The sequence below is a fragment of the Vombatus ursinus genome, unplaced genomic scaffold, assembly GCF_900497805.2.
Source record: "Vombatus ursinus unplaced genomic scaffold, bare-nosed wombat genome assembly UNPS02015152.1, whole genome shotgun sequence".
NCBI lineage: Eukaryota > Metazoa > Chordata > Mammalia > Diprotodontia > Vombatidae > Vombatus > Vombatus ursinus.
This window is the reverse complement of record NW_020954930.1, coordinates 3388478-3459954: the sequence shown is the minus strand read 5'-3', so window position 1 is coordinate 3459954 and position 71477 is coordinate 3388478. Positions and strand designations below refer to the sequence as shown.

Genomic DNA, 71477 nt, shown 5'->3' with positions numbered 1-71477 from the left:
AAAGTCACACAATTTCCAACCACAGAGGGAATCTTGGTTTGAGTCACAGCAATGAGGGGAGGACTGACATTAGCCTGAGATTGAGACTGTAGCTTCAGTTGACTTTTCTGTCTTCCTGTGGAGCAAATTTGAGTTCTCCTTTGATTTCACTTGAGGGTTTTAATTAGGAATCCAAGAAGACAATTCAAATGGCAAACCATTTTCAAGCATGTTCACATACATATTTGTGGGAGTACAGCTGCCTCCTTCCAACTGGAATGAGTAACTAGCTAAAGTTTTCTTAAGCAAAGACTCTTAAAGGTGAAGAAGAATATAGAGTTCCTCTCACAAGACAAAGGAACTGGTAATGATGGTTGGGAACATGGAAAGAGAGAGTGCTCTTGCTGATGTGAGTGACTTGGCTGATTTCTATGCAATTTACAGATGGACCGCCTAAATTGCAAAGGACAATTACCAATGCCATCTCCATGATTTTCTTGCATTACTTCTAAAAGGTGCACAGAATGGTTCCCTAAGATGAAAAATCTGTTCCAAATAGCCCTGTTTCAGAAATTGGGGCACATTTTTGGTCTTAATAGTAGCCATAAATTCTTCCTTCCCAGCAGCCCACTCCAGTTAATAGAATTGACCAGAAGCCAGGAAACCCTGAGTTTAAGACCCTGTGATACAGAGAGGATGTGACCTACTGAGAGTGACTCAGGCTCACGAGTTGTCCTCCATTGGTAGAGAAGCGCCTCTTCAGGAACTCCAGACCCAACAGAATCATGGGGCCTGTGAAAATCCCTTTCCCCTGAAAGCCCTCCACCCATGGAGTCATTCATCTGTGGCACGAGAACCAAACCAGAAAAAAACCAAAAACAAAATTCCATGATACAGAAGAACATACTTTCAGGTAATCCAATAATTACCTAAAAATAGTCAAAACAGTTCCCAAATACTACCCTGTTTACCTAGCAACCTGTCACTTGACCATGGGACCTGGGGCAAGGGCTGTATCTGGAGTCAAGAAGACCCAGGTTCAAAGTTCCACCTCAGGTCTTTTAATCTATTTGGCCTCTCTGCTGTCTTCATCCAAATTGGGGGGAGGAGGGTGTTAGAACCTAGAATCCATCATCCTGATCCATTATGTCAGGGTTATCCGAGGTTTGCATCTGAAATAGCCCTTTATGTTGAGGCTGGCCATAAAACATCTCCATTAAGGACCTTTGTTGATTTGTGTTGCAGATTGTACCCACCACTACTTACGAACAAACTAAAGAGCAAAAATGGGGTTGATACACACACACACACACACACACACACACACACACACACACAGACCAACACTGACAAGCCAGCAATGCTGAGCTGGTATTCACAGACCTTGACACTATATGTACTAAGATATAGAGCTCAGGCTCTCTAAAATGTTTAGCATCTGACTTTGAAGATCCAAGATAATGTTACCCTTTATTTTGATGCTAGACAGCAAGAATTACCAAATCAAGGATTTTAGTTTATTTGTTTTGCTGATTGTTCCAAAACATACTCACAGACAAATTAAAGGGCAAAAAGAGAGAATCTGGGATTTGTACACACAAGTACACACACACACACACACACACACATACACACACATACTCCAGCGTTGAAAATCCAACATAAGTGAAACAAAATATCAACTACAATGCTATATGTGTTAAGATACAGAGCTGAGACTCCTTAGAATGTCCAACATCTATCTGCCCTTGAAGGTCAAAGATTCTGTTATGTCCAGTTTGCTAGGGTTATCTCCTTGTTATGATTCCAAATATCTCTTTATTGTGAAACTGGACATCAAGATTCTCCCTCAAGGATCTGTGCTGATTTCTTTCGTAGATTGTACCCACCTCTACCTACTTAGAGAAAAACCAAAGGGTCAAGATGGAAGATGGACTTGACACAAACACAAACACACACACACACACACACACACAGTCATTCATACACATACACAAATTCAAACACACACACAAATACACATGAGGAAACAGACCAATGTTGACCTTTGTGTAGGAGGGTACAGGTCCTGCTCCTCCAAATGCCTATTGATACAGAGGTAAGGCTCCCTAGAAAATATCATGTCTGACCTGAAGGTCGTAGATACTAGGATGTCCAGTTGCCATGGTTACCACAGATTTTATTCCAAACATCCCTTTATTGTGAGGCAGGACATGAATCTTCCTCCAGGATATTTATTGATTTGTTTTGCTGGCTGTACTCAAGTCATTCTTGAAGACAAACTAAGGAGCAAAAAAGGAAGAAAAGCATTTATTTGCATGTACATACACAAGCACACACACATAGCCAAGAAAGCAGACCTGTGCAGACAGTAAAACATTATTGATTTGGTTGCTATATGTATATGTATTAAAATACCGAACTGAGGGGGTCCATAGAATGTCTAGCATCTGATCTTGAAGGTCATCAACTCTGTTATATCCTGTTGCTAGAGTTATCTCAGGATTATCATCTCAATGATCACTTTATTTTGGGGTTCATCTTCACTGATCTTCCTCAAGAATCTATAATGTTGATTTGCTTTGGGGGCTATAACCAACCCAATTCATGGATGCAAAGATCAAAGAGGGAGAATGGGGTTCATACTCTCTCTTTCTCTCATACACACACACACACACACACACACACACACACACACACACACGCAAGTGCATGGACTCAAACAGGCCAACATTGTTGGGGTAGAAGGTACAGGTCCTGATCCTAGCTATTTGTGTTAAGATATAGGGCTAACGGTTCATCAGATGTTCACCATCTGACCTTGAAGAAACAAGATTGTTATGTCTAATTGCCCCAGCTGTCACAAGATTTATTCCCAAATACTCTTTTATTCAGGGCATGGATAATAAGAATCTTCCGGGGCAGTGAGGTGGCATAGTGACTAGGCCTCTGGCCTTGGAGTCAGGAGGACCTGAGTTTAAATCCAGCCTCAGACACTTAACACTTACTAACTGTGTGACCCTAGGCAAGTCACTTAACCCCTATCGCTTCACCAAAAGGCAAAAAAAAAAAAAAAAAGAATCTTCCATCAGAAATCCTTGTTGATATTTTAACTGGTTATTTCAAATTATACCCATGGACAAACTAAAGGACAAATAGAGAAATGGGTATTACACGTACACACACACGTTAGAAAGCCAATATCAACAATGGGTTGAAATGTCAAGGTCCTGATATAATATGTGTTAAGATACAGAGCTGAGACTCTATAATGTCTAACATCTACTTATCCTTAAAGGTAAAAAATTCTGTAATTTCCAGTTGCCAGAGTTACCTCTATCCTATTATGATCACTATTATCCCTTTATTATGAGACTAGACATCAAGATTCTCCCTCCAGGATCTGTGTCGATTTCTTTTTGCAGAATACAGAGGGCAGAGCAGGAGAATGGAGTTAATATGTGCACATACACACATATGCAAACTCACACATGTACAAAGTCACATACATACACACAAATGCACATAAGGAAACAGGCCAGTGCTGACCCCTAGAAGGCACAGGGTCCAGATTCTATATATGCCTATTAAGATTACAGAGTTAAGGCTCTATAGAATGTTTATTACCTGACCCTGAAGGTCTAAAATTCTGATATGTCCATTTGCCAGGGTTACTCTCCCACCCCTATTATAATCCCAAATTTTCCCTTGATTTTGGGGATGGACATCAATAATCTCCCTTAAAGAACTTTACAGATTGTCTCAAATCATACACACGGACAAATCAAAGGGCAGAGAAGGTAGGGTAGAGTCCAGAGTTTGCAAATACACACACACACACACACACACACACACACACACAGCAACAAGCCAGTATTGGGGGAAAAAAAAAACATCGTTGGAGTAGAATGTCAAAGTTCTGATTCTGTCAGGGTTGGTATGTGTTAAGATGCAGAGCTGAGGCTCTCGAGAATGTCCAACATGTGACCTTCATGAAGGTCAAATATTCTTTTAAGTCAAGTTGCCAGTGTTACTCTCTCCTACCCATCGAATTATAATCCCAAGAAATTCTTTATTATGCCACTGGATATCCAGATTCTCCCTCAAGCATCTGAGCTGATTAATTTTGCAGATTTTTTTTTTTTGGTTAGGCAATGGGGTTAAGTGACTTGCCCAGGGTCACACAGCTAGTAAGTGTTATGTGTCTGAGGTCGAATTTGAACTCAGGTCCTCCTGAATCCAGGGCCGGTGCTCTATCCACTGCACCACCTAACTGCCCCAATTTTGCAGATTTTAGCCACCCTTACTCATGGGCAAATCAAAGATCAAAGGAGAATGGAGTTGATATGAATGCACAAACATACAAATTCACATACATAAGCTCATACACGTACAAACACACGTGAGGAAACAGATCAATGTGGATGCTTGTGTTGACAGGTGCCAGTTCCGCTCCTATGAAAGTGTTTTAAGATACAGAGCTGAGGCTCCCTAGAAAGTACAGTGCCTGACCTTGAAGGTCATAGGTTCTGTTGTATTCATGTCCAGTTACAGGATTTAATCCCAAATATCCCTTTATTGGGAGGCAGTTCATGAGGAATCTTCCTCAAGGATCTCTATTGGTTTGTTTTGCAGACTGTACCCATTTATTCTTAAAAGGCAAGAGGGAGAAAGGAGTTTATTTGCATGTACATACACAGATATCCACAGAGCTGAGAACGCTGGCCTACACTGATAACCCATTGGTGGCTGCAGGGTCTGATGCTGCATGTATTAACACAGAACTGATGTCAGTCCATATGATATCCAGCATATGACCCTGATGATCACAGATTCTTCTGTGTCCCATTGCCAGGGTTACCCCAGGATTATAATCCAAATTCTCATTCTAGGTTGAGGATAGACATCAAAGATCTTCCTGATGAATCTATGTTTATGGGGCCGATAGGTGGTACAGTGGATTGAGCTCCAGCCTTACAGTCAGGAGGACCTGAGTTCAAATCTGGCCTCAGACACATGACACTAGCTGTGTGACCCTGGGCAAGTCACTTAACCCCGACTGCCTCAGCAAAAAAAAAAATAGCTTATAAGAATCTATGTTTATGTTTTTCAGATTGCCCCACACCATGAAGTGGAAATAGCAAAGATCAAACAGGGAGAATGGGTTTTATACTCATATACATACACACACATGCACGCACACACCAAAAAAAGGCCAACATTGACAAGCCTGCATTGTGAGTTGGTACTGCAGGGCCGAGCCTCTCTACTATGCAGCATCTGACCTTGGAGATAAAAGGGATTCTGTTACATCCAGTTCCCGGTGTCATTCCTTCCCACCTGCATTATAATCTCAATTAGCTCTTAATTTTGAAGATGGACATCAAGAATCACCATATTACTGATCATCCCAAACCATATATCAGGGCAAAGAAAAAGAATCTGGGATTTGTACACACACGTATATGTACATACATACACAAACAAACATACACATATACATACATGTACAAGCCAACACACTATCATTGAAAAACCAACACAGTTGGGGTGGAATGTCAAAGTCCTGATTATCTGTGTATTAGGATACAGAGCTGTGGATCTCTAGAATGTCCAGTACCCCATCTTCATGATGGTCAATGATTCTGTTTTGTCTCATTGCCAGGGTTATATTCCCCTCCCCCATCCCCCATTATGATCCTAAATCACAATTCAGATCGTAAATAAATCCTAAATGATCCTTTATTATAAATATTGGACATCAAAATTCTCGTGACTCTGTGTTGATTTTTTTTTACAGATTCTACACCCCAACCAAAGGGCAAAGTAGGAAAATGGGATTGCTACTCACACATTCACACACTGATTCACATATACAAATTCATAATCATATACACAAACACACATAAGGAAACAGGATTATGTTGACACCTGTGTAGAAAGGTATAGACCCTGCTTGTGTACATTAAGATACAGAGCTGACTCTAGAAAGTACAGTGTCAGACCTGAGGTCATAGATTCTGTTGTGTCCAGTTGTCAGGGTTACGGCAGGATTTAATCCCAAACATCCCTTTACTCCAGAGTAAAAAGTCCAGACATGAATCTTCAAGGATCTTGTTTATTTGTTTTATAGACTGTATGCATTCATACCAAGGGCGAATCAAAATGTAAACAGGGAAAAGGGAGTTTATTTGAATATATGCGGACAACAGATAACACACACACTCAAGAAAGCAGGCCTATATTGCAGACAGCCTAACTTTATTGATTTGGTTGCTTGCAGGTCCTGATTATGTTACAGAACAGTCCATATGATTATCCAGCATCTGACTATAAAGGTCATAGATTCGGTTATGTCCCATTGCCAGATTTACCCCAGGATTAGAACCTTAATTGTCTCTTTATTTTGAGATTTAGCTTTAAGAATCTTCCTCAGTCCCTGTGATTTATTTTGCAGATTTTACGATCTGGCTCTACTCTTGGACGAAGCAAAAAGCAGAAAGAATAAGGTCTATGTCCCCTTCCCCCACCATACACACAAATAGGCTATTATTGATACCCAACATTGTCGGATTAAGTGCATGTCTTGAACCCAGTATGAAGGAACCGGAGTTCAAAGATGTTCACCATCTAACCTTGAAGGTCCATGATACAACATGATGTTCATTTGCCCTCATTACCACATTATTTGAGAATAAATCTATTCTGAAAACATCCTTTTCTTTTGAGGTTGGACTTTTAAGAATTTCCCTTGAAGAGTCTTTTAAAAATTTTTAATATTTTCTTTTTCCCCCAATTACATGTAAAAACAATTTTTATTGATTCATTTGACAAATATTTATTAAATAAGTATTAAACACCAAAAAAACCCATTTACTTGACTTATGCCCCCATAATTGTTACATATACAATAAGTCCTACTCTGAATCTCATTTAGCAAGTATTTTTTGAGCATCTACTATGTGCTTAGTATCTTACTAGGTACTTTTTAAAAATTAATTTATTCTGATTTATCAACAATCACTTCCATAAGCTTTTGAGTTTTTAAATTTTTCTTCCCCTCCCTCCCCACCTCACTCCCCAAGATGGCACACAATCTGATATAGGTTATACATATACATTCTTATTAAACATATTTTCACATTAGTCATGTTGTAAGGGAGAATTAGAACCAATAGGAGGAACCACCAGAAAGAGGAAACTAAACAAAACAGAAGAAAAAAAAATAGCAAATAGTATGCTTCGATTGACATTCAAACTCCATAGTTCTTTCTTTGGATGTGGACAGCATTTTCTATCATGAGACTTTTGGAGATGAAAAACAATTTTTAATATTCATTTTTTCAAATTTTGAGTTTCAAATTCTCTCCTTCCCTCCTTCTCCTTCCCTCAGCTCCCCCCTCATAGAGAAGGCAAGCAATTTGACATAGGTTATACATATATAGTCATGCAAATCATATTTCTATATTATGAAGAGTCTTTGTTGATATATTTTAAAGATTGCTTGAAACAATACACATGGTCAAATCAAAGAGCAAACGGGGACACACATACTCATACACTTACCACACATGGAAAATCCTGACATTGTTGGGATGAATGGGAGAGGTCTTGATCATATATATTATGGAAGCTCTCTAGAATGTTCACCACCATATTTCCTTGGGGCAGCTAGGTGGCGCAGTGGAGTGAGTTCAAATCTGGCCTCAGACACTTGACACTTACTAGCTGTGTGACCCTAGGCAAGTCATTTAACCCCAATTGCCTCACCAAAAAGCAAAAAAAAAAAAAAAAAATGAATGTTCACCATCTGACCTTGAAAGTCAACATTCTCGGGGCAGCTAGGTGGCGCGGTGGATAGAGCACCGGTCCTGAAGTCAGGAGGACCTGAATTCAAAACCGGACTCAGACCAAACACTTGACACTTACTAGCTGTGTGACCGTGGGCAAGTCACTTAATCCCAATTGCCTTAAAAAAACAAAAGTCAACATTCTTTTATGTTCAGTTGCCAGGGTTACCCTTGATCTGAAGTCTAACATTTTCTTATATTCAGTTATTTTAGGTGTTATACCCCAGAATTTAATCCCAAATATCCTTATCAAACTGTACCTTTCCTCGAAGGATATGTTTCACTAGCAAATATTTTAAAGGGCAATACTCAAACTAGACAGTTTAAAACTCCTCCAGTAGTGTATATTTGGGCCCCTGTCCCCCTTATTAAAAAATAGAGGGGCAGCTCGGTGGCACAGTGGATAGAGCTCCGGCCCTGGAGTCCTCAGGAGGACCTGAGTTCAAATCTGACCTCAGACCAGACACTTGATACTTACTAGCTGTGTGACCCTAGGCAAGTCACTTAACCCCAATTGCCTCGCCAAACAAACAAACAAAAATAGACATAGGACTCTCAGCTGATTCATATTTGGATCTGAATAAATGTATAGGAACACGAAGGATAGATGGGATAGGCGTTGAGGAAAGGAGGAAGAGGAATGGGCTCTGGATACAGAATGGGGAAAGGGTTCTGGATACAGAATGGGGAAAGGGTAACAGGTTCCCTTATAACTCAGAGATTCTGTGATTCTGACCCGTGAGGGTAGGAGCCCCAATCAAATAGTTCTTTTCCCTCCACCTTGGGGGGAGGCATGGGGAAAGCAAATTCCCTCACCTGTTCTCTGAACAAATGAATGAATGAATGAATGAATGAATGAATGAATGAATGAATGGACATTTTTTAAGCACTTACTATGTGCCTTTAGCCTGTACCAAGTGGTGGGGATATGAACAGAAAGTTGTGAAAGACAACCCCTGCCCTCAGGAAGCTTCCATTCAGACAACTCATTTTAGCTCCAAGTTAGTTGGAAAGACCCTGTGGCCCTTCGGCAAGACAGAATGGCAATGACTTCTCTTTCGTGTCATTTCCATTAATAAAATAGTTTCTGTTTGTGATGTTGACTGAACCGTTTGATGGGGCCGAGGGCTTGAGTGGCGGGGAGCTTTTTTCTGGATCTTTGGTAGCTGGGGCTGCTGAGGAGGCAGGCCCTGCAGGCCCTAGAGAGGATCTTACCAGTGGGATCTCCCCAGGGGGCTGCTTCTTCCAGGACAAGGAGGAAGCAGGCTAATGGCATGAGGTGGGGCCTAGGGGGGAGGTGCTGCTGTTCCTGGCTCTTGGGCTTACCTGCCTGTTGGTGGTAGTTGGCACCTGCAGAAGCAGTTACCAGGTTGGGAGCCCCCCAGTAGGGTTGTTTCACTAGACTACAGATTCAGGGACAGGCTGGAAGCAGGGCTGATGGACCGGGGTGGGGGTGGAGGAAGGTGCCATTGTTCCTTGCTCTTGGTGGCAGTGGTTTGGCAGTTGGTGGAAGCAACAGGCCCCTTCTCCACAGGGGTTGTTCCCCTGTGTGTGGGGAGTATAACCTGAGAGCTGCTGCTCTGGCATAGTACTTGGGTCTTCCCAGGGGCTTACCTGCCTGTAGTTAGGAGGCAGTTGGGTGGCAGTTGGGGGTGGGGGTGGAGGAGGGGAATGACAGGCTCCGCGGAGGTTACTCTCCTGGCTCTCACCACTCCCTGTTCTCTCAGCCCTGCCTCTCCTGAGTCTCTCCCTCCTCTGCCTTCCCCCTTCCACTGTACTTTCTTGAACCCCTATTCCATTGCTAGAAAGCTTCCTTTCTTCTCACGCTCCTGTCTCCTTGCACTCCTAGAAGCCTGGCTCCCCCAGAAGTCATCCATTCTCGGTCACCCTCTCTAGTACTGCCGAGTAGACCTTCTCTCATGCCTCCGGTGCTGGGCCCGGACAAGCAGTCAGCTCCTCCACACTCTCCCTGCCACCCTCACACCACATCCTCTCCTCCTTTGAAGTTCCCAGCAGCCCTAGAGGCCCACCTACGCAGATCGTTTCCGTAGTCATCTCCTGGTTCCCAGCTCCCTTCTCTCTCCTTTCTCCAAGAGTTTAGCTCTTGGCTCATGTCTCACTCTTGACCCTAACCCCTGCCCTCCTGTTTAGGGCCTTCAATATATACATTGTAGTCCCCTCAAACACTCTGGCCTTCTGATTTACTCTGGCCTCCACAACTCCCATGTCTTGACTTCGAACTTTGCCAAAGACACAGGGATAGTCAATACTCTTGATATCACCAACACCTAAAACTCCTGCTATCATGACACAGAACTCTGAAATTCCCTTCATTAATCACAGTCTCCCATGCTTCCAAGAATCTCTCCTCCTGCTTTCCTCCTAAACTTATTCTTCATCCTTGCTGTCATCTTCAGTCACTCCACCTTCCCTGCTCTCCCAGATCATTATTACTCTCGCTCTGGCCTTATTTTCCTCCCTTTGAAATCTTGACCCTATAGTCAACCAATTCAAGTATATAGTGGCATCTCTCCTTGAACTCTTTGCTCCCTGTTCCTCTTTCCACTCATAACTTGCTAAACCCCAACCTCAGGTTACCCTCGCCATTCTTCTTCTCCATTCCTCTGCGTGTGCTGTTGCTTTGCTGGAATAAGTCACATAATCATACTGCCTGATTGAGCTGCATGACAAGTTTGTGTTATTTAATCTCAGTTGGCCCTTCAATGCTCGCGCGGCAATCTTCTCATTCTTCTCTGATTGACTCTGTTGTAGTCCCTATTGTAACAGCTCTAAACACCACCAGCTGCCCGCTCTGCCTCTCACCAGAGGACCTCAGCCTCCTGTTTTATTGAGAAAAGAGAGGCCGTCCTTTCACCCCTATTCTGTACCTCAGAACTCTTCTACATCAACAATTCTTTCCACTTTTGCTCCAGTCCCTTATCCTTGCTAAAGTCAAACTCTAGAAATGTGTCCTTGATTCTATCCCCTCCCATATCCCTTGGGAGCTTGCCCCTTTGACTCCCCAACTTAAATCTCTCCTTATATACTGGGTTCATCTATGCTGCTTATAAACAGACCTATGTTTCTCAGTACTATCAAGATAGGACTCTCTTATTCTGGACACTATCTATCTAAATGCAGCCCAAAATCGCGTTAGTTTTTTGTTTTGTTTTGACTGCCCATATCATGTTTTTTGGGTGGCTAGGTGGCACTGAAGTGGATAGAGCGCTGGGCCTGTAGTCAGGAAGACTCCTTTTCCTGAGTTCAAATCTGGCCTCAGACATTTACTAGTTGTGTGACCCTGGGCAAGTCAATGAACCTTTGTTTGCCTCAGTTTCCTCAACTGTAAAATGAGCTGGAGAAGGAAATGGCAAACCACTCTGGTATCTCTGGCAAGAAAACCCCAAATGGGGTCACAAAGAGTCGGATACGACAAACGATTGAACAACAACAACCATGTTATTGGCCCAACATTTTGGACAACCCAGATCTTATTGGATCCTGACTCTGTCACCCAATATGTTGGCTTGCCCTCCCAGTTTTGTTTCATTTGATAAAAAGGTAAAGAGACAGGACAGAGCACAAATTCATGAGGTTCACCATCCCTTCCCCATGAATCTCTACCTATGGGGACTATTCTTTGAGTCCGGCTATACAGTTCTGAAGCCCACATCTTTCCATCTCATTCATGAGGAGGCCACATAGGGCTTTGTCAAATGCTGGATCTGGAATCAGAGGGTCTGGATTTAAACCCTACCTCTGCTACCTGCCAGCAATCTATGTGATCCTGGACAACACACACACACACACACACACACACACACACACACACACACATACACACACACACACATACACAGTTGTCTCTGTGGGCTGCTCATCTATAGGATCTGAGGGGCTGGACTAGATGACCTTAAATAGCCTTTCCAGCCCTCTAGCTCCTAAAGCTATGATCCTATAAATGGTACAGATGAAAGGGGAGATTGTTGGGGACTGGCTATGGCAACGAAGACATGTGAAAGAGATGGGACTTTTCTTGGACATTTCAAGTCTCAAGAGAGTAAAAGGGTTTAGAGGCTAAATAAATCAAAGCACAAAGGTATGTTTGGGGGGGACAGTGAGCTTCCTAGCCTGGCTGGGGGAATTCATCCTGGGGAGCAGTAGGAGAAGGTAAGGCTAGACACATAGAAAGAATTGATAAGGCTTAGTGGCAGATTAGCTCTAGGGAATGAAGGAAAAGGGGGACCTACATTTGGATGTGCCCCACAGGCAGACTATGAGAGAGTGGGAGTGGAACTTGGAGTGGTTCTGTGCCATTACTGGGAATTCTGTGCTGAGAGGGCAGGAGCTGAAACTCTGCAAGGCAGGCTACACCTTCCCTTTATCCACGTTCAACATGGCCACTTGAGGAGGAGGGAGCAAGGCCAGAATGGCCTAGGGAAGCAGCTCCCCAGGATAGAACAGCACTGCGCTGGAGTCCTCTGGCCACTAGGGGGCTTACTGCCATCACTGCTCCTGTTGCATCCCTAGTGATCAGAGCTGAGTCATTCCAAGGCCTGGGCCTGTGGGGCAAGCAACATGGGCTAGTCCTCCTAGCCTCACAGAGAGCCTCAAACAGGAGTAGGAAAAAATTATGTGAAAAATAATGCCCTGAAGAGAAGGAAAGCCTGCTCAGTTGCAGCAGAAGTACCACATGAGAACTGGGCCTTCTTTTCTCAACAGGAGGAAACAACTGCAAACCCAAACTTCCCTCATCCTGTCACTGTCAGCATCCCTGAAAATCTCCAGTTAAGCCCGAGAGCCATAACTAGGGCTGGGCAGCTGGGGTGCCAACATTTAGAAGGTGCCAACATGTTGACATTGATTTATTGATGATTCACGGCCAATTCATACACCGTTGGCCTTGGCCTTTAAAAAGGAAGCTGGAGAGTACAGAAAGCAGTTACACACACACACACAGAGTCACATGACCTTAGGGATAGCTGCCAGTGGAGGCAGCTTGGAAGAGACAATTGCTTCCTAATCCAAGTGGGAACTGCAGCAATGTGGACCTCCAGCAATGGAGGGGAAATAGTGGAGCCACAGAGGAGGGCCTGGGCCCAGCGAGATCTTAGACCAAGCCTCCTAGACCCAGTGGAAGAGCTCCTGGACCAAGTAGGAGTCAGAGGAACAGGGGCAAAAGACAAAACAAAAACAAAAAACAAAAAAACACTTCATCCGAAGTTTGCCCCCCCCAATATAGAGGAGCCTTATCCAAGTAGAAGTACTAAAAGTCACAAGGACTACATAGGTCCTTGGGAGGGGGAAGGGGGTTGCCCTGGAGGCAGGGGAATCATTTGCCTCCCCAGGGTAATCAATACCATGAGTCAGGGCAGTACAGGCCTCTGGGAGGTGGAGCTCACCAGAGGGGTGGGGTGCTTAGCTCTCTTTGGTGGGGGTGAGGGGAGTACCAGGATGCTACATAAGGCAGAAGTTTTGTGTAGGTCTGTGAGAGGTAGGACTTACTGGAAAGATGGCTTCCTTGACCCTCTAACAAGTCTGAGTACTTTTCCCTTGTAGGGGAAGCCACCCTGTACTACCTAGTCTGAAGGACCAAATTGGGAGGTCCCTGGGAGATGGAACTCCCCAGAGAGGGAGACATTATGATTTTGACCATGAGCTCAAGTGGCAGGTCCTTTGTGTTTTTCATCGTTACATCAAAGCCTGAGTATCTGCGTGAGCTGTTGGGTACTGACCAACTTTTTTAATGTAATCCAGCCCACTCTCTTCCTTCCTTTCAGTTCTGGGTCATCTGGGGTGCCTGCCCAAGAGGGATTTGAATTTTAGATTCCTAGATCTTGAGTTGGAAAGGACCCCAGAGGCCATCTAGCTCAACTCCCTCATTTTACAGAGAAGGAAACTGAGGCCGTACCAAGTCATTGTGCCTCTTGGCATCCCCTGTGAAATGAGAGGGCTGGACTATTTGACCCATAAGAGCCCCACCAGCTCTATCCATATCTGTGATTTTTGAGGACATGGAGTTGAGCTTCCTTGAAGGACAGGCAGGATTTGAGGAGGCAGAGGGGAAAATAGAGGGCACCCCAGCTGAGGGAGCAAAGGCACAGAGAGGGGATATTCATGTGTTGTGGTCAGAAGATAGTCACAGACTAAATTAGAAGCCTGAATTGCATTCTCTTCCATTCCACCAAGATTTGTTTGCCAGGGTGCCATCCAGAGGCATGATGTTGGCATCTAGGTAAGAGAAGTCTCTGCTACATCTGAGTGTCAGGTGTAGCTGCAGTGCCTAGGTACAAACTGGGTAGCTTTGGAATTGAAAATGTTGGGGTGCTTCATGAAATTTTTCCTGATATTTCTTCTATCGCTTCTCATTTCTTTTACTAAGTGCTAATAGTGGGGCATGGTGAAATGAGTGCCCGATTGGGAAATGAGGGTACCTGGGTTTGAAACCTGGGTTTGAAGTTGGCGGAAGCCTAAGGGGGGCAGGACATCCAGGGCTTTGCCCCAGAGTGTTGAAATGTAGAGGATACAGCAGCATAAAAACATTGGAGTTTAGCAAGAACAACGGGTTCAAATGCAAAGTTAGCAGATGGCCTCCTTCCTCCCTCTTACCCGTTATCTCATCCTTCACACCCCAGATGAGGTTCTCCCCAACCCTCTGGCATGCCCACTCCCTTTACCTCTCCCCGCTCCTCCCCACAGCCTCCCCAGCAGCATCTGGGGGGCAAACGCGGTGTTACTTGCACTTAGGGATCATCACTTTCCTCCCTGACCCTTAGTTTCCTTATCTGCAAAATGACAATGACACCCAAAGGACCCACAGACCTAAAGCAACGTGGCGCAGTGGCTGTGAGGCTCAAGTCAGATTAGGTCTCTAATGGACAGCTGTTGATAGTGTCGATGAGGTCCCCTAGGAGAGAGGTGTGGAGAGCCCAGCTGAAAGGTGGGAGAAATCACCTTCCTCCTGCCCCACCCTCCTGGGGCCATGACTTCGAGATTTCCCTTCTAGAATGTTCCATAGCTCACGTATAACTTTCCTGTGCCATTGACAATAGATGTCGATTGTGTAGACTTTCCGGTCTTGCTCAGTCATTCATTTCAGTGAAACACTCATCTCAAAGCTGCTCTGACAAGTTTCAGGTGTCATCCGTGGCCTCAGTTTAGGAATAACTTGCAGAGAAGCTACAAGAGCGCCGCATCACAGAACCTCTCCTGCGGTTTTCACACATGACTGCTACCTGGAGCTGAATCTTTCCTTTGCTTGAGAGGAGTCAGAGAAAGAATGAGCATCAAGGGAGCCCTGTTCCCGTTTCTAGTTTCAAAAGGAGTTAACAGCTCAAAGGGTAATCACCTTCACACTGTGGGGTTTAATGAGCTCCAGGCAGGCCACCTGGCTTCCAGGCCCATCTTGGCCAGGAGCTTGCTGTGTGACCTTGAGCAAATCACTCCCCCTCTCTGGGCCTCTTTCGTCTTCTGTGCAGTGAAGGGCTCAGAGGACATGGTTTCTGAGGCCTCTTCCAACTCAGCTGACCTGTGTTCTTTAAAACCCAGCAGTTCTCAAGCTTCAGATGGGCACAGTTATAATTTGGGAATTTGGAACCCCTTTCTGAAGGGCCATGGAGGCAATTTCATTGGTAGCTCAGGAAAGATGGGAATTTCCAGGCCTGGCCAAATGTGTGTGAGCTTGTCCCTGGTACTAAGGCTGTGCTCTGCTAGTTCATGGTGTCACAGACTTGGCAGGGGCCTAATCTAATCTCTACTCCAAGAAAAGAATCTCCTCTCCAACTCACCTAGACAAGTGGTCACATTTACTTCACTTACAGACCTTCAATGCTAGGAAGCTCACCACCTCCCAGCGCACTTGGGGACGACTCCGTCATTAGGAAGCTTTCTCTGACATCCAGGCAAAATTGACCTTTCTGCAATTTCCTGTCCCTCAACCCCCCAGTGCTTATCCATTGTACCCTCTAAAACCACACAGATCAAGTCATATTCCTCTACCGATACTTGAAGACAGTAATAGTGCCCCGTCCCAAGTCTTCTTTCCTCTAGGCTGAACATCTCCAGTACTTTCAATCAGCCCTCATGTGGCCCAGGCATAGTCTAGTACTTAGCACAGTACTTGGCACATAGGACCTATTTAATACGTGTTTGTTGATGGCTTGATTGACTGATGATCTCCAGTCCCCCTAAATACGGCTCAGAGAACTGAGTGCAATCCTCAAAATGTGGGCTGAGACGGGCAGCATAGAGCAGGACTATTGCCTCTTGAGCTCTGGACCCTATATCTATCTCTTTTGATGCAACCCACAATAGCATTGCCTTGTGATAACTTTCACTCATTTGGAGTTTGCAATCCACTAAGAGCCCCAGATCTTTTCTCCAACTGTCATCCAGCCATACCTCCCTCATCTTGTTCTTCCAAAGGTGGTCAGTTGAACCCAAATATGGAATCCCTTTTCAATTTTGTCTTATTAATTTCAGCCTGTGGGTCTCCTCTGTCATCCAACATGTTAGTTTTCCTTCCTAGATCTATGTCATCTGCAAATGTGATAAACAGGCCATCTATTCCTCCATCCAAGTCATTAATAATGCCGTTAAAAAGCAGATCTCCTCTGACTCTGAGATTCTGGGATTTTGTGATATTTCTTTCTATATACTTTGGCTCCAGCTGAACTGCATTGTTCTCTCTGCCCCCTAAACATACTATGTCTTTGCTCGCTATTCCCTATGCCTAAGATTTCCTCCCTCCTCATCTTCACCTATTGAATTCCAACTCCTCCTCCCCTCTTCCAAGAAGCCTTCCTTGATTTTTCTGCTCTGTCTCTCCTCCCCACCCCCTAGCACCCTTCTTTACTGTCGGTAATAACCCTTCACTTTCAGCTGCCTGGTCTCACATTTCTCTGAGGCACTCATATAATGTAGTGTCTTCTCAGCATCTGTTGGAATCTTATCCCTCTCCTAGGCTGTGAGGGGCCAGAAGAACAGGGATTCTGCCTTATCCTAAACTTGGCAACTTTCCTGGTGTTCTGCATACAGTGAATGACTAATCGATATCTATTGACTCTTCTTGTCTTCTGCCCTGATCAAAACGTTTTGGGAGTATCATTTGGTTCAAAATACCATGTCTTAGGAAGGATGTTTGACACACTGCTCCCTTGAAGATACCATTGAAGCCCACTGACTGTCCATTGGTTCTGTCTTGCTCTTGTCATGTGACCAACCTGGAGTTCTGGAGCTGGGAGTGGGGTAGGCTAGGAGGACTTTTTGGATGCGATCCCAACATTTGTGTTCTTCATTCCTTTGGGACAAACCCCACTGGAGCATTATCTTACTTAGGGTCACAGGAAATTTAGATTTACTAGACTTAGAAGGGACCTTTGAGATCCTATAGCCCAGTGCTCTTTAAACTGTGGGTCGCAACCCCATCACGAAAAATTTGGCAACAGTAAAAGGTTTCTGAACACGCAGTGACCAAAAATTAATTAAAAATCAAACGCATAATGAATCCAAGGCGTTACTGGCAGCACTTGCCCCTGTTGTATTGCCAACTGCCACTGCAACTTTGGTTCTGAACACAAAGCACGTGCGTTTTGCACTCCATATGCCCTCAGGCCACACTGCCCAGCAGGCCAAGGACTGCTGCAGAAACACAAAAAGTTGTTGCTAGCGGAAAAACTTAAGAAGCCCTGGTCTAGTCCAGCCCCATCCCTTCACAGAGCAAGATGCCGAAGCCCAGGGAGGGAAGGTGCCCCAAGGTGACACAGTGGCAGAGTTGGGAGTGCCTTTCCCCCTGCATCGTCTGGGTGACTGGTGCAGTGACGGGCTAGGCTAGTCAGAGATTCAAGCTCTGATCACAGAATTTAACCTGTCCTTGGCTTCTTTTCCTTTCTGTAAAGAAATTTCTCCTCTCCCACCTCCACCCAACATCTATTAAGTCCACATAAAACACTGGTGGAGAACAGTTTACTGAATTTGCTGAGTCAGGACCCTAGCCTGGACCCAGCAGCCCCCAGTTTAATGAATTGAGGTCTGCCTAGGGGAAGGAAGTTCTAATATAGTCATAGCCAGACAGTAGCGGTGGGGGTGAGCTGATTCATGTCAGAGGGCTTGAGCCATACAAAGGATGGCAGCTGGCGGATGGCAGAAGAAACATCTGCTGAGGGATTCTGGGGGAGCAGAAGGAAGGAAAGTATTTCCAAGGAGTGGTCAGTCCCTTCTTCCCCTTGGACCTTTGATTTGTAGAAGTGTAATAAAGAGGTCTCCCCATTATATTACAAGAAGAAGGAGAAGGGGCAGTTGGGTGGCGTGGTAGATAGAGCTCTGGCCTTGGAGTCAGGAGGACCTGAGTTCAAATGTGACTTCAGACACTTGACACTTACTCGCTGTGTGACCCTGGGTAAGTAACCATGGTTGTTAAGTAGCCATGATTGCCCTGCAAAAAAAAATTTAAAAAGGAAAAGAGCTACATTTATTATTATGTTTACTCTGTGCCAGGCACTGTGCTTAGCTTAGCACTTTACAATTGTTATCTCATTTGATCCTCACAACAACCCTGGGAGCTAGGTGCTATTATGAGCTCCATTTTACAGATGAGGAAACTGAGGCAATCAGAGGTGAAGTGACTTGCTCAGGGTCATACAGCTAGTAAGTATCTGAGGCCAGGTTTGAACTCACATCTTGCTGACTCCAGGCCCAGCCTTAAGGCCTGGAACTATATCCATATTTCAAGGCAGCATGGCATAGTCTAGAGAGAGGCCTAGATCTGGAGTTCCAGAAGAAATGCTACTTGGCAACTGTGTGACCCAGAACAAGTCACATCCCCTCTCTAGGCCTCAGTTACCTGCCCTCTCTTTAAAATGAACTAGAGGGCTTCTGAGGTCCTTTTCAGCTCTAAATTGTTGATCCTATGGCGAGGCCCTGGACCAATCAATTCCCCTCCTTGGGCATTGCTTTCGTCATCTATAACAGGGCTTCTTAAACTTTTTCCACTCAAAACCCCTTCAGCACTTCTTCAGCTGTGGGTTGTGCCCCCATATGGGGTTGAGAAATGAAGAGGATGGATTAGGTGGTCTCTGAGGGCCCTTTGAGCTCAGGATCCATCATAGATGTATGTATTAATATGTTAATGTGATCATTATTGAATGTTAGAACTGGAATCAGACTTTCGTGATCAGAGTATTCCGGGCTCCAGATGTGGAAGGGACCTCAGGGCCCACCTAATCCAAGCTTCTCACTTTTTATAGATGAGGAAGTTGAGGCCCAAGAAAGGTAAATGACCTGTCTAAGGTCATACAGATGGCAAGTGACAGAGGCAGGATTTGAACCCAGCTCCTTTGACTCTAGAGTCAGCTCTTTTTCCACTACTATGGAGACTTAGTCCAATTTCCATCATTTTACAGATGTGAAAACAGACCCGGAGAGTGGATAACTTTTTGATAGAGCTGGGACCAGAGAGTCCCCAAGTCTCAAAACTCTTAGGTCAAGAGTCCCTTTGTCTGTCTCCCTCCCAAAGCTAGAAGTAGGGGAGAGTGATTGGGACTTTGTCTCAGGACACCAACATCTAAAGTGGGAAAACTTCTACCGGAGAATGAATTTCCTCTATTCTAGCCTCTATTCCTAGCCCTCGATGATGCCTAGTAGGACAAATGTAAATTTTGAAGATACTGATTGGATAACAAGCCAAAAGTTGTTGAAGGCAGAACAATAGGGATCCAGACCTGGTAGGTAGTGAGACTCCAAGAAGGGACAGAAAACAAAAAGTTTAATCAAAGAAGAGATTAGTATGAGTAGTAGTAGTAGTAGTAGTAGTAGTAGTAGTAGTAGTAGTAGTAGTAGTAGTAGTAGTAGTAGTAGTTTTTGTTGTTGTTGTTATTGTTGTGGTTGTTGAAAAGGCTGCTAGAACTTAGTCAATGGGAGAGAGTGAAGAGAATAGTCTCTCATGGACAATGACCCAAGCTAGAGTGGAGGAGGCTTGTTTTGAAGGATGTCTAGATGTAGAACCTAGAGAAGCAGCTTGCTTGGGCCGGTGGCTGTGGGAAGTAGGGTTATGCCCTTAAATCCGACAAGAAAGGATTGAGGTTCCCCACAGACCAGGGAGAAGATGTTAATCTTGGGGATGAAGCAGACTAAAGTTGTAATAACCAGGGTTATATCCCAATTAGATTGGGTGGCTAAGCTGAATACCTATCATTTGCCCACCTATATAGGATCTGTGCCCTCAAATTCTTAGGATCACAGATCTAGAAATGGAAAGGACCTCAAAGGCCATCTAATACAATCCCCTCATTTTTTTTTCTTTTTACATATGAAGAAACAGATGCCCAGAGAAGCTAATTGACTTACCCGAGGTTGGACAAGTAACAAGTTGCATCAGAGGAGGAATTTAAATCCTCTGACCCTGAAGTCAGTGCTCTTCCACTGTACTCTTCCATCACACAAGAGTAAAAGAGATTTTGCCTGAGCCAGATGGGGATAAAGGACCTGGGGTCAGAGCTAGGACTGGCCATTTTTGTACAGTGGAACAAAGAAATCCCAAGACACAGGGTAATTCACCTGGAGTGTGGCCACTGGTCACCAGAGTTGGGGGTGGGGGGTGGGAATCATCTAATGGTTTCCTTATTGAACTAATAATTATTGCTAACTAGGTGTTAAGCTCAGTTGTTTCTAGGTGCTGAAGAGCTACAAGTGCTTTTAGCACCCTCTAAATTTCCCTGCCTTAGGGCAAAATCCCATTGCCCTACCCTAGTTATAGAACTTCTTGGAGTATTCTTAACAGACTGGGAAAGTAAAATCTGTAGCCCAAGGCTGTAGTCTAAGAAAAGAACAAAATAAAACACCTTATTGCTTGGGTTAGAGATGACAGGAGAAGTAAACCCTTCCTCTCCCATTGCTGTCAAAGACACTTTATAAAGCTACCCAAGGTTTCTTTCCACAGGTTTATAAGAACTCAGCCTCAGCCCTAGGCTGACGCATTGCCTTTTTCTCCTTATCCCCTCTTCACTGCCATGACCTTTGGTCATACTAACCAATGTTAACATTGTCACATCCTAACTTCTCAAACCTAGGGAGCTGGAAAGCCGGCGTCTGGCCCAGTGGCCATTTTCACAATGTGAAATGCTCCTATGAGCATCTTCCCTCAATGGAATTAAACCACTTTATGGAAGAAAAGAGATGTCCGGCTCTGATAAAAATCGTGTTGTTTGCCTGGGAGCAGGTTTACGAATAGCTGTTTGCTGCACACACACAGGACAGGATGCTGGGGCGTGGGCGGTGATGAGCTGATGCTGAGTCTACTGGCGGTATGCATATCTGATCACTGCTGCATTTGACATTGTTTTCTTTCAAAACAATTTGGAATTAATTACAGAAACAAACTTTTCATTGTGGTCTCTGGTCAAACATGAGTCTCTCGATGCCTTCTACCTGTCACAGAACATTTCAAGAGTTTCTTTAACCGTGAATGCCTTGTGGGAAAAGAATGCAAATAGTATTTAGAAAAGTGGATTTCTTGACACCTAAGTAATTTGCTGCTGATACTTTTGGGGCTTGGGGTGGGGGGGGTTTGTCTCACTACAAAGTGAAGTGTTAGCACTTATTTGGCAACTTCAGGTCATACCTAGAGAAAATCCAGATGATTCACGGGAGTAATATCAGATCAAGTCAATTACATTCAACAAACATGTATTAAAGTGCCTACTATGTGCCAGGTCCTGTGATAGTGCTGGGGCTACAAAGACCAAAAAAAATTGAAATAGTCCCTGAACTCAAGAGGCTTCCAATCTAATAAGGCGCTTATAGCTAGTGACTGGACAGGGAATAGGTCCTGGATATGGGAGTTCATTGGTGTAGGGAGTTCCCCCATGAGAAAACTCCCTCAACCAATGCAAGTCAGAATCTTTTCTCCAACTTAAGAGTCCTAGAGAGTCTAGTCTAGAATCTAGAACACTAAGAGGGTAAGTGACTTGCCCAGGGCCACACAGCCAATATGTGTCAGAGGCAGGACATCAACCCAAATGTATTTAGTTCCTAGGCCAGCTTTACCTACTATACCATGCTGCCTTTCATGAGTTGGTATAGGCCAGGGATGGGGAACCTACAGCCTCAAGGCCACATGTGGTCCTCTAGGTCCTCAAGGCCCTTTGACTGAATCCAAACTTCACAGAACAAATTCCCTTAATAAAAGGATTTGTTCTATAAAACTTGGACTCAGTCAAAAGGCCTCACCCAAGGACCTAGAAGGCCACATATGGCCTCAAGGCCACAGGTTCCCCACCATGGTATAAGACTTAATGTTTTATCCAAAGTTTATTCGCATGGTTTGTCTAATTTGAATTTCATCAGAACCTGAAGAGGTAGGCAGGGTAGACATTATTATTCCCATTTCTTAGATGTGGAAAGGAAAAGTGATTTGCACAAGGTCATGTATCAAGTTAGTAGCCGAGCCTGGACCAGACCAGGTGGTCTTGTTCTGGACCACTAGCAAGCAAAAGCTGATGGAAAGGTGAAGAGGTCATCATGTCATGGATTTGCTCCTGGTGAATAATGAGTTTGGCTAAATCAGACTAAAATTTCTTCTTTCTCCTTAATCACAAAGTTTGGGTCTAATTCCCTTGGATGACCACCTCAAGTCACTCTTTCTCTTGGCCTATGGATGGGGTTTGGTGGGGAGGGGGGTGGTAGTGGTGTTGAACTGTACAAAACCAAAGTGAGTCTTCGGCCTTGCTTTGGAATGGACAGCCCTGGCCTAACCAGCCTTGATTGTGTTTGAGGAGCAATTAGCTGCCCATTCTCGATAGTCAAATCAATCCAATCTTTTTTTTTCCTAGACCTATTTTCTTTTCCATAAACTGGAGACACATTAGTAAGACCGAAATTGAAGCTAGTCAGTCTTTGTCATTTTCCTTGAAACTGGCAAACCAAGACCAATTGAGCCTTGCCATAGGAAAATACTGCCATCGGCTACTGAAGTTTTGAACGTTTCAAGGCACGAATGAATAGATGGAAGAAGCAACTCGTCTCTTCTTTGCCACCCAAAGGGGGAAAGCCTGGAAGTGAACGATATGGGTGCAATTAAAAAAAAAACAACCCTTTACGTAACTTTTTTACTGGGAGAGAACACCACGAAGCACATTTTCCAGGAAGTGTGGGCTGAGATGATTGTGTGCTCTTAACTAATCCTGAGTAGGGTAGCAAGTACACCAGCCTTCTAATGCTGCTTCTGCAAGCTCCTCTGTCAGAAGTCATTTCAACTCAATCGAAGCATGAATGAACCATACAGCCCACCTGCTCCCCCGGCTGGGAATACTGTCTCTGCGGCCACCGTGAAAATCGTTATGTTTTTACTTACTCTTTTTGTTATTGCTCAGACTATTGGAACGGCGTTTTTTGGTGTCTACCTTCATAGGAGGCTGGACGAGGTAAGATTAACTGCAAGGCTTGATGAAATTGGGCTGTTTGTTTTTCTTGGCTTGACATTTTGAGTTTTCAACGTTTGGCTTGAAACTCTACTCAAGTGAGGTGAAAGAGTGGAAGTCGGAGGGAGATAATATTCTTTCCCTACGCATTCAGTTACCTCATCAAGGATGTCTTGTCCTTCAGATTCCTGTTCTTTCAGAAAGTTTCATGTGATGAAAAGTCACTTTTGAATTTTTTAATTGAAATTTACAATAGAACAGCTCATTAGCAATGGATAAGCTCATGTCAACTGAATATTTCGTCCTATATTCAATTAGCACAAACACGAGAAGACAAGACTACTCTGTCACTAATTAAAAGGTATTCTTTGCGCAATCATTTGTGATAAGGGAGCAAACTGATTTTCTTTCCTCTGAAAAATAGCTTATATTTCCATAGCACAACCAAGTTTTACAAAGAACTTTCCTTCCAATAATCATGGTAGGTAAGTAATGTCAGGATTTTTTTTTTTTTTTGCCTCCACTTGTAATTTCATCTAGATCGGGAATGGTTTGCGTGGAAGGTTGTGCCCTGCTGCATATTACCAACTATTTTGCAATTTGTAGTCTTAAGAGAGTTACTTGGGGCACTCTGAAAAGCCAAATAACTTGCCTACGGCCACATAAGTAAGTAGTACGTGTCATAAGGAGGGCTTGAACTCAGATGTTCCTAACTATAGGGCCACTGTAAGTTAAACTTCCTCTCAGTGCCAAGATGATTATTCCCATTTTATAGATGGTGAAATTGGGACTCACAGAGCTCTAAGGCCTCCTGATTTCAAAAGCCAACATTCTGCCCACTATGCTACATTGCCCATCTTAGGTTGGTCCATGAACTTTACCACTTAGGTTCAGAAACATAGAGTAGTTGGGTAACAGAGCGGGTCAATTTGAATTCTTAAGAAATTATAACCAGGAAGATGCATTTTGTTTCCACACACATAGCTCCCACTCTCACTAATAGGAGACACAGCCTGTGTCTAGAGCAGGGCTTCTTAGACCCTTTCAGTGCAACCAGGACCCACAGTTTAAAAAGCCCTGCTCTAGATGATGCTTCTCATTTTGATGAAAGAAGGATGATCCATGCAATTATTCGTACAGATGCTTCTAAAAATCCAGATTTTACCAATATGCAAGTAGAACATCTGGGCACCTGAATTCTTCATTTGTCAATCTGTTGTCCCCGCACTGTGAGGCTGGCCATTGCCATAGCCTAACGGGCATAATGGAAGCCCTAGAAATGCTGGAAGCAATGATCAGGGTCCTGGCGGCTCAATATCCAATTAGTAAGGAGAGCCAGGGGAGCTTTGGGTTTGGCCTCTGTCAGACAAATGTCTGGTCACTTGACTGGTTCTGGAGGTGAAATCCCTCTCCTACCTGTGCAGCCACAGCTTTCCTTTAGCACCCATGTCTAGCCAGCTAGCTAAAATGCCAGCGGCCTCCTTGGCTGCCTCATCATGGTGTGCAGGTGACCCTTGGGTCCTTGGATACACCGGCAGTGGAACACAAGCTTTGGCAAGTCCTACCGAGCTGAGGAGGACTGGGCCTGGTGTCCAGGCCTGGTGATACGTTCTGTGTGCTGCCTGAGGACCAGCCTAGCTAAGCATAAAGAAGCTCATTGCCCAAAAGATGACTGCAAGGAGATGAAGTCTTTGGCAAAGACTAATTCATGACACCGTCTTAAAATGTCTCAATGGTTTCTGGTACAGCTTAAATTCCACATACTGAAATCTCCTGAGACATATGAATCGCGAGGACCTGTGACAATATTTTTAGATGAAAATTTTCTATCAAGTTTCAAAGTTGTTGGTATCTGGTGTGGTAGAGAAAGGATTGAACTTGGAGTCTAAAGGGCCTGGGTTCAAGTCCTGCCTCTGATCCTTGCTGGGTGGCCAAAGACAAACCTCTTAACCTTTCTGGGCTTCAGTTTCCTCATCTATGAAATGAAGGGGTTGGGACTAGATGTTCTCTGAGGTCCTTTCCGAATCAAAATCTAAGTAAACTGAAGAGCAGTAAGTTTTTTTATTTTTATTAATAATATTTTATTTTATATTACTTTCATTTACTGATCTATCTCCCTTTCCTTTCCAACCCAGTGAGCTATCCTTTGTAACAAAGAAAAAGAAAGAAAAAAAGTAATTTAATAAAATTCCCCAACACATCAGTCCAGATTATTCAATGTTCCGCCCCCATAGTCCCCCAACTCTGCTAAAAAGTGAGCAAAGCACATGAAAGAATGCTTTTTCAAATAGCCAAATGCTAAAATGTGGTTGTAATATAACAATTATTGTGATTGTGGTTTGGGGGTGTCATTATTTTTTTTAGCTAGGTTGTGATTTCTACCTCCATTCACTAATGTGCCAATTATCCTGGGACATTTTGCTTCTGGCTTGTGAGGAATTAGAGATCTCCAATTTCCTCAAAGTCGGATAGGCAGTGCCATTATTCACCATTTGGAATTTCGTAGGTGTCACCCCTTATCCTTTTGTTTTGTTTTTTTCAAAGCACCATGGGGGGGGATAGGGTCCTGTGCGTTGAAGTATCATTGCCTGGTGTGCGCTCTCAGCCTCATGGGTCTCATATCTCTGCTCTTCCACAACCAGGTAGAAAAGGAGATACATCAACAAGACGGCTATTTGTTCATGAGGATACTACAGGAATGCAACCAGAAAGACTCCTCCACGTTCCTGAACTGCCAGAAAATTCTAGCCCACTTTCAGAAGCCGTTTAAGGTAAACTCTTTCATAAACTCTTTCATAAATTCAAAAATCAGACTAATGTTATTGTTTATGTGGGTCATAAGAGCTAGAGATGAACGGGAACTTTGGAGCACGCCAGGCCAACCCCTCATTTTATGGAAGTTGAATGACTTGCCCAAGGTCACCTATCTAATAAATGGCAGAACTGGGATTTTAACTCAGCTCCTCCAACTCCAAAGCCATTTCTCTTTCCATTACAAGTGCCCAAGTCCAACTCCCTCCTTTTACAGATGAGGAAACTGAGGGGCAACAAGGGTCGAGTGACTTGCCCACACAGCTAGTATGTGGCAAAGCTGGGATTCCAACTCAGGTCTCCAGCTAAATTCAGGACTTATTCCAATCTGCCACACTTAATAGTGTGAGTTTTAAATGAATACAAAGAAAATGCCATAAGGAAGGCAAAACAGATGTAGGAAATTTCTTGTGAAGAATCAGAATTCTGGAGGTAGGAGGTCTGGGTTCTGAGCCTGGCTCTAACACTTGCCTCTTTGATTCCCTGGGTGGCCAGATCACTGGTGTCATACCAGGGCTTCATATTGACTTAGAAAACCATATATTTACATTATCTATGTTCTATTGTATTTGTATTTATTTTGTTAAATATTTCCTAAATACATTTTAATCTGGTTCTGATTGCATTTGGGAGTGGCACCATTGGACTCAGGGCTTCTTAAACTCTTTCCACTTGTGATCCTTCGGCTCCGTATGGAGTCGCAATCCACAGTTTAAGATGCATTGGACTAGATGACCTCTAGGGGTCCAGGCTACTCTAAATCTAGGCTGTAATAGTGGAAAATGCATCTAGAAGAAAAAATTCCCACCTAAGAGACCCACAACTTGTGCCCTAGGCAAAACCAAGTAGGGAAGTTCATGTTAGGAGGAGGCCGCTGTCTCCTGTCAGTACCCCCTATCAGACCCAGACACCTAAAGGAGCCCCACCCGCCCATGACCTGGAGTTCTTCCTTCTCTCCCTAGTTAGCTGTCTTGGTGGATTTCCAAGGGATTGGCTGATGACAGAGACTTTCTCAGAGCTAGAATGGACCTCAGAGGCTAGGAGTGGGGAACCTGCAGCCTCGAGGCTACATGTGGCCTTCTAGGTCCTCAGGTGCTGCTTTTTGACTGAGTCCAAGTTTGACAGAACACGTCCTTTTATTAAGGGCATTTGTTCTGTGAAGTTTGGATTCAGTCAAAGGGCCGCACTTGAGGACCTAGAGGGCCACATGTGGCCTTGAGGCGGCAGGTTCTCCACCCCTGATCCCTTCCAACTTTCATCAGCAAAGGAATCCCCAATATGACTTATGGGTGTCCAGAGGGCAGGCAGCCTCTGCTCAAAGACCTCCAAGGACGGCAAACCCCGCACCTCTTAAGCAGCCCGTTCCATTTTAGGCCCTCTCTCACCGGGAGGAAGCTTTTCCTGACAGCAAACCGAAATTTGCCTCTCGGCGACTTCCACCTAGGGTGTCTAGCTCTGCCCTCTAATAATAGAGGACTCTCAAAGATTAACAGGTCTTTGGGATCCAAGAGACTGAATGTCTAGTGGTGCTGGTAGAATTTCCAGTTGAGCGGCAATGGTATGGGGGGCTGGTTACCGGTTCATCACATGGGATTTTGCCTAATCCACTCAAAAAGGTTTAGAGCTGGAAGGACCTCAGAGCTCATTTTACAGATGAGGAAATTGAGGCACAAGAAGGGGACATGACCTGCCCAAGCTCACATGGGTAATAGAAGGCAGCCCCGGGATTCCAACTCCTATCCTTTCACTCCAAATTCAGCACTCTTCCCCAGGGCACCACACCGATGGCCCTGAAATGACGCTTCATTTTGCATACCCAGATTGACTTAAGGACACTATGCCACTGTCTCTGTATTGAACAAAGCTCACGCAATAGAAAGAATGCTGGCCTGGGAGTCTGAGCACCTGTGTTCTGGCTCTGCTGCTTCCTACTTGTGTGACCCAGGGCAAACCGCTTTCTTTCCCCAGCTCTAGAATTGTGAGCCTGTGATCCGGAATGCGAAATGTTTCATCTTGTCTGTCCACCTGGAATTTAGACAGTGTCTGTGAATGTGTCCATAAAGGTCAGACCTCAAGGGAGGCCTGGATCCCTTGTCACTTAAGTTGGGGACACAGCTGGGGCCCAGGATCTGTCCTGAGGGGCCTCAGGAACCCTCTCGGGGACTTCAATGAACTTAATTCCAGCATCTCATCCCTCTCTCAACTGCCTCCCTCTCCTTCCGTCCCCTTCCTGCGGGGCGCTGGCACCTTCTGCCCTAAACTTTAATGAGGCCATCTCTCTTGAAGCCTGTCTCGGGCCATTAATTAGGTCATAGTTTACACAGGAAAAGTGCTTGCAGCGTAGCAGATGGGGGTCTCTGGCCCCCTACCCCACTCCCACCCCAAGTATGTACTCCAAGGCTTTACCCCCTGTATTTAGTGCCCACAGGAACCCCACAGAAGGCTCCACTAGTTCATGCTTACTGGGCTCTTTACACCAATCTAGGCATCTGACTGGAAGTCTCTTAAGGGCAGGAGTTGATGAGAGTCTTTGGATGGTCAGTGTGCAGCACATTCCCTGGTCTACAATACGTTATTGTTTGTTTTTTTTGTTTTGTTTTATTTTTTGTTTTTTGTTTTTTGTTTTTTTTGGCTAGGCAATGGGGTTAAGTGACTTGCCCAGGGTCACACAGCTAGTGAGTGGTATGTGTCTGAGGCCGGATTTGAACTCCAGGGCTGGTGCTCTATCCACTGTGCCACCTAGCTGCCCCTACAATAGGTTCTTAATCAATGCTTATTGGACTGGATTGAACTGGAATGCATTCAAATGGATTAGAGAGACCTTCAGCTCCCTCCAAACCTCCTGACTATTTTAGCATCTTTACCCTTAAACTAGAGACAGCAGTTCCAGGCAATATCTGAGGGTAGTGAAAGGACCAGAGTTTTCTTGGAAAGGACTATGGGGCTAAGTGAGAGTCAGAGCATGGCCTTCCAGCCTTGACTTGACCACCCATGAGCAATCTAGCTTTAGGCAAGTCACCCCTCATCCCTGAGCTGACATTTTAAGGTTTGCAAAGCACTTAAATATATCCGTTCACTTTACAATCACTCTGTGAGGGAGGTGCTACAAGGGTTGTTACCTTCATTTGACAGATATGGAAACTGAGGCACAGACAGTTAAAGTGCCTTGTCCAATGTCACACAGTTAGAATTTGAACCCAGTCCTCCGGGGCTTTGGGGCCAGGCTCTTTCCTTTGTACAACATTGCTTCTTGGTGCCTGGCATACTTGTAACAGAGGATGTGCCCTGCATCAGGAACTCCTAGGTCTTCTTCAGTTTGGACATTCTACAAATCCTGAAATAAATGAGAGCAAAGTCCTTGGCAAAAACAAACCCAAAAGAACCCCTGCTGAATAATACAGATAGCATTCTTATGGCTCTGCCAAGAGTTGCCCCTCCTTTGGCAGGGAGAGTAGGCTGGCACTGGGAATATGCTTTTCCCTGAATTTCTGCCAGCTACCTGAGGCTTCATCTAAAACCAGCTACCTGGCAGAGGAGTGAGAAAGACCCCAGGCAGGACTTTCCTTCTGAACTCTTGGTTGAGTTGATGACTTCAAGGTATCAGCCCCAAAGGGCACCTCTAGCATATAGCCACGGAGTTGAAATGGTGCAACACCAAATCCGCTTTTCCCAAATGACCCTTTCCTCCAGTCACCAATGAAAATCCTCTGATTTCTTTTTTTTATTTTTAGTTCTCCAGATCTGGTGTTCTTGCTCAGGGTAATGAGTCCAGACTACATTTCAGTTTTCTTGGCCAGTCAGTCAATAAACATGCATTTATTAAGCACCAAATTCATGCCAGGCACTGGCCAAGGCCGGCTTGCTAATTTTCTGGGCCACTGTGTTTTCCCAATGGCACAAAATTCTCAGAAGTTTGCACTTTAAGGGGCTCTGAGCTCTCAGGCTAGGGTGGGGGTAATGGGTGGTGGGGGTGGGAAATAGCCATCCAAGTTGTTTCTAAATATATGTTGAGTTGGAAGTTGACCACAGAGGTAGAGGCAAGCAGAGGAACTTCCTTTCCTCCCTTTCTCCCTCCACATGCAAACCTTACAGCATCATAGATTTAGAGCTGGAAGGGATTTGGGGGGTCATCTAGTCTAACCCCATCATTTTATAGTTAAGGAAACTGAGACTCAGAAAGGTTTCATGGATTTAGCACTGGAAGGGACCTAGGATCATCAATTCCAGGCATCCTTTTACAGATGAGAAATGAAGGCTTGAGGAAATGGAAGCAACGTGGCCACGATCACATTGCTAATAAGAAGCCGAGCTGAGATTCAAACCCAGGTTTTCTGGGTTTCCAAATTCTGGGCTTTTCCCCTATACTAGGCTGCTCCTTGGTGCCTAGCGTCCCTTTTTTGGAGACAAAGCTCTCTCCACAGGGACAGGGAAAGCTTACAATGAACATACCCCCTGGGACACTGAACATAGCCACTTAAAATGCGCCATTGGACATAGGGCCTCTTCCTGAGGCCAGGGGTTTGGAGGGTTGTTTTTGTAATCCATCGGGGTAGGAGGAAAGGATGGAGCACCACTCAACCCAGCAGGGAGCCCAGGACCTGAAAAGCCAACTTTTGTCAATGCCCTCCTCCCCATCCCCCCCACCCCACCCCACCCCAGTTTGCCAAAGGTCTATGCCCAGTTTACCCAAAAAAGTAGCCCAGCTGCAATCATTACACTCCCCCTGTCTTTTTTTTTCTTCTTTTTTTGCAAGCGTTCTAAGCAGTCATTTGTTTATTGGGTCTTGAGTGTATTTTTTCCTGTCACCACATTTTTATGGTGCCAAACTCTGGCTTAAACGGAAAATTGAAACTCAACTGCATATGTAGGCAGTTCAAGGGGCAGATGACACATTAATCTTTGTGACTGACAGCCTAAGGTCTGGCAACTCAATTCAATTCCTTTCAACTCAGTTTAGTTCAATTCAGATCAATTCAATTCAATTCAGATCAGTTCAATTCAGATCAATTCAATTCAGTTCAGTTTGGTTCAGTTTACAACTCATTCCCAATTAGCACAAATAATGAATCTCCCTGAAGTGATTTCATTATTCAAATTTGCACTGCATATTTCCATTGGACTGGAACTAATTACCATATTTTACATAATTACAACATAATTATAATAGTGCAAATTCAAATACATCAATAATTCAGTTCAATTCAGTAACTGTGGGAGACAGTCATGGGCACAGAAAAGAAGGCTCCATTTGGAGTCAGAGATCCTGGGTTCAAATTCTTCCTCTAGCGATGTGACCTTGAGCAAGGTCATTTGACCTCTCTGGGCCTCAGTTTCCTCTTAAGTAAAATGAAAGTATTGAACAAGATGACCTCTGAGGTCCCTTCTAGCTTTAAAGCTAAGAGCCTATGAACAAATATTTATTAAGCACCTATTGTATATAAGGCACTAGTGACATAAAAACAATAACCCCTGACCTCAAGGAGCTTCTAGTCTAAGGAGGGAACGAAAGAGGACAGCACATGCAAAGATGAGAAATTCTAGAGGGAGAAAGTACCAGCAATTGCTGAGATCAGGAAAGACCTTGCATAGGTGCTAAGATTAATCTAAGCTGCCCTTTGAAAAAAGTTAGGGATTTTTCCAAGTTGAGCCGAGGAGGGAGCGCATCCCAGGACAGGAGGTGGTAAATGGACATCAGCCAGTTTGGGACAGAGAATTTGTGAAGAGGATTTATATGAAATGTGCCTGGAAAGGTAGGCAAGACAAATAGGAGAGGACTTTATGTAGGTCCCAGGCTGAGTGGATTGTGCAGAGCCCTGAATGAAACCATCTACTACACCACTAAAAACGCATTTCATGTAAAGCAGCCAAATGATAGGACTGTATTAATGATGGATTCCATCCAGTATTGCTTACGAGAAGGTGTGTGGCAGCTTTCCTAGCAGATGTTGAGTTGAGCAAGTTGGGCCTTGGTCTCTGACTCTGCTCTTCATTTCTATCCTGGTTTGACACCCCACCCAACCCTTCTCAGAGGACTTCAGGCTAGTCATTCAACTCCTCAAGGCCCTGGGTTCCCTCGGTTCCCTGGGTTCCCATCTTTTCAGGGGCCCATATAAAAGGCCATTTGCAGGCAGCCATTAGAACCCCAAATGCTCATTTGAGATTCTAGTACCATCTCCAAGCATGAAGTGATTCTCCCATTTGTTGTCACCTGTCAGATCCAGGGAGTTCGATGTCCTGGGCATGACCAACATCATGGCTTTTTTTCCAAGACCACAAACATTTATCAAGTGCTTGTTACACACCAGCAACAGTGCTTCCAATAAGGACTACAGAGATGAAAAATGACCTGGCCCCTGCCCTCAGGAAGCTTACAGTTTAACGAGGGGAATAGGATGTGTGCATGGCTAAATATGACGGAAAGCAAATGATGATAGGAACAGAGGAGAATTCCACATGAAGGGCTAGAGGAAATATTGAGCAAGGAAAGAGAAGGACCACTATATTTGGAGGCAGAGAGCCTGGGGTTGAATCCTAGCTCTGCCTGTTTACTACTTATATGGCCTTGGACCAGTCCCTTCCCCTCCCTGGGCCTCAGTTTCCTCATCTGTAAAACGAGGGGATTCGACTAATTGGTGGGGCAGCTAGGTGGTGCAGTAGATAGAGCCCCAGCCCTGGAGTCAGGAGGACCTGAGTTCAAATCTGGCCTCAGAAACTTGACACTTACTAGCTGTGTGACCCTGGGCAAGTAAAAAAAAAAGGGGGGGGGGAGGACCTATTTGTACAAAAATATCTACAACAGGAATAATTGGCTTCTGAGGTCTCTCCCAGCTCCAGACCGAGGATCATACATGCAACCTTGAGCAAGTCACTTTGTTTTCCTCATCCTCAGTTTACTCACTTACAAAGTGAAGGAGTTGGTGTAGGTGGCCTCTGAGGGTGGTCCCTTCCAGGTGGAAAGTCTATGGTCAGACTTGAATCCTCTGATCCCTTTGGGGGAAGGGAGGCGGAGGGAGAGGATGCTCCAAGGAGGAGGTGGCACCTGAGCTGAGCCCTTGGGCTTGATGGGCTCCTGGGATGGGGAAGTCTTAAAACTGGCATCTTCTAGATTACTCCCTGGGCTTTGGAGACAGCGAGGGAAGCCTGGCCCACAGCCTCTCAGATGTGCCCAAGGACTTTAGCGAAAGGATCAGGAAGGGGAGAGCAGCTACAATGGGAGGTCCATTGGTGGGATGGGGGACAGAGGGAAAAAGAGGATGATGTGCCGCCCCCCACTGCCCCAATGACCTTTGATGTTTCTTCTCATTTCAGCCTGAAGAGAGCCCAACAAAGGAGACCTTTGAGAAGCAGAAAGGTAGGTGGCCTGGGAGAATTCCTGGGAGCACTTCAAAAGGGACAGGAACAATGGGTGGGAACTGGGGAGGTGGGGAGGAGCAGGTGCAACAAATATTTGGAAGTGGGTCAATTTGAACCTGGCAAATACAATTGGAAACAAAGGACTACCTTCTGAGGCCTGGTCCCTGGGGGTAGCTCCCTCCCTTCGAGAGTCAGAGGAGCCTGGAAGGGGCCTAAGAGATCAATCTTGGCCATTTTATAGAAGAGGAAACTAAAGCCCAGAAAAGTGAAATGATTCACTCAGAGATACATAGGTGGTCAGTCTGTAGGTCATATATCATCAGGGGTGGGATTTGAATCCAGGTCCTCACACTGCAAATCGTAGTGCTATTTCCACTATCCCACAGTGCCTCTAAATTGATGATCCTATGATCTAACCCTCACTCCAGGCTGTTTCAACAAGCATTTTTTTTCAAAGGGCCCACTGTGGGCCAGGCAGAGTACTAGGTGCTGAGGTATGAACGCTAAAATGAAAACAGTCCCTGCCCTCAAGGAGATTACACTCTCCCGAGGAGACACAACATTCATATGGATCAGGAAATCCAAAGTATACACAAAGTGCGTAATACAATATCATTTTAAGGGGGAGAGCGCATGGCCAAGTGGGGAGATTGGGAAAGGCCTTGTGTGGGAGGTGATGCCTGAGCTGTGCTTTGGAGGAAACCAGGAAGCAGAGGGCATGATACTCATGTCATTGGATTAAGATATTAGAGCCACAAGATGGACTATGGAACTCCATCTTTTTGGCTCTTCATTCCTCTGGATGACTGGGAAGTTCCTCCTCTCTCACCAAGGAACCATGTCAGCTTTGTTTATGGGGACTGAAGCCAATGCCCCAGAGCCCTGCTATCTAACCTCCACTTGGAAAGCGTCGAATTTGAAGGCTGGAAGAGCTCTTTGCAGGCCAGATCCAGTTCCTCCTTCCCATAATGCATCCTGACCAAGACGAGTAGTCATGCAGCCTCTGCTCAGTTACATCCAGGGTCAGGGAATTCATTAGTTCCTCAGTTCTTAGCCACTGCAGCTTTCAGGCTGGACGTGACCTCCACTGGCCTTCAAACCCATAACTTTTGGAAGAATGTCCCGTGCTGGACAGCTCACTCGTTCAGCCTCAGACAACAAGCCAGCTCCTTCCATTCAGATGTCTCCCCCCAACCCACTTCCTCTTCGGGCTCAACCCCCCAGTTCTTTATACTGTTCCTCATAGAACACGGAACTGGACATAATGCAGCCCACGTGGTGTAACCAGCACCATCGACAGTAGAACAATACCTTCCAGCACTTAGCACGGTGTCTGGCACATAGTAGGTTCTTAATAATAGTTTATTGACTCACTGACTGACCTTCCCTCTCTCCCTCTCTCCTTCTCTCCTCCCGCAACCCCCCCCCCCACCCCCCCCCCCCCAATTAGTTCTCTCTGAATGGTAGTTTGTGACTGTGCTGGTAAATCTTTAACAACTGACTCTGAAAAAAAATGCACCTCCAACACTTTGAGGTTTAATCTGAATTTTTCACATTTTCTCTATCACTTTCTTAAGCTTGGACAATCAACAAAACCATCAGTCAAGCCCAGAGTTGTAGCAATTTCAAAGTATAAACATTCACAATGAAAATTTTACAACCAGCTCATTTTGAGCTGGCTCCAGCACACTCCTGGCTATATCACACCCATTCTCAGGTGGGGGTGGGTGCAGTTGATAGAATCGAACTAGGAACAAATGGGTGCAAGTTACAGAGAGTATCATGCCCTCTGCTTCCTGGCTTCCTCCAAAGCCCAGCTCAGGCATCACCTCCCACGAAAGGCCTTTGGCTTGGGGGAAGGACGAACTTCCTAAAAATTAGAGCTGTTTACTACTTGTGTGGCCTTGGACCAGTCCCTTCCCCTCCCTGGGCCTCAGTTTCCTCTTCCGTAAAATGAGGGGGTTGGATTAGTTGGGGGAGAAGGAAGCAGGGCATCGCAGTGAAATGAAAAGAACAATTGCTATGGAGTCAGAAGACCTGAGTTCAGCTCCTCTTCTGCTCTATTATAACCTGTATGACCTTAGGCAAATTGCCTCTTGGGGCCTCAGCTTCCTCATCTGTGAAATGAGGACATTGGACTAAATGGTTTCTAAGGTCCCTTCTGGCTCTCAATCTGTGACCTATATTAGCCACGTCCTATAGAATGGGCCTCCTGGGGAGGCGATGTGTGTCACTGGAGGCCTTCAGTCAGGGGGTTGATGATCCTTTTAAGATAGATTCATGCTTGCAGTATGGCCATACCTCTGCCACTGGGCCCTAGGGGAAGGCCTCCTGTTTATCTCCAGGTGTTAGGCCTCTCTCCCAACTCCAGTAGATTTCTTTGTACTTGTATTTGAGAGGCAGCATAACGTGGTAGCTAGCCTTAGAGTCAAGAAGACACACAGTCAGGTCCTGTTTTGGACACAGGATAATTGTGTGACCCTGAGCAAATCACTTAACTTCTCCATTGCCCCAGGCAATGGTCAAAGACTACAGACCAATTGCTGACCTACATTAGTAAAGGGAGTTTCCATACCAGGATTTCCCCACACTGATAAGATCAATGATCTGGACTAAAAGAAAAAAAAATAGTATTGTTTCCTTATCTGGGTACTGCAGTCTATCACCCACAGTAGACTGGAAGCTCCTTGAGGTTAGGGACTGTTTTATCTCTGTATCCCCAACACTTGACACAATGTTTGGCTCACAACTGGGGCTTAATAAATGCTTAGTGAATTGAACTGAATTGAATTCCAGCTCTAAGATTTCTAAGATTTCTTATACTCGGAATACCACAGGATAATCAGGCCAGTCACAAGCTCCCAGGATCATGGTTCCTATCTTTCTCTAGTCAACAAAACTCAATAAAAGTAATGCCTACTGTGTGCGAGGCATTGTCTCTACCCTCCAGGAGCTCCCAGGCTAGGGGAGGAGAGAAGACGGTAAATAGGAAACAGAAAAATGGTGGCCAACTGGGCTAAGCTTGTGGCAGAACTGAGCAGCAGGACCTAGGGAGCTGGACGTGGGTCAAAGTGCCTGAACCAACACATTAAGTGTTCAGTATCACTTAAGCGCATGTGTGACCTTGGACAACCCAATTCATCTCTCTTGGCTTCAGTTTCCTCATCTCTTAAATGGGGGCGGAGGCAGCCTGAATTAGATGGCCTCTGAGTTCCTTTGTCTCTCAATCATTGATCTTATGACTTGTTCCTCAAAGGAAGACTGTAACCATTGTTGATGGTATTGGGGGATGGGGGTGGGCATGAGCAGCAATAAGCAAAATGTAATGGAGGCTCCCTCTCCTTGGGCACAGGCCAAGGATTTTGCTCTGAGTGAGCCAGGCAATCGCACCTCTCTGATTTGCTTAGGAGACTTAGTCATATGAGAAAATTGAAACATGAGATCTCAGGCCAGTTGGATGTTTGTGTCTGACACATCTCATGGCTTTTTTTAATTTCAGGGGATCAGAAACAGCTACCGATTGCAGCTCATCTGACAAGTAACACCAACAGTAAATCAACAGCTGGTAAGTCTTGGAGCATTTAAAAATTCATTTCCCCCTGGGAGTCATCACATTGGTTAGGCCAAGTTGTTTTTTTACAGAACAGTGGGTCTATTTCTTTGGGGTCTGATTGACAAGCCCATCCATTCCCCCTCCTTCCCATCATCTTTAAAGAGAGCCCCAAGCACAGGGGAGACTGGGAGAGACACTGAAGAGATGGGACCAAAGCTCCCGTCTTCCTCCTTCATGCCTCTCCCAAGTGGTGTAACATCAGTTGGAGGGATTGGTGCTTTTGGCCAGCTCAGAGGAAACACCTAGTGGACAGACTCCTTGCCGTTAAACTCCCCCCCTCCCCAGCTTCTACTGTCTGAAAAATGAAGGCTGGCCTTCACATTTACAAAAATAGGACCCAAGGGACACATTCCCATCTGTTGATCCCCCTACAGTAAACCCCAGCCTCATTATGGCTAGCCCCAGGGAAATTAAAGGTAAAATCATTCTACAAAGATCAATAGATGATAACGTCAAATTTTCCAATGAAGTAAGAACAGATGATGTGTTCTGATCTCTTCACCTCCGAATGATTTTATTTCCACAAACGTTCTTCTAGTATCACAGGCCTGTGTCAGGACACGGCACCTACTAGGCACTGCAGGATTCTTTATATCTGATAAAACAATGGAAACAAAGTCACCGAGCACAAAATCTCCACCGCTTCCCCCACCCCCCCATCCATATAAATGCAGTCTGAGATTGTGGCCCCAAGAGCAGAGGGCCAACCTTTGACTGTCTCTAAAGGCCAGGATGGGGTACAGAAAAAGACCAGGACAATAGCTTAAAAGCCAGGGTCTTCTCATGGCACAAAAGAAAGAGCACTTGGGGGCTTTGGAATCAGAGGACCTGGATTCAAATCCTGCCCTGTGGGGCCTTAGGCAAGTCCTCTCCCTTTTCTGGGCCTCAGTTTCCTCCTCTGTAAAATGAGGAAGTTGATAGATGGCCTCTGAGAGCGTGATTGGTACTCTTCATGATCATCAAGTGAATTCCAATGTGTTTATGTCAAAAGAGGAACAGAGAGCCCCAACGTTAACAACTTTCTTCAGGAATTCTACTATGTATCTCTCTCTTAAAGGAATCTGACTATGCCACTGACTAGCTTTATGATAATGGGCAAGTCACTTTCCCCTTTCTGAGCCTCAGTTTCTCCAGCTGTCAAATGGGACTAATGATCTGTGTACTTTCCACCTGGTAGGGGAGGGGTTATAAGGAAAGTTCTAAAGAAATGAGAGTCACCATTTGATAGATCGTGTTTCCTGGTCTTCGAATGTAGTTCCCTGAGAGAACTCATGTTAGATGAGTTGGATATTAGGCCCGGGACCTTTGTCATTCTGCCCCATAGGAACCCCCCCAGGTTTGGGGGTGGGGGTTAGGGGAAGATCAGAATCTAGTTAAAAATCAGCCAACATTTCCCAGTCCATTCTGTGTTGATTATTCATTACCAAATGGCCTAGATGAAAAGGAACTCACCCCCTAATTGTGTATTGAACATTCCAAACAAGCGACATTTGGGCATGATTTGGTTGTAATCTATCTCTTATGGGAGAGCTGGTCTGTAAGGCCTGTAAAATTTCAAACTAAACTAAGTTGTTCCTCCTAACACTTCAAGTTGTGTCTCACCAGATTCTTGGGTCTCAATATGACATGAGAAACTGGTTTGTCACTCCAAGGGGTGTGGGTTCATGTGTGCCTCTGTGTGTATGTGCATGCGTGCCTGGATGTGCGTTGGAGCTCTGCTCAGTCAACACAATCTCAAGTTCTTCCCCACGAAGCCCCCACCCCCGCCAATCAAACTCTCTGTGGGAGCTGAGATTGGAAATCTGGCACACACACCTGCCACTTTGAACCCCACTTAGCCTGAGTCGAGAAAATGGCGCAGGGCGTCGCCGGTGGGTGCTTGGGCTCAGCCACAAGACTACAGAGGCTTTGCATACCACCAAGCTCGCAAGGCGGTGGCGCCCACTACAAGGGGAGATCAAAACAGACGGGGAACTTGACAAGTTTATTTTCATACTTCCTTTCCTAATTTTAGTCCCCCTCAGTGGGAGGCAGGCCTGCTTTGCATCAGCATGATTAGGGAGGAATAAATCAGTTCTTGCCTTGATGGGCTGTGGCTGACAAATGGTGTATGTTGTAAAATTGAAGCATGGTGTTAACTAATGGTAGGATTTGGGGATTTGCTTTGAAGGAGTCATGAGGCTGTGCGTATAATTTGTTGGGGAATTTTTTTATTTACCCTACTTATTTTTAATATAAATATATGTATATATATATATATATATATATATGTACACACACACATATATACATACATACTGGCTGGGTGACCCTGGACAAGTCACTTAACTTCTCAGTGGCACCAGGTGACTCTCCAAAACCAGAAATTGCAGAACAGGTGTCAACCTGCACTGGGAGTGGGAAGTTCCTCCCTAGGAATCTCTCGCCCCCGCCCCCCATCATCAATGAAATCCCAGGTCTTGATTTACAATTTTATCCATATGGAACCTCCCACCATTGACACAGCCTGGCAACTCACCTGTAACTTAGGATGGTAGGAGAGCTGCCTCAGTTATTGTAAGGTTACATGGTCACATAACTTGTATACCTCAGAGGCAGGGTTTGAACCCAGGCCTTCCTAAAACTGAGTAGCCATTGTCAGTGACAGCTCCTCTATTTTCCACATATAGGGGGCACCTTTTTTAGAATTATGCTAGAAGGGAACTTTGAGACATTCTAGTCCAAGTCCTTTTAACAGAGAAGGAAACTGAGGCCTAGACTGGGGAAAGGGCTTTCTTGATGTCACCAAGATCTATGGCCTTTCATGGTCTTACATTTCTTGTCCATTAGAATATGAAACATGGAACACATTCCAATTGACCGCTTTGTTTTCTCTTTCCTACACAGTTCTACAGTGGGCCAAAAAAGGATATTACACCGTGAGCGACTCATTATCCTATAGTGATGGGAAATTGACAGTCCAAAGCTCAGGATTTTACTATATCTATTCCCAAGTCACCTTTTGTTCCAACCGAGAAACTTCCAGTGAGGCACCATTTATCGCCAGCCTTTGCCTGAAATCGAGCGGATCAGAGAGAGTCCTCCTCCGAGCAGCAAATACCCACACACCCTCTAAACCTTGTAGGCATCAGTCAATTCGCCTGGGAGGAACATTCGACCTGCAACAAGGTGCTTCGGTGTTTGTCAATGTGACTGATCCCACCCAAGTGAGTCACGGGACAGGATTCACGTATTTCGGTTTATTTAAATTGTGAAAAAAAAAATGTAACTCCTCATTATGTGGCCAAAGATGATGCCATCAATCTTCGCCATATAGAAAAAAGCAGTTCAAACTAAACCCTTTGGAACTGACTGGGCTTTCCTGGCTTGGACTATTTATATTCCTCGGACTTTTCTTTAATCAAATACTATTTATTACGTACTCCCACATAGGCAGTGCTGTACATACTAAGGGATTCCCAGAGTGAAACAGAAACAGTCCCTGCCCTACACAGGGTTGTGGCTTAAAACATATGAAACTGAGGCAGACATCCAGTGAACCCCACAGAGACCAAGAATGAGAATGAGAGGACAGAGACAGAGACAGAGCTAAAGAAAGAGATAAAGACACAGAAAGATATAGACAAAGACACAGAGATATATAGAAAGTGCATGTGTGTTTGTGTGTATGTGTGTATGTGTGTATGTGTGTGTGTGTGTGTGTGTGTGTGTGTGTGTGTGTGAGAGAGAGAGAGAGAGAGAGAAGAAAGTTAGTACAAGCACAAATGAGTCCCCTGAAATGGCTGCATTATTCAAACTCTCACTGCATATTTTCCCATTGCCAGTTTTTATATCACTGTAACTTGGCATAGCATGAATTAAAATACATGTGACCATTTCAGGGGATTTATTATTCATACCAATCAGGATCTAGTTTTGATATGTACTATCTAGAGCAGGGCTTCTGAAACTTTTTCCACTCGAGACCCTTTCAGCGCTTCTTAAACTGTGGGGTTTAAACAGAAGGGCTTGTGACCCACAGTTTAAGAAGCACTGATCTAGATTCTTCCAGTGGGCAGTACATTGGATCATCTCCAAAGGTGAGGAGGGGGGGAAGGGAGATTCCATGCCTCATGTTCATTTACAATCAACTCTTGCGTATGGGCACTAACCCAGAGGTTCTGGACAGTGGAGAGCTGACAAACCTGACTTCTGTCACTCAGTTCCCCACAGTTGCTTATCCCCATCCATTCCCACCAAGGATCCTCGTGGGCAGAGGGAAGCAGCCCTACGACCAGTGAGGTGGCACAGGGGAGTAGAATAATCTCTGGGTCCTAGAGAGAATCCACATGTTGACCACTGGGAGTTGGCTGTGCTTATGGGAAATCTACTGTATCCAGCTGTAGTCTTCACTGTTTCCCAAGTGAACCTTGTTATTTATTTTTTAAGTAATAAATGTTACTTAACGTTATTGCCATTTTTTATTTCCGAAGACCAAAACCTTCCCCACCCCCACAACTGCTGCTTAGAGAAGTATGTCGATCTTTTGGCACGGAATAGCCTCAACACATGCCAGGGTTACACAGAAGTCACAGTGTCAATGACATCATATAGACTGTCACAGGGCAGGGGGGAAAAGGGACCGTGCCAGTATTTCAGGAGGCTTAAATCCAGACTGATTTGGGCTTGGTTACTCACTGAGCAGCATCGGGGGAGAGCCTTACGTCAGCAGCAGTAGCATCTCTTCTCCAAACTTAGGTAGGTCAGGGAGGATTTCACCCAATGTCTTTGAGTCCCACTGACATATTCAGCAAAGAACTGGAAATAGTCACGGAGGGCCCTACATGTGTAGGGCCAGAATTAGCTTCCCCGCCTCTGAATTTGGCAGACACAAGGGAGTTGAGGAAATCTCAGAAAGTGGCACCAGATTCCTGGAAGGAGCTACCATAGTTCCCTGTTAGATACAATTCAGATGGGAATTTCTCTAATATGCTTTTAGCTAATAAGGTTATGGGATGAAAAGCTGATGCATATCCTAGTGAAAAGAGCATGGGGTTCAGAGGAGAAGGACCTGGAACAGAATCACTGCTCTATTTCATATTTGTAAGACCTTGGGCAAATCACTTTCCTTCTCTGTGCCTCAGTTTCCTCTCCTGTAAAATGAAGGGGTTGATCATCTCCAAGGTCCCTTCCAGCTCCAAATCCTACTAAATCTTTCATATGATGCTCCAGGAAGAGCTACAGACTGAGTTTAAGAGAAATGGGGATGTATGAAAGGTAGAAAACCTAAAGGGCACAGTTTCTCAGGTGTGAATATATTCAATTCAATCAACATTTACCATGCAGCTAATCTGTGCAAAGCATTATACTAGAAATACAAAGATTTCCTTAAAAAAAAAATACAAAGATGAGAAAACCAAAACCAAAACTAGTTTCTGCCCTCAAGGGGCTTATAGTCTTATAGTGGAGATCCCTGAATCCAGGAGGAAAGGGGCAATTGCCTAGAAAGCCCCTTCGTTGGTACACAAGGAATCACATCTGGTCCAACCTACAGGTGAACAGAATCCCTTTTATATCACTGACAAACAGCTCCCCCCCCCCCCCCCCGCCCCAGCCTTTGCTTGAGGACTTCCAGAGTCAGAGAACTTGCTACTTCTCATGGCAGCTCTCATCATTAGCAATTTTCTCTGGGCATCAGGGCTAAATCTGCCTCTCAGTGGCTCCCCCCACTACTCCCAGTTCAGCCCTCTGAGGCCAAGGAGAACAAATTCAATTCCTTTTCCACATGACAGTCATTCAAATACTTGAAGACAGCTTTCCCGGCCCCACTGTCTTCTCCTTCCCAGGCTAAACATCCTCAGTTCCTTCTAAGACCATCATCTGGTCTCCAATCCTCTACCATGTGATGGGGCAAAGGAAGGGTGCAGAATTCAGGTCCAGATAAAGAACTACTCACGCCCAGATGGTGCTTCTCAAGAGTAACAAGGAGGATCTGTCTTCCCCGAGAGGTGTGGATCTCAGCATCCAGGAGAACTGACCTGCTCTGACTTTCCAGAGACTATCCCTTGGGCATTCTGCAAGACACTCAATACCCATGGGGGCTTTAGCTCCAAGTCAAGAACCCAAGAGTGAGCCTTGGTGAAGAGGCTTACCTGAGTTCAAGCTAAGAGCAGAGGCAATGAGCCGAGAGAAAGGAAATTCACTTACAGGAACAAGGTAATAAAAGAAGAAGATGGCAATAATAGGAAAAGTCATGGAGATCCCTCACTAGGCAAGAGAGGGCCCCTGGACCCTGAAGAAAAGGCTTTCCATTAAGACATTCTCTTTCCTCCTAATTTCATATATATTTTGGATTTAGTATCCGCACGTGTGTTGTTCTCTCCCAGTACAATGTAAGCTCCCTGAGGGCAGAGACGATTTCATTTTTGTTGTTATATGCCTAGCACAATGTCTGGTGCACAGTAGATACTTAATAGTACCAACTTAGAGGCAGCTAGATGGTACAGTAGATGGAGTGCAGGGCCTGGAGTCAGGAAGGTCTGATTTCAACTCCAGTCACAGAAACTTACTAGCTATGTGACCCTGGGCAAATCACTTAACCTTTGTCTGCCTCAGTTTCTTCATCTGTAAAATAAGTATAATAATAGCACCTACTTCCCAGGGTTGTAAGGATCAAATGAGATAATATTTATAAAGTAGTTTGCAAACCTTAAAGCACTATATAAACACTAGCTCTTTTATTATTAATAAGAATAAATGCTTGTTGAATTGATATATATATATATATATATACTTTTAAATTGTTTGCTGAACACTTGGATGATTTTTTCTCACGAGTTTTCTTATGGAACCACCTCTACTTTTATTCTGGAGATAGCAATCGGCTGACAGCCAACCCTTCCAGAATCCCATGTCTCCATATCTAGGGCTTGGGTATCGTGGGCCAAGTAATGCTACATATGCTAAAGGCTCTCGCCAGGCTAAAACCCAGAGTACACAAAGATGGTCGGAGTTAGCTTAAAATGGCGGAGCCCTCTGAAATTACCAGTTAGCAAGCAGTAAAAGTACAGACAAGAGGTCTTGCCCATGTGGTTAGACCAGAGGAAATCCTGTTGTGACACCCAAGTGAAAGAAGAAAAAGGGAGCTCGACTGGGAGAGTCAGAAGTAGACATGAACAAAGAAGAAAGCTATCAGGGCCCTAGATTGCCCATTTAATAACTTTCACCACTAAACAAAATCCAAGTGTGGGTGCTTATTAACTGGTGCTAAGTAGAGGACCGTGAAGCGGAATTTTTATGTTTCAATCTTTAGCCTTAGAGAATCATAGACAGTCAGAGCTGAGAGGGACCTTCGAAGACCCTCTCTTCCTACTCCCTCATTTTTTTTTTTTTGTTTTTAGGCAATTGGGGTTAAGTGACCTGCCCAGGGTCACACAGCTAGTAAGTGTCAAGTGTTTGATCTGAGGCCAGATTTGAACTCAGGTCCTCCTGACTTCAGGGTCGGTGCTCTATCCACTGCGCCATCTAGCTGCTCCCTTCTACTCCCTCATTTTACAGAAGCCCCAAACGACAACGCTATTCTACAGAAGGCCTGGCCAATTTTACCTCCAGAATCCAATTCATGGGATTATTTGGGCACAGGTCTCAAGCTAGAAGGGCTCTTAGGGATCATCCATTCCAAACACCCCCTTTTTTGACAGATGAGGAAACTGAGACCCATAAGATCTGTCCAAGATGACCCTGGTAGTCAAGAATAAAGTTGAGATTTGAACCCAGATTCCAAATCCAGCACCCCACTCTCTCATCCTAAGAAATCTCTCACTAGAGTCTTACTGTAACTTTGGAAGTCCCCATTATTCCATTTTACAGATGACGAAACTGAGGATTAGAGCCTCAAAAACCAAAGGGGATTTGAGAAGGAATTTGAACTTAGGTCTCTCTGACTCTGTGTCCAGCCCTCAATCCACTAGGCACACACCACACACACCCTGCCCCTGCCAATTCCTTCATCACCAAGTGCCAAGCTACGTACTGCTACAAAGACAAAAACAAAACAGCCTCTGTTTTAGGGAGCTTATACTCAAAATAATAACAATAATAAATAGCTAACATTTAGATAGCACTTACTACGTGAATATTATCTTATCTGATCCTCACAACAACCCTTTAAGGTAGGCGCTATTATGATCCCCATTTTACAGATGAGGAAACTGAGGCCCAGGGTGATCAGGTGACTTACCTAAGGTCACTCAGGCAGTAAATAGCCAAGCCGAGATTCGAATTCAGATCCTTCAGAGTGAGTCAGAGCCATTTCCACCAGTCATACATCTGACTAAATGTTCAGTGACTGCCCTTTGTCTATCACGATGGGCCTCAGCAATCCTTTCAGAGATGGCATATATCTTAGGCCAAACATTCAGGAAGTCCCAATGATACTGATGGGACAGATGCTGGAGGTCCCCTTGTTAAACCCTTCTCCATTGGTTACCTACTGGTCACTCACAAATTCTATCTCATTACTCTGGAACAAGTCTTCCTGCTCTCTTCCCGACAAGATAAACTATGTAGGCAAGATACTAATTCAGTGTGGTGGATTCAGAACCAGTTAGAGATGGCTATACTCAAAGAGCGGGTCCCCAGAAATATAGGGGATCTCTAGTGGAGTGCCTCAGAGATCCGATCTTTCCTTGGCACTATGCTATCCAATAGTTTTATCAATGACTTGAAGGAATTGCTGGCACACTTACCTAATGTGTAGCTGGCACAAACTAGGAGGTACGGCTAACATACTAGATGACAGTCATGATCATAAAAGGTCTTAACAAACTAGAGCAATGGATCAAATGTAACCAGAAGAAAGTTAATGGGAATAAATGTAGTCTCAGTTCAAAAACCCAACTTCCCAAGTCCAGGATGAGGAGAACATGGCTAGATCTGGGGGCCTTAGAGGGCTATAACCTCAATTATTAAAAAGCATGCTATGGGGCAGCTAGGTGGCGCAGTGGATAGAGTGCCGGCCCTGGATTTAAGAGGACCTGAGTTCAAATCCAGCGTCAGATACATAACACTCGCCAGCTGTGTGACTCTGGGCAAGTCACTTAACCCCATTGCCTAGCCAAAAAAAAAAAAAAAAAAGCATGCTATGGTAGGCAAAACAGTAATGTAGACTTGGCCTTCATTAAGCAGGGATAGCATCCAGAGTGAAGAAGGCAATGGCTGTATCATACTACACCATACTCCCATCACACTTAAAGCTCTGCATTCTGTTCTGAACATCCACATTTTAAGAAGGAAACTGATAAGATGAAGAGCATAATAGAGAAGGCCCTGAGATCCTGCCATGTTAGAACTGGCTGAAGGGACCTACAGGTGTTTAGTTTAAAGACAAGAAGACTTAGAAGGGTCATGATCAGTATCTTCTACTTTTTGAAGGGCTGTCACATGGCAGAGGTAGCTGACTTGTCCTCCTTGGCCCCTGGGGACAGAACTATGAGGCAGCTAAGGTGGCAGAGTAATGTAGTACAAGACTTGGAGTCAGGGAGACCTGAGTTCAAATCCTGCCTTGGATACTCACTAGCTGTGTTACCCTGGGCAAGACACTTTCTGTGCTTCCATTTCCTCATCTGTAAAATGGGGATAATAATAGCACCTACCTCCCAAGGTTGTTGTGAGGACAAAATGAGACAACAAACCTCAAAGTGCTCTATATAAATGCTAGCTATTTTTGTTGTTGTTGTAATACTATTATTAGAATTAAAATTATTAACAAGGAACAACGGGGAGAATTGGGAGAGAGGTAAATGTAAGGTTCAACATGAGGGGAAAAAAAAGGTAGGGACAGAATTATGATTAGAAATTGAGTTAGGGGAACTGACTGTCGTTAGAGGGAGCTGTTCACACAAGGCCCACTCACTGGTTAGGTATGTCATAGATGGGATTCTCACTCAGGTCCAGACAGATTGGATGAAAACTGCCACGCTTTGACCTCATCCTTATTTTCCAGGATGAGAAAACCAAGGTTCAGAGCAGTGATTCGCCTCAAATCACACAGTTAAGAAGTGATGATGTCAGGACTGGAACCTAGGTCTTCTGGCTCCTTCTAGACCAGGGTTTCCCGAAGCTCTAAAAGTAACCAACATCAGCTCCTGCTGAACTCTTCCTTCAGACCAACAGAGGTCCACATTCATGGAAAACTACCAAAACACCACGCTCCCAAGATATTCAGCTCCATCCCCCACCCTTCCTCTTTACCAACGCCAAGCAGACAATAAAGGAGAGTGAGCACACACAAAAATTCCATTTATAAGGCATTGTCATCCTTCTTTATTGATTGAAAACATCAATTTAAAAAGTGTTCAAAATAAAAAGTTTAGAAAAACTGGGTTTGCATATGAGAAATGACAGGAAATTAGCCTACCCTGGGAGAAGATGAATGGAGTGGCCTCATCACAGTGAGGCAGCAATCAAGAGGATGACGGGACCAGAGAATTTATAAAAGCATTGTAAACAACGCAAATATGGAACCAGTGCTGTCGATTTCACATGGCTTCATTTCCTCGCTCTTGTTATTTGGCTCATAACAGCAACAGCCATGCTTGGTATGGGTTCCGTTAGCCGAGGTACCATGCTTCTCCCATCAGGGGCTCGGAGGCCTCTTAAGCAGCTGTCTATGGAGCTCAGCATTGGAAAATTGGTTTTCAGTACAGTCTGCTTTCCTACCGTGACTATAATCCATTTGAGTTCCTTATGTCACTAAGAGTTTCCTATCGATCTTCTTCACATGTGTTTGGTAACTTCGGAGGGGACAATTCAAGAGGCCCGGCTTTGATTTGGGATGTCTGAGCCCTCAAAACAGTCATGCTCCTTGATATCTGAAGATCATAGCTCATCGGAGGTCTAGAGCAGACCTTCTTAAATTTTTTCCACTCTCGACCCCTTCAGCACTTTTAGTTTTAAAAGTGCTGGTCTGGAGTGAGACCTCAAAAACTAGTCCAATCCCCTCAATTTATAGAGGACAAAAATGAGGCCCAGAGAGATCGCTTCAATTTGCTAGGCCTCAGTTTCCTTATCTGAAAAATGAGAAAGCTGAGCTCCCTTTAGAAGGTAAAGGTCCCTCTCTCAGAAAGTCTCTCCTGGCCCTTCAGCCCCAGAAGGGAACAAAAGGTGAGGCAGAGGCTGCCCCAGATGAGTTTAGCTAGGTAACAGGGGTGGGTGGCTTACTCCCAGCATTCCTTTGCCTGGCCCACTTCCTGAGAGTAGTACTTCCCCTGGGGGGGGCAGCAAGCAAAAAGTCACGTACCATACTGTGTAGCAGCAGGGACTAGAGACCACCAAGTACCGGGGTGGGGGAGAGGGTGGCCAGTTTGGGGAGCAAAGCGTTTCAAGTTGGAATTCGGGTGTTTTTTAAAACAGCATTTGCATAAACTGACACTCATCAGTATTCATAGCAAATACATCTGGAGAACTTTTTTTTTTTGTTTATTTTTGTTTTGTTTTTCAATCTAATGCCCCTTTTTTTTTCCATCCATCAAAAGGGATCTGTCCCACGCTGGTCAAACTTCACCTGCCTTTGGGACTTTCTAATTATCTACCAACACATCCTTTCCTAAATTGTGCTGAATGATACCTGGAATCTGCTGACTATTCCATGGCCACGAGCTCCAGCTGTGTCCAGATTGCTGGGATTCCAACAAAGTTATTGAGGAAAAGAGGGAAGCCAGATCAGCAGCCCAGCCAGCTCCAAGTAGGCCCCATTTGTGGTTGGGCAAACAGTGACCTTCCTGGAGAGAGCAGATTCCTGCAAATGATATTGAAAGGCCTCCTCTTGAGGCGATCAGGGAGAGGGCTCCACCTCTCGCCACAGCCTATAAATGGACCAAGGAGAATGGACATCTCCTGTTAGAAGCTAGCCTCTTTTCTTGGTGGAGACTTTGAGACGCACCAGTGAGGGGAGGCTGGAATCCCAAACCAGGACACCAGAAGAGCTCACGGTCTGACTACAGGAAGGGGAGTGAGCAAAAGCATGTTCCAACCAGAATGACGTACTGCTGGGTATGGTGAAGTCAAAGCACTGGGGAAATGCAAAACGTCTATGTCTACGATGCTCTAGCCAGAGAAGTTGCCACGATGTCATCATCACATGCTAGAAATAGCCTGCCGGCATTACGGCTTGGTGTTTGTGGCAATGATGAAAGCTCCTGCTCCACTGGGTTAAATCAAGCATGTCAATTAGACTAACATAAAAGCAACAAAAGGACTACTGAGTCTCCCGCACTATCTTGTTAGAAAATCCAAGGAAAATAACTATGTGTACATGACGGGGGAGGAGGGGAGGTTAGACAGGGCGCATGGGCCATAGGACTTTACCATTCGATAAATTAGGTACCACTTCTTACATGAGGCTTTTTTTGATTCCTCACCCACCCCCCTCAGTTATTAGGACCCCCCCCCCCCGTGACTCCATAGTGGTTTCATATATATTTTGCATTGACTGGTGGCGTTGACTCCTCACTGAGTAGAGCATAAGTTTGTGGAGGGCAGGAGTCGTTTTGTTTTTGCTGTTGCGTCTCCAGCACTGAGTATGGACCTTGGTGCGCAGTGGGGGTTTATCGATGCCTCTTGAATGAATAACTGAGGGGCTTCAAGATCAAGGAAAGCTATTGGGAGAAAGCAGTGGGTGTGCCAGCCTCCCTCACTGGGCACCACTTGGCAGCTTCTCTGAGAGTAGCTTTGTCCAAAGCACTAGTGACCCATCCATCCAAAGAGGAGATGGGATGAACTATGAACCTAGGGCCATTTGCTGACCCTTCTTATTGCAATAATTCCTACTGATTTCATTTCCTTATTGAATGGAAGGCTATTTCCACTACAAATTCCTTTTTTTTTTCCTATAAGAGAAAACAGCCAAATACACAGAAAGCAGACAAGGCGAGGAGCAGAGTAAGTCAAGGGGTCTGATTTTCCTTCCTCGATGATCCCAAGTCGCACCTGAGTGAGTGCCGGCAGCATGGGGGGGGGGGGGTAGCCTCAAGCCAGGAGGGAGGCCTTGCCTCCTGGGTCTGCCCTCATGCACTCATCTGTTTGCTTCAACAGCCTCCTGACCAACTTTTCCAAGTCTTTCCTGGACTTCAATTCTTCTTCTAGGCATTGCTTCATTTTTTTATTCTCCTAAGTGGGCAAAAACAAAAACAAAAAGCCAAGAGAAGGTCTATTGCAGAGAAAAGCCAACAAAGTCCCGGAATCCAGGGGCAGAAGTCAAAAGAGGACAGGAATTGACCAGCCCCAGCCCCAGTGCACAGCATCATTCACGGCGTGATGTGGGGTGGGAGAAGAGAGAATAGGGTGGGGGCAGGGCTTGAACGAAACTTAACAAGACCCACCCCAAAGCTTATTGCCATGTGGGACCCCAGCCACAGAGTTTAAGTACATATGGCCTAGGACAGGGGAGCAGAATCTGCCCCAAAGGCCACATGTGGCCTCCCAGGTCGTTGGGTGAGGCCTTTTGACTGAGTCCAAGTTTTACAGAACAAATCCTTTTATTAAGGGGATTATTAAGTTTGGATTCAGTCAGAGTGTCACACTCGAGGACCTAGAGGGCCACATGTGGCCGTGAGGCTGCAGATTCCCTATCCCTGGCCTAGGAGGTAAGGCCACTGGGCTATGGCCAAGCCACGATGATATTTGTCAGTTCTGGACAAGACCCAGGTTATGGTAAGAGTGAAAGGTGGAAACATTTCCACTCTCTCCATGGTCCCCACCCCAACCCCCGCCACTTCCCTATGGCACCCCAAATCTGTCTTAGTTCTTCAGTTCCCAACTCAAGACTCAAAGAGAAGCCTGTGCATTGTGGAATGCTGGCTAATGGGAAGAACCAATACATGAATTACGATTCTGTTCACACATCCATCGTGGGGAGTAATCACTGCCTCCTTAACATAAGACAGGAACATGAGTCTTAGCCGTAAGTCAAGACTCTGTAAGTCATGGAGTTGAGCCTAGAGACTCCACTGTGAAGAGCAAAGCATGAATTCCAACCCTAGACCACTGATAGCTTTAGGCCAAGCAGATCATCCTCAGAGTCAAAGACTGGTCACCTTGAACAACAAGTACATAAAGAGAAGCACAACTGTTCACCGACTCACTGCCCTTGGCCTCTAGCTTTTTCTTCACACATCCTCTCACCTGTTTTAATTCCTTGACTTCATCCTTCAGTGCATAAACAGTGTCAACAAGGCTTCTGGAAAATAAACACAGAGCAGAGGTCAGGAGTCAACATGGGGGTAGTTAATGAACAAAGTACGTTTATAGAAGTCCAGACCTTGGGGAGTATTTCATTTTCTTGGCAGCCCCAGATCATAAACCATTCGAGATGTAAATCTTCCTTGGAGATTATCTAACTCAACCATCTCATTTTACATACAAGGAAATTGAGGCCCAGAGAGGGAAAGCAGACCACCCAAGATCACACAGCACAGTAGTGGCAGAGATGGACCTTAGAAGTGGCATCTCCTGTGTTGGCAGAGTATCAGTAGTACTGCTCACAGATGAAACTGGACCAGTGTTTCATAGTTTTGGGGTAAATTACAGCTGTGAATATTAATTCAATCTCTGAGTCATTTCATTCCTGTTCTGCAAATCCCACCATTTTTATCATGTTCTTTATAGTCTCAGATGTATGGACCCCACCATAAGGTCTAGGCCCCTCCCCGAAATTGGCCTGCCAGCTCACTGACCTCCCCTTCCAAGCCTGATATCTCCTTCCATTCAGTGTCTCTCCTTTTGTTGCCTATCTTCTTGTTTCTGATGCAAAACCCATCTCCCAACTCCAGGCATTTGCTCTGGCTGTGGCCCCTGCCTGTAATGCTCTCCCGACTTGAGGATCCCTGCCTCTTGGCTTCCATGGCTTCCTTCGAGTGCCAGCTCAAATCTTCCCTTTACAGGAAGCCCTTCCCCAACCTTCTTAACGCTAGTGTCTCTCCTCTGTTGATCCTCTCAAATTGATTTTCCATATGGCTAGTCTGTATATAGTTTTTTATAAATTATCTCCCCATTAGACTGTGAGCCCCTCGATGGCAGGGATTGTCTTTTGCCCGTCTTTGTATCCTCAGTGCTTAGCACAGTGCCTGGCATATAGAAGGAGCTTAATAAATGTTGACTGACTGACTGACACACCCAGTACCTTCCTCAGCCTTCTCCCATTGGGAAGATCACTGGACAAGGAAGTGGGAATGATGTGAGTTTGAATCCTGACTTGGCCACGTGCCAGCTGTATGACCCTGGACAAATCCCTTGACCTTACTGGCCCTCAGGTTCCTCACCTGGAAAATGGGGTTAATAATCCCTGTTCTGCCTCCCCCAGTGGGGTTGTTGTGAAGATTAAAGGAGATGATGAGTATAAAGTACTCCACGAACCATGAAGAATCAAAACCGAGAAAAGATGGGGACTAGGGAAGGGTTCCTCTTGAAAACACTACAAAGAACATGGAGGGGATGAAAGGCAGGCCTGAAAATTGCTGGGATTGAAGCCGCCCTGCCTGGGGTGGCAGAGGGGCCAGGCCACAGGGCACCCATTCAAAGCATCCAGGGAGCCAAAAGCCCAACTTTTCCACCTCTGCCATTCTGCCAGGGACCGCCTGGCTTCTTTACCCTCATCACATGGGTCTGGTTGCTAGGAGATCAGGAACAAAGTAAGCAGATGACACTGGCTCACGGTGTGTCCTTGGGGGAGGCATAAGGTCCATCTTGTGTAAAACAAGGGAACTAAACTGGATCTCTAGGCCCCTTCTAGCTCTGCCTTTCTATGATCTTACAAAAAAAGACATTTTGCCCCTTAAAACAGGCAAGTCCACAAAAGCCACCCAGTAACTAGACGGCCCAACTTCTGACACCACCACACTGTCAAATTTGGCTGAAGCATTGTATGCACGTGAATCCATACATACTACTGACATCAGGAGCCAGCCTGAGAAAGAACCAGGCTGGGGAGGGCTGCCCCTAACGCAAACCTCCTTCCACCACTGACTCAAACTACAAAGTAAATGGGTTTATCAGAGGCCCCCAAGGACTTCAGAAGCCTGACTGTGCACTGCTCACACATCCTCTGGGATGGCCAGGCTGCCATGATTCTCCTCGTGGCCTGAGTCTGGGATAGAGCTCCAGGGAGAACTGTCAGACAGCAGGCTCTGTGCTCAGTGGAGGGCTTCAAAGGAAGTGGGAGAGAGGGGACCAAGATGCCACTGCACTCCCAGGAGGGTTTGACTTCTCCACCATGTAAATGAGCCCAGCATGGGCTAGGACGCAACAAGGACAACTAGATATTTTCCTCCCTGGCCCCAGCAAAAATTTCAGGCAATTTAAAACTGGAAGAGACCTCAGAGGCCATCTATTCTACCCTCCTCATTTCTCACTGGAGGAAACACAGGCCTGTGAGGCGCCCTAGGGCACCCAGGTAGCAAGCAGCAGTCCTTAGACCCCAAATCCAACACTTTTCCCAGGGTGCCCTACTAGGTGGCATAAGCGGGCACATGAGCAGCTGGAAGGCCTTTCCAAGCCCTGTACCAAAACAATCAGGGACCTCTCGCTCAACTTACTTTTCCTCTATAACTGTCTGCCCATTGCTTCTTGTCTCCTCCACGATAATTTTCTCTTCCTCTGGGAGTAAGACCTGTGGGACGGAGTCCTTGCGGGTACCTGGGAAGGAGGAAAAGGAGCAGGAGCATCAGCTGAAATGCTGTGCAGAACGCCAAGTCCCTTCTGCTATCCCTAAACGTGAGCTCTGGGGCAGGAGCGGGCAGGCTACCATGGACAGAGCAGTGTGCCCAAGAGCACCTAACTGATGCACCGACTCAGGGCCTGGGAAGGCTACACACAGCACACCCTCTTCAAAGAGCACAGCAGTACTTCCCGTCTCTCAACAAGAGAGGTGAGGGGCCACAGGTACAGAATAAGGCTTGCCTTGTCACACATGGACAAGTTGTTGGTTTGTTTTTCTTAACTGTCCTCCTCTGTCAGGTTCTACTGGTGCAGTCACTGAAGTGACAGCAAGTAAGAAAAGAGTATTAAGAAAACATCCCCCCCATTAAAAAAAAAAAAAGGATGGTGGATGAGAAGGTCACTTGCTATCACAAGAGGGTACGCTACCTCCTCTGCAACCAATCATATTTAACCCCAAATATGTGCTCGGCCTCTTCAGGCATCTCAGACAGAGAAGCCACAAGAGAAGACTTAACCAAATACCTGTCAGCATTTACTCACACTCTCTCCTAGACTGTAAGTGCCAGGAGTGCAAGGGACCTTCCTTCTCACTGACCTTTGGCTCTCCCCTAATGCCTAGCCCACAGTGAAATGCCCACAGTAGGTGCAGGACCAGTATTTTATGTCTCTCATACTGCTATGGTTTCAGAGAACAAGAACCTTTGAAAAACAAGCTAAGTGGGAATGGAAAGGATGGTTGACTCATGCTGGCCAATGCCGCTGGCCCCTGGCCGCTGTCAGGCCAAAAGCCAATGCTCCTTGACTTAATTCTTGCCCTTTCTCCAACAGCACCTGCATAGAAGGCACTATTTCCAGATTTTCAGAACAGCTCTAAAGCCGAGGTTTGATCAAGCCTCGTTCTCGAAAATGTGCAACTGATCAAAGATAGTATTTTAACTTCCTTTCCAAATGTGCCTAGAAGATGAGATTAGCATCTGTTCACAGACACAGGCACTCTCTGGGCTCTTTAATTCCTAACAAGAGCTGGTGAGGGTATCTGCATACTTCAAAGAAAGAGCACTTAAAAAAAGTTTGGGTTTTTTTTTTTTTTTGTCTTTTTCATTTTTATCACCTCCAGTTTTTGCACTCTTTTGCCTCTCTCTAGGTGGAGCTGAGCAACGCGTAAACAAAGGGCTGAGTTGCTACAACAGCCTTATCTTCAAGATCCAGTCCTCTGTGTAGCCTGCACTACTCCTGTTTCCTGACGACCGCTTAGGTCACACTATGCACCCAGTGACATGGCTCTGCATCTCGGGAGAGGCAGCCTTCATGGAGAAGCTCCCCAGTGTTGGGGAGCAGGGGATACATACCTAAGGGGAGGAACACGTACCTGAGCCATGGCTTTGCTGAAGGCCTGCATTGGCACTGGTGCAGTAGGCCTCAATCACTCTCAGGATCTGGGCATCTTCCTCCAGGGCTGCTGTACCTGGCAGGGGAGAAGTAGTCATCACTTTGCAAACACCCCTCCAAAGCAGCCCTGGGCCTACACCACGGGGTACCGTCCCTCTGGCTGATGGGAACAAGGGAGAAGCCATGATTCAGGGCTGCACCAGCACCAAGCCAGGCCTTTGCCCTTTCCCTCGAGACCCTGGCAGAAGAGAAAGCATTTCTTGTCCACTGGGTCACGTCACAGGAGCCTCATGGAACTATAGAGAGTGGGCAGGGAGCTCGAAGTCATTCAAGTGTATTCCCATTCCCCTATTTCACAGAAAACACTGAAGCCCAGAGAGGTCACAGGATCACAGATTTATAATTGGAAGGGACATCAGAAGCTATCTGGTCTAGCCCCCTCATTTGACAGATGAGAAAACTGAGGCCCTAAGAGGTTCGCCCGATATCACACAGGTAGTAAATGACAGAGGCAGGATTTGAACCCAGGTCTTCTGACTCCCCATCCCAGCGCTCTTTCTGCTGTACCATGTCCTCCTTTAAATGGCTGCTCCAAGGTCACCTCTCCCCATTTCACTCCATCCATGTTCCAGCCCAACAGCACAACCCCTGACTCGCCCACCCCCTAGCTTCCCTCTTGGACATCATTGTACAACAGGACCTGCCGCGGTGCTTGTGGTGGGAGACGATAACGACTATAACAATAATTCTCTCGAGCCCCAACTCACAGCGCAAGAGTAAAGTAGGGGAATGCCAGCCTGGGCGATGGAGACAGGGGACATTTTATGAGGTGGGTGCTATCATTACTGCCATTTTATAGATGGGGAAACTGAGGGTAAGAAAGGCAAAAGAATTTGTCCAGAGTCACAGAGCTGAGTGTCTAAGGCAAGATGCAACACCAGATCTGGTTGACCCCAAGAGCAGGGCTCTCTCCCCATTACTCCATGGGTACCCCACAGGCTATGGGGCAGAGTGGAGAGAGTTCTGGAACAAAGGATCATAGCTCTCAAGCTAGAAGGAACTGCAAGGACCATCCAAGTACAACACCCTTACTTTACAAAGGAGGAAACTGAGGCGCAGAGAGGTAAATGAAGTGACCTGATCTGAACTCCGCCCCTCTGAGTGTTTTCCCCACTGCCCCATACCAATGGACCCAGTCAGGAAGACCTGGCTTCAGATCCCACCTCTGCCACTTACCACTCGAGCAAGTCACTTCATTTACCTCTCTGGGCCTCAGTTTCCTCCTCGGTAAAATGGGGACAAAAAGAGCACCTACCTCTCAGGGTTGTCATGAGGTAGTAAGTGAAAAGCACCCTGCAAGGCTTAAAACACATACATGTGAACTCCTAGAAATAGGGGTGGAACCTGGAGCTGGAGTGGGATCTGATTGGACCTGCTGCCCATGTAACCAAATCTAGGGTCTCTGACGGCACCTGGGCCCAAAATCTGATTTCACTGGATTGAGCTAAAAGGAGTGTCACAGACACTTCCTTATCCCATGTGTTTCATGTCCCTTTAAAGGCCCAGGAGCTCTCTGGGCCAGAGATGGAACCAATGGCCAGACTGCCCCTGTCATTGCTTGGGAGACACGGTACACACTGAGAATTTTAAGTCCAGCCCTCTTCCAGTGGGAGCCACATTTCTGTGGCTAATTTTTCAGGCAATTAATAAGTGCTAACATTTATATAGTGCGTCTATGTGCCAGGCACTGTGCTAAGTGTTTTATAATTATTATCTCGTTAATTAGCTGGTGCTATTATGATCCCCATTTTACAGATAAGGAAACTGAGGCAATTCGCAGAACACTAGAGTATCCTCAGATTCTGAGAAGGTTTCACTCATGAAACTTAGTTCATCTATCAGGGAAAGCTCTGGCTATAGAACACAGCCCTCTGGACACCCTACAATTGTGGGTTTGGGAGGGGAAGCCAGAAAGACTCCCCACAAAAATGAAGCCAAGTGACATCTGATTGGGATGCCCATAAGGTACAAGAGAGCGTCTTGGCTCAAAGGCATCACACCTCTCCCCACCCTCCTTTTGTCGTTGTTCAGTCGTTTCAGCCGTGTCTGACTCTTCGTGACCCCACTTAGGGTTTTCTGGGCAAAGATACCAAAGTGGCTTGCCATTTCCCTCTCCAGCTCATTTGACAGAGGAGGAAACTGAGGCAAACAGACTTGCCCAGGGCCACACAGCTAGTATGTTTCAGGCAGGATTTGAACTCAGGGAGATGAGTCTTCCTGCCTCCAGGCCTGACTTTCTATCAACAACAGCGTCACCTAGCTGCCCCCACACCCTTCTGGCCACCCTCTACCTTTATACTGTGGTATAAAATTCAAGCCTACACATATAACTAGCCGCCCTTTTCCAACCTAATATTCTGGCTGCAGAAGGTCTTAGGGAATGTAGGGCATCCACAGAGCCCGGGGACAGTGGGGATGCTGATGATGAGCCTGGGTCCCCCACAAATTTAGGGGGCCACAGTCAAAGGCCTTGGTCAGGGACCGAGCTTCCTTAAGAGGCTTTGGAAGAAAGGGGAAAAGCAGCTGCCTTATGCAGCTGGACAGTGCCCATTTCCAGGGTACATGGACTGTCTGTGGCTGTGACATGTTGTAACGTACTGGGTCTGACCTGTTCCTTGTGGGGTCATGTGCTTTTGTTGCTGTATCATGCTCCTTTTTCACATATTAGCATGCAGCAATCTCTGGCCACTATGTTCAACTCTGTAGGTGATGCTATATGTGTACCTACTGTGTGAGACTTGGGTTTGTCCACACGTACTGATGCTACTTATGCCATTATCATAATAGCTAGCATTTTTATAGCGCTCTATGGTTTGCAAAGCATTTTATATATATCCTGTCATTCATTCAATCTCCTTACCAACCCATTTTAGAGATGAGGAAACTGAGGTTGAGAGAGATGAACAGACTTGCCCAGGATCACCAAGCGTCAGAGGCAGGATTTGAACCCAGACCTTCCAGAACCCAAGTCCAGAACTCTAGCCACTATGCTACACTGCCTCTGAAGGTCCCAAGAAGAGAAATGGCTCACCTGAGGTAGTAAGGTACAGAGTCAAGATTTGAATCCAATGCTCTAACTCCAAATCAGGCCTACTTTTGCCATTGTCTCCCACTACAGTTTCCTTTTCTGGTCCCTGGAGAATCTTAGTGATTGAAGAGCTTTAGGAAAAAAGGTGGCCAGCGACCTTGGTAGGACCAAAGGGACCTACCTATCTTCTTAAACTGTGAAGAAGCACTGAATGGGTCATGAGTGGAAAAAATCTAAGAAGCCCCCAGTCTAGTCCATCTACCCCATTTCACAGCTGAGGAGCCTGAGGACAAGGAAGGCCTCAGTGCTTTGGCTGAGGGTCACTGGGTAATGGGCTCATAGAGCTGGAGCTGAAAGGGACCTCCAAGGTCATCAAGTTCAACTCCCTTTTTCACAAAGGAAGAAACTAAGGCCCAGAGAAAGAAGGTGACTTGCCCAAGACCACACAGTATCAGAAGTAGGATTTGCACTCAGGCCTTCCTGAATCCAAGCCCAGCACTCTAGGCACTATGCTATGCCCATCCTCATAATACTGCATAGAATTTTCATGTGACTGCCTTGATGCAGCTACCCACACATGCACCATACACTGTCCAATACTAGTAGCAGGGTGCCATCCGTACTTTTCTCTAAAGAAGCAAGTAGGTGGCAGCCCGTGGACAGAGCACTGGACCTGGAGTCAGGAAGACCTGTCCAAATCTAGTCTCAGACACTCCCCAGCTGTGTGAACCTGAGGCATGTCACTTTCACCGCTGCCTGCCTCAGTTTCCCCATTTGTAAAACAGGAATAATAACAACAGCTACCTCCCGGGGTTGTTGTGAGCATCAAATGAGATGATATTTGTAAAGCCCCTGGCACAGGGCCTGGCCACAGTAGGCACCATATCAACTTTTATTCCTTTCCTCATCCCCTTCTCCCCCTCACATTCAAAAGTGCCTTTTAATCTCCTGCTTCCTCCACCAGTACATGGCCATGCCCACTCTTTGGTTCTACTCATTCCTAGAGCCGTAGGTATAAGTGGGCACAGGTGGCATTACTCAGAACTGAGGATCCCTACGCCACGTTGTCCGCCTGCCCACAGCACATACTTTTCCTAATGACATATTCTTCCTCCGATGCTTTTCTCTCCGTTTTTCTTTTATGGAGAAATTTCTTCATTGTTTTAGGGCTCTTGCTGGAATCCTGTGAGGGACAGAATGTTCCTGATATAGTAATTCCTTCCAAAAAGGCAGAACTCAAGGTCAAAAAGACAAATACGTGCCATGATAAGGCCCCTGCCTGCATTTGCCCAGCCATCCACACTAGGGCAGGATAGCTTGAAGCCACTGAAGAGAGAGGCCACCCACATTCTCTCCCAGCACTCCCCAGAGTAAACACCCAGAAAGGTGGCTAGAGAGGCCCCGAGAAGGCAATGCCCCGTAGGTCCCCCAAGGATCTCTTTGCAAACAGAGAAATGGCAAGGCTCCCCAGGAGGCTCATGTCTGTTGTCGTTACCAGAGGCCTGGATTTGGGGTTAGAGGCCTGGATTTGGGGTTATCAGGAAGCTTCAAGCAGGTTTAAAGGATTCATTCTGGTAAGAATTCTCTAGTCTTCATGCCAAGATGGGGAAACTGAGGCTTCACTGCCTCAAGGCTAAGTGACTTCCACCAACGTGTCAGAGACAGGAACTGAATAAAAAACTTCTTAGTGCATAGGCCTGGCTTCTGGTGGCCTGATCAACGTTTCCCCCAACTCTAAGTGACTGAATGTACATAGCCATATCTGGCACCTCCTATGTCAACAGGCAGAAAAGGAACAGATTTGCAGGCCTGACTCCTAAGTCGAAATGAGAAACTGGCACAAGGGAGATAGGAAAGGTTTGTCCATCATCACACTGGAAGAAATCGATTGGGATCTAAGAGCTGAAAGAGACCTGGAGGTCACTGAACCCAAACTCCTGTCCCCTGTAGGGTAGTATATTATCAGTCCTGTCTCTGACACTTACTATGGCCTTGTTTGGCAAGTCCCATGAGTTCTAGATGAGTTGCCAATCTGTACTGGTGGAGGAAACTTACACACGGGGAGATCCCTACCCTAATGAAACAGTAGGTTCAGTCACAGCTTTCCTTCTGGCCCACCCCAACTCCCTCCCACTGCCATTCAATCATGTGCTACCTTCGGAAGGTCCAAAAGACCCCATTTTCTTCCCCAGCCACAGTTAACCCTTTCTGACTTGAAAACAATGGGGGGAGGGGAGAGGAGGGAGGGGAATGCCATGCAGCAGTTCTAGGACAGTTTAGCAAGCAGGCCATGGGCCAGATTAGCACAGATCTCCCAAATACTCACCGTGGCGGGCTTACATTCTCAAGTACTGACAGAGGGGAAGCGCTTCGTGCATTAGGAGGAGATATATAGTAAGGCAGGGCAAGCATTAGGAAGTCACAGTAAGGCCGCGGGGACACTTGCTACCCTTACCTTTAAGATATAAGACATCCTCTAAAAAGGGATATGTAAAGAAAGAGAAGAAAAGTGTGAGAAAGGTTGATTGTTACACCAGCCAAGTCCACTGCGCAATCATCTTAAACTGCCAAGTGAAATGTTAGTACTGCCCTTAGCCCCTCAGGAATGGGCACCACCATTCTCACAGCTTTCCCTGTTAGTTTTCCACTGAAAAAATCATGCACTAGCCCAAGGAATGCAGCTCCGTGCAGAATCCCAGACGTTGAGCACTCCGTGCTGAAGACACATTAACCCACTCCCTCCAGCAGGGGGACAAAAAAGGCTCATGCCTCAGGGTTTAATAGATTAGTTGTGTGCAGGAGGATTTGGGGCTCTTTACCTTACCCAGAACCTAACCATTTTACCACTGACGTGACCGGCCCCTCCAAAGATGCATATCACAACCCATCCATGCCTGTCCATCCCATGTGACTCCTGCCCATGCTCTCTCCCGTTTTAATGGTTTAATGGACACAGAATACTTAAAAGTGTGACAAGGAGGAGAGAAACTGCTGGGAAACATAAGGCCGTTGTGCTCAGGTCATCTTCAAAAGAGGACCCCTGGATGACTTTGATGAAGCCAGAGCAAATGGAACGCTTCTCAGTCCCCCTCCTGAGGACCCATGTAAACTGAAGAGTCAACTCAGGTTCTGGCCTTGAAAAAGAGATCAGTGAGTCCTAAGGGGCCCCCGTTTTCTTCTGCTCTTTTCTGCTCTGAGTGCTGAAGCCACGCATTTGGCAAGGCAGCCAAATGTCCGGTCTTACATGAAAGTGACGTGGAGTGGAGCTAAACTGTGTTCTATAGCCTGAGTGCCGTCCAGAGAGACGCTTTCCCTCACCCCCCCAAGAAGGCTGCTTCCAGCTGACAAAAACAGGTGTACTCAGCCCTGAATCAGACCTGGAAAAGGAACTTTTACTCGTGATTGAGCATCTTTTCTGAAATCGGAAACCAAGACTAGAAACAGGTCAGGGAGATAGGCTCCGATGGGCTGGGAAAGGCAAAAACTGAACACGGGCTACGTCAGCTGGTGGCTGGGGTTTCCTGGCTACGACCCGAACAGGAACAGGAGGGTGAAATCCCCAGCAAGCTCTCTGGGCTTAACTTTAAGAAGCTCCAGTCCCCCTTCTTTTCTTCTGCGAAAGCCCTTACAGAGAATCCTCTCTCCTTGCCTCTTACAGTACATTGGGCCTTGACTTCCCAATTCTGACCTTCCTGTTTCTGGCCTGCCCATCTGAATGGGCTTTGCCATCTCTAAGCAGGTGACTCATGAGCAATCTGTCGCCCCCCCCCACCCCCCACCAGGAGTCTCCATGTTTGGAGCTGAGAAACAGTTGCTGAAAAGCAAGAATGCTGAAAGAGGGCTCAAGCCCCACTCAAGGAAATTGAGGCCTAGAGAGGGGAGAGGATTTGCCCAAAGCCACATAGCTCATAAGTGACAAAGTCAAGATCTGAATCCAAGTTCCCTGATCTCAAATCGAGCACCCTTTATCACCATCCTACTCCGCCTCTGTTTCTTATTTGAGACTTGGGAGTGAGGTGTCTAACATCATAAACTACAAAGACCACTTTAAAGTTTGATAGTTCATTAAAGGTCCCAAGTAGGTCTGCTGTTGGAAGCCCTTGTGCTTAGCACCTAGGCACTTACAAAATAATCAGGGCACACAACACGGACTCCCAGAGGGAGCCTGGGCAGTCAGTAAATCTAACAGTGAAGACAATGAAGAGCTGCCTCTTGGGCTCTAGCAAAGTGTGTGGGATCCCAGAAATGTTGCCCCATCCCCCGAATAACCCTCTGGCAAAGGGAAACGGCCCTGAAACTCCTTTCTCCACACTGAGACATAGACCACTTGTAGCGAGATTACCTCTTTGTAACCTAGAGCTGCCGAAGGTCTAAGAGGAGGTGCGGGTCTGAGACAACTTAAACTCCAAGGCTTTTGAATTGGGGGAGGCTCCAGGGCTCCTCGAGGTTGTCCGGCAGCGCTAGAAGACTAGGAAAATGGCTCATGAGATGCTGGCATTCTGCCATGTCAACACTATCATAAAGTACATGAGGAGAGAACAAGTCACAGGCACAGAACAGAGGACAGCAGGGCTGGAGAGAATATCTAGTCTACCACCAGCTCCCACCTCATTTTTCAGGTGGGGAAACAGAGGCCCAGAATTAGGAAGTTGCTTGCTCAGGCTGGTTTCGTTGTCTCTACCACATTGGCCCAGTTAACCCCAGAAAAGGGAAAGGGGAAGATAAGTTAGCCCATGGACAAGTGGGAGAAGGGCCTCCTAGAGCTTCACCACTCAATTTGCCCATCCCAGATTATGGGATTTCTTTACCATGCGGACTAACGCATCCAAGAGATCCATTATCTGTTTTCTCAAGCCTTAATTTAATTTTTTTTTTTTTAGGATTTCAGGCAGGCTCTATTTCCTTGGAGCAAGAAAACAGAGCTGATATGGGCAATACTGGCCTCCCGAATCTGACTTCCAAGGCCACCCCAAGTCACAGCCTCTCATTTGGTAGAGAAATCATCTCATTAATCTGGATTTTGGGAGATCAGAACTTGGAGGTAGATCTCCTTGGATCTCCAGGAGGTGATCTTTGGTCACTTTTTGGTTCCCTTTGAACTCTCTACTCAAGGATGGCCTGCTGAGCAAAAGAATAAATTACAGGGACAGCCAAGGTGAGGCAGCAGGGATGTAGTACAAGCACTTATAATTTCTGTGCAAGGGAGGGAGGAAGAGAGGAGGAGAAGCACCCAAGGGGGAGTCAGAACATAATGTTCAAACACTGGCTTGACCCCCTGTTCACTGTATGAGCTTGGGCAAGTTGCTTAACCTTGCTGAGTCTCAGTTTCCTCCTCTGTAGAATGGGCCTAATGACGTGAGTGCTAGCTATCCCCACAGGGCTTCTGTGAGGAACGGGCTTAGGGAACTACAAGGTTCTATAGAGATGTGAGTTACTATTGTTATTGGGCTTGTGACTGTTCACAAATAAAACTGGCTCATTTGATGACACTCCCAAGCAGAAACTCCTGTTGGAAACCATGAGCTGTTAGCTGCTGTTACAGTACATTTCTAGCTACAGGTGACCAAACTACAAATCTCTAAGAACTAGTGTCTACATTGCTACTGTTGGCTGCGTGTTAGTGTGTCTCATTGTCTATGTTAGGAAGTTTCCTGCCTGCCAAAAATCAGTATAAGGTGCAATATACAAACACAGGCCACATGCTGGCGGCTTTTCAGAAGTCTTCGACACACAGGGCGACATACGGGACTTGCCGTGGAAGCAGAGAAACTCATCGATACCTGGACCTCATCAGACTCCCCAGGGGCAGAACTAAGCCCAGTGCTTACAGATGGCGCACTCCACGACTGGGTTTTCACAAGCACGCTGCCCGCACCAGTGCCCCTGTTCAGTCTGTGCAGGTGATCCAGCCACTCTTGGAGATCCTGGCTGCTGGGACAGAACACCGTCATCCTCTCGAACAGGGGGCCTACAAGTGGGAAGACATGGAAGGTGAGCCGACCTTGGCCACTGGCCCCGCCACAGGTGACTAATGAAGGAGTTGTGTGGGGATGACTCTTAGCCCCACGAAGCCCTGGCCACTGCTCCGAGAGGAGCAGGAGCCACCGCTCCTGGAGATCCGGAAAGGAAAGCTCTGGCCTTCCAAAAGTCCTTGGCACTGCCAAAAGGTTCCATGTCCAAAACTGCTCTCATTTTATCAGTGAGAACAACATTAAAGAGGACACTTGACCATCTGCTTTGTCCTAGAGACCATGGAGCCTATCCATCTGACATGCAGCTGAAACCTCCCCATTAGAACGTGAGCTCTAGGAGGGCATCACCAGTGTTAGTACAGTGCTTTGTACATAGTAGGTGCATAATAAATGCTTCATTCATTTAACCTTCATTCATAAGTTCTCCTCAAAGAATGTTTGATTTTTTTTTGTTTGTTTGGGGTTTTTTTAGGCAATTGGGGTTAAGTGACTTGCCCAGGGTCACATAGCTAGTGTCAAGTGTTTGGTCTGAGGCCGGATTTGAACTCGGATCCTCCTGACTTCAGGGCCAGTGCTCCATCCACTGCGCCACCTAGCTGCCGCTCCTCAAAGAATGTGTTGTGGGTCACAGAAACCACCTTGTTATTTTCTAGCCACATCTTATATTTTGTTCCTTACATTCCTTTAAAGAGACAGTGAAACTCCAAGAGAAAACATCTCTCTGGATCACAGATTTGAATGCTTTTTTAGTTGTTGTTCAGACCGATGATTTCATCAGTTTAGGCAAGTCCCAGTGTGGAAATTCCCTCCACAGACAGACTGACAACTTATCTGTCATTTCAACCTAAGGCCCTGTAAGCTCACACGGTTTCTATACACCCAAGGCGGGACTTGAACCCAAGGCTTCTGGATGCCAAGGTTAGTCCTCCATGCTATCTCTTGTAGTTTTAATTTTTTTAGTATAGAGAATATCCAGTGCAGAAACATCTGCCACCAATCTAGTCTGAACACTATTCTGTAACATGGGGCCTCAGAGACTTGCCTTGGCCCCAGAGAGGTTAAGTGCTTTGCCCAGGGTCACACAGCTAGTCTGAGGCAGGATGTGAACCCAGATGTTCCAGCTTTTTCCACCATTAAAAAGTCTCCAGATGAGCACCACAGTCCCCTCTGAGCCTAAAGTTCTATGATTCGGCAGACTCCCCCACCCCCCCAAGGGAGTCCATTCCATTGTCGGAACAGTTCTCGCTGCTAGGGAATCTTCCCTTCCTGCATGCCTCCCTCCCCTCCCTTCAAATCTTGCATTCTCCCAGGCTGGGTGAGAACCAAGCCTATCCACAGCCTGCTTTTGCTTCCTGCTTCCAGACTTCGGGCCTTTTAAGGCCTTCCACCTGAAGATGGACGGCAGGAAAGGACAGGAAGCTGCCATCGGTCACCTTTGTTCTGCCTCAATAGCTCTTAATTAAGTTCAATAAACATTTAGGAAGCACCTGTCACGCGCTGAACTCTGCAGAGTGCGAGTGGTCCAATGGCTGACTGAATCAATGAAAAAGGATTTCTCAACGACACACTGTGTGCCAAGCGCTGTGCTAAGCAACGGACATACAAATAGGGGGAAAAACCCAACAACCTGAGTCCCTGACCTCAAGGAGCTTATTATCTAATGGAGGAGCTAAGACACAGACCCAAATTAGGATGGGGTGAGTACATAGGAAAGGGTTGAACAAAGCAAGAGGCCTGAGAGACTGCGGTGGGTGAGATCCCTGCTCTCACTGGGCCAGAAGGGGGAAGGCTTCATGGAGAAAGCTGCCCCTGAGGGGGGTGTTGGATCAGGAAAAGGCGAGAGACTTTCGATTTCACTCCTCTCCCATCTTTCTGCCCCTCAGAAATCCAGGAAGATTCAGCTTTGCTGCCACCCCCATGCCAAATGCCACCCCGCCCTTCCAATGGAGCCATGCAGTACTGACCTGCTATTTCAAACGAACAGTCATTGCCTTCACTTTCATCTAGTCTTGTTAGCATCATTCCAGCAACTGGGAGTTTTCCCTGCCAGAATGAAAAGGGGTTACTGATGACTCCAGATCTCCAAGGGCCCACTCACTCTCATTATGATTTCTGACTTTCTCAGGAACTGACTGCTGAGCTTTTCATGCAAGGGTCAAGAGATCACGGATGTGGAGCTGAAAGAGGCCTCAGAGACCAACTAGGCCAACCCATTTATTTCAGAGAGGAGGGAAGTAAAGCCCAGAGAGGTTAACTTGCCCAAGGTCACATAGCTAAGCAGGGGCAGGGATGAGATTGGAACATGAGTCTTCCATGAAGCTAAGCTGCCTCTTTCGTTTATCAGCATGTCTCTCCAACCTGAATTTTAACTTGCTCAAAGACAGGAAAAAATGGGGAGATAGTCTGTGGGAGGCTTGTTCCTGGGGCTATTAATCAGCCTTCATTTCATTTTGGACTGACTGACTGTCACTTCTTCTTAATGTACTGATCAGAACTTGGAGAAGCAGAGCTAGAACTCTCAGGAGTGAGTGAGGCCTGGCCAGAGGCTCCAAGTTGAGAGGAAGAAGTGGGGCACGACGCTTCTTCTTCCCGTGGTAAACCTGAGCAATCTCATTCCCCGGCCCAGGGTTCAGGCTGCCACATGCTAGGGCCAAATGCCATCCCGCCCCTTTCCTGAGGCTGTCGTCTCACCAGAGTGGGCCGCCCCACATGGCCTGGGGACCCACTGAAAGGGATAGCCAGGCTTAGTGTGAGGGCTGGGCTCAAGGGGGTGGGCAGGTTACAGTAAGCTCAGTCAGAGCTTTTCCCTGTCCCTAGCCTTCCGCACACATCATTTTCCAGCATGTTCTCTAGGACCTTTCTGTAGGGTTCACAAATCTCCCCTTCGTGCTAGAATGTTCCCTCTCACATTCCTTCCACCTTCTTGTGTTCCCTGAGCCTGTCTTTCTCCTAAAGGCCCCTACTGCTCTTGATGGCTTTTCCCAGCCTGGCTGCTTCTTCTCTCCCACCCCCAGATGCAAAGAGCCAGGAGAGTTGGCATCTCCTTGCTGCCCGTGGCTACTTTCAGACCCTCCCTCTGCTAGCATCACTCAGCAACCATGTCTCTTCCTTTGAGGTTCACTCCGTCTTATCCAGGTCCTGGCTGCTATCATTTATGGACCTCCATTCCACAAAATTCAGTGACTGGCTCGCAGGCTTCTCCACTGCAGCTTCCATCCCCTTTCAACCACCCTGGCCTCCCAATGCCTCAACCTCTCCAACGCCCATGACCTCTGTCTCCAGTCAACCTCAAACACATACAGCTAAATTTGTTCCAGGTGCCAGAATTCCTAATTAGTCGTTCCTGAAAGTCAGGATGGTCTGAGGCCTACCTACCAGGTGCCAGAGTTCCGGATGTTTCTAGGGCCCTGAAAGAACTGAGATTACAGACCAAGGGAAATCTACCTTTTTAAAAAGTCTAACAAGGTTCCTGAAGTGCACAGCTTGGAGAGTCTAATTAGGCAGGGTGGCTATCATTAAGGTGACCTTTTTCTTTTCTAAATGTCAACGATGTGAGGTGGGCAAGTACTGCTTCTAATACTGTCTAGACACCCCCTTAGACCTCCGGGTGTGGACACCTGGCATGACAGCCAGAGCAAAGAGCACACAGGATGCAATCATTAGGAGGAAACGAAATATGCCTTGAATTAAGGACTATCTGCCCTTATGGGATGTGTCTAACAATTAAGGAAGTCAGGCCCAGGTGTGTAGACGGGTGGGTAAGAGCTGGGCACTGTCAGACTGCCGCCACTGGCATGATGACAACAGCGATGATGACAGAGGTTTGATATGTGCAGAGCAGGGGCACCTGAAGAGAGATGCTGGCGCTAAATCAACCATCCACTGACCTGATAGATAAATCCACTCATCCGAGGACTTGCTGATACCATGAGTAAAACACTTGGAAATAACAAGAAATATCTTTCTTCTTTCTCCTAGAGCAGAGGCAGGGGAGAGAGAGAGAAAACCAGGAAGTTCAGAAAACAGGTATGGTTCCTTAAGATGGCCTAAAATTCAAAAGGGTGATGCAGCAAGTGTACCAAGCTCTGGGTTTGGGCTTAGGAAGGCCTGAGTTCAAATGTGGTCTCGGCACTTACTAGCTGTGTGAATCCTGGGTAAATCACTTTATCTTGGTCTGCCTCAGTTTGCTCTACTGTAAAATGGGGGTAACAATAGCACCCACCTCCCAGGGTTGTTGTAAAGACCAAATGAGATAACATGTATAAAATGTTTTATAAACCGTAAAAGGCTATATAAATGTCAGTTATTAAAAATATACATGTGTTTTTTATATATATATATAAGTAAATATATACACATGTCTATGTGTGTATATTATATGTACATATACGTATTGCATGTAGATGGAGATGGGTGTACGTGTATGTGTATGTGCGTGAAGGCACACTCGTATGTCCATGTATATGTACACCATATACCTGGAATATTTTCTAGTCACTGGATCACAGGATCCTAGCTCTAGTGCTCTAGCTCTGAGGCCAGGAACCTGAGGCCCAGAGGAGGGGAAATGACTTGCCCAAGGTCACATGGACCTTGGTCACCAGATGGTAGAGATGGCTTTCAAATCCAGGTCCTCTGACCCCAAATCCAGTGCTCATCCCCCTCTAGCATACATCAAGTCCATGAAGAGGAATTCTCCTCAAAACTGAATGAAGCCACAGGCTCTTACATTTGTACTTTAAAATGAGCACAACTTCTCATTCTTCATTCTCTTCCCTATAAAGATAACAACCATTTTTATAGCACTTTGTCTCATAAGCCTCTCAGCAACCCTGTGAAGGAGGTAGCACAATCTCCATTTCACAGAAGACACTGAGACTCACAAAGGCAAGCCACTTCGAAAGCCTGTAATGTGCTAGGCACTGTACTAGGCACTGAGGATTCAAAGACAAAAGGAAGGATCAGAGACAGGATTTGAACAGGTGTCTTTCTGCCCCTGACGCTGCCCCACCCCCATCCCACCTCCAGGATCCTGTCCTGACATGTTCACACCTCCTGCCCAAGGTGTCAAAATCCCTGCTAAGCTTCTCTCTGCTGCAGTGTGAGGAGGTGTGAACGTGCCTCCTCTGGGTACTCCCCTTGGCCTTCCTGGAAAGCACACAGATGATGCTTGAGGAGTCACAGGCTTCAGGCATCCTTAGACTTGGCATTTAAAAGATGGCCCGCAGCAGGCCCAGGAGACAGGCCTCAGCCCGGGATACCAAGGAGCCAGTAGGATACTAGGGCACACCCATTACATGTGCAAAAACACTGAGTAGCTTCCCTAAGCATGGAGACTGGGAAACTCCCCAGAGTTAAGACTGAGCAGGCCAATCAGCCACACTCGCCAATGATTTCATTTCACATCATGAAAAATGATTTCTGACCTTGTGAGCTTGGTAAAATGAAGGCAGGCTGGGGGGTGGAGAGTGGGGAGGAGAGCAAAGGGGATGAACTACATAGTGCAGGAAGCTCATTACCAGAACATCTGCATCAAATGTTTGGTCATGATGCATGCATTGGAATACTCAGGAATGGGGTTATCATTCTTTCAGCCACTTACATATCCAGACACACAGAACCGGCTTAAGCAGAGTCCAACCAGAACAAGGATTTTTCTTAACCTGGGGTCCTAGATATCGGGGGGGGGGGGGGTTCCATGAACTGGGATGGGGAATAAAAGTCCATCTTCACTTTCACTGACCTCTAACTGAAATTTAACATTTCCTCCAATTATTTAAAAACACAATTCAGAGAAAGAATTCATCCACAGGCTTTCCCAGACTGCCAAAGGGGTCCATGACACAGAGAAGGTTAAGAAACCCTAGGCTAGAGAAGGACCATCAAAGACTCTCCTTTATTAGAGCACTGGCTCTGGAGTCAGGAGGATCTAAGTTCAAATCCGACCTCAGACACATAACACTCACTAGCTGTGTGACTCTGGGCAAGTCACTTAACTCCAACTGCCCCACAAAAAAACCAAACCAAAACAAAACTCTCCTCTAGTTACCAAAAGTGAGCCTTCTATGGGCCTCGGAAAAGACAGGCAAACTCACACCTTGCTACGTTTCTTCACCGCTTTCCCTAATTCAATCATTTTAGAGCAGTTTCCCTCTCTATGTACATCTTCTCATCCTTCTGCCAGTCTGAGGACCAAGGAAGTCTCTCCTCAAGCCACTGGTGCCCGAGAATCCATGACAGGATGACAGGCCTTCTCTCTCCTGAAGGCCTTTGTTCCAGTATCTACAGTCCCTTCTTAACTATTTCTCCTTTGCCTTCAAACATGCTTGGAGCTTCTCTACCCTAAAAAAAAAAAAAAGCTAAAAACCCAACCCCTTCCTTCAACCTGGCCCCATCCTGCCAGCCCTTCTGACTCCCCACCAAGTTTTTCCTTTCCAACAGCTTTGTCCTAAACTCTTCAATCTGGCTTCCAATCCCAGCGTTCCACTAACCTCCTCCTCTAGCAGGCCACCATTCATCTCATCCTTCAAGGTTCAACTGAATCCAACCTCTTTCAAAAAGCCTTCCTTAATGATTCCAATTTACATGGAACCAGGGCATCTCTGTGATGCTGAGTGCCCAAACTAATTGGGGACTTGGGGATACTCTTTCTCTGACATTCAATAGGTAGGTAGGTAGATAAGTAACTAGCTAACCAGCTAGCTAGAGAAACAGACAGACAGACAAACAGACAGGTAGATCTCCAAAAGATCTTGGAAGATGGACTTTACAGCCCAGTGTCTACACAGTTCTTATGAGATTTATTTGGCTCCTAAAATGGATTTTTGAAGGCTGAGGACCCCTACAGAGGGTTAAATGAGGTTGCTGAACAGAAGCCAGGTAGACTGCCCCAAGGTTAAGATTAAATCTTTCATTTTTACCTCCTGTCTGAGTCCATGGTCCCAGACAACTATCTGATTTAGGATTAGGAATTACTAAAATTTCCCCTTGGGCTTGGCACGTAAATGAATTTTAACAAAACCTAGATCTAAGTAAAGGAAACAAGAGGTCATTGTCCTCCATCCTCCAGGCTTGAATTTCTGCTTTTATTCTATACGTGTGTTGGCAGCAAAAACAAAAGCAATACATCTTGGCTTTGTTGCTATATTTTGGCCAGGGAAAAGCCTCATGGGTCCCCTAAATATCATATCTGTGTGTATTGTATATGTATATGTATATGTATATGTGCATGAATATACAGATATAGTCTGCCCCAGAAGTCTTAGAATGGTTTTAAGCTATTAAAGTTATTAAAGCTTAAAACTACATTAAGACTAT

At 45.9% G+C, this 71477-nt stretch overlaps 2 protein-coding genes across 5 annotated transcripts in view; one reads left to right on the top strand and one right to left on the bottom strand.

Annotated features, from left to right (window-relative positions):
* The first annotated feature begins 22976 nt into the window (after positions 1–22976).
* Positions 22977–40370, top strand: CD40LG (CD40 ligand). Its single transcript, XM_027846407.1, has 5 exons — positions 22977–23245; positions 25885–26013; positions 33362–33404; positions 36906–36971; positions 39906–40370. The coding sequence occupies exons 1-5, from the start codon at positions 23090–23092 to the stop codon at positions 40271–40273; spliced, it is 762 nt and encodes a 253-aa protein (XP_027702208.1). The 5' UTR covers positions 22977–23089; the 3' UTR covers positions 40274–40370.
* A 6922-nt stretch (positions 40371–47292) lies between these two features.
* The window catches only part of ARHGEF6 (Rac/Cdc42 guanine nucleotide exchange factor 6), a 120235-nt gene continuing 96050 nt past the window's right edge, over positions 47293–71477 (bottom strand). For 2 of the 4 annotated variants that reach the window (XM_027846412.1, XM_027846415.1), the window contains 10 exons: positions 68048–68134; positions 66125–66203; positions 63969–64156; positions 62531–62656; positions 60644–60664; positions 59278–59371; positions 55081–55176; positions 53588–53687; positions 51180–51234; positions 47293–50165 (listed from right to left, as the gene is read on the bottom strand). In XM_027846412.1, coding sequence (XP_027702213.1) covers positions 50025–50165; positions 51180–51234; positions 53588–53687; positions 55081–55176; positions 59278–59371; positions 60644–60664; positions 62531–62656; positions 63969–64156; positions 66125–66203; positions 68048–68134 — 987 coding nt within the window. In that variant the 3' untranslated portion in view covers positions 47293–50024. The remainder of the gene's footprint in view (positions 50166–51179; positions 51235–53587; positions 53688–55080; positions 55177–59277; positions 59372–60643; positions 60665–62530; positions 62657–63968; positions 64157–66124; positions 66204–68047; positions 68135–71477) is intronic. The other 2 variants (XM_027846414.1, XM_027846413.1) reach the window with 2 other exon arrangements.

What these genes read in the sequence shown, in the direction of transcription:
- CD40LG (XM_027846407.1), top strand. Translation starts at nt 23,090, where the DNA reads ATGAATGAACCATACAGCCCACCTGCTCCCCCGGCTGGGAATACTGTC. An exon ending in ACTTTCAGAAGCCGTTTAAG is followed by an intron (nt 26,014 to 33,361) that starts GTAAACTCTTTC and finishes TTCTCATTTCAG; the next exon opens with CCTGAAGAGAGCCCAACAAA. An exon ending in GACCTTTGAGAAGCAGAAAG is followed by an intron (nt 33,405 to 36,905) that starts GTAGGTGGCCTG and finishes TTTTAATTTCAG; the next exon opens with GGGATCAGAAACAGCTACCG.